This window comes from Gossypium arboreum, chromosome 4 (genome assembly GCF_025698485.1).
Source record: "Gossypium arboreum isolate Shixiya-1 chromosome 4, ASM2569848v2, whole genome shotgun sequence".
Classification (NCBI taxonomy): Eukaryota; Viridiplantae; Streptophyta; class Magnoliopsida; order Malvales; family Malvaceae; genus Gossypium; species Gossypium arboreum.
In genome coordinates, this window is record NC_069073.1 from 13,536,647 (window position 1) to 13,608,735 (window position 72,089).

General features: G+C 33.4%; 2 protein-coding genes, 1 non-coding gene and 1 pseudogene across 8 annotated transcripts; 1 reads left to right on the top strand and 3 right to left on the bottom strand.

Moving 5' to 3' along the window:
• Positions 1 to 10,512: 10,512 nt before the first annotated feature.
• Positions 10,513 to 10,619, bottom strand: LOC128292509 (small nucleolar RNA R71). The gene has a single exon (XR_008282494.1). It is a non-coding gene; the product is annotated as a small nucleolar RNA R71 (small nucleolar RNA).
• A 2,446-nt stretch (positions 10,620 to 13,065) lies between these two features.
• On the top strand, positions 13,066 to 17,395 carry LOC108458576 (uncharacterized; annotated as a pseudogene).
• Positions 17,396 to 24,054: 6,659 nt separating this feature from the next.
• Positions 24,055 to 26,496, bottom strand: LOC108460071 (ABC transporter G family member 16-like). Of its 6 annotated transcripts, none has more exons than XM_053027277.1 (2): positions 26,166 to 26,496; positions 24,055 to 26,093 (listed from the first exon to the last, which is right to left on the bottom strand). In XM_053027277.1, the coding sequence occupies exons 1-2, from the start codon at positions 26,455 to 26,457 to the stop codon at positions 24,211 to 24,213; spliced, it is 2,175 nt and encodes a 724-aa protein (XP_052883237.1). In that variant the 5' UTR covers positions 26,458 to 26,496; the 3' UTR covers positions 24,055 to 24,210. The 6 variants fall into 6 exon arrangements, with proteins under 6 accessions (XP_052883237.1, XP_052883235.1, XP_052883234.1 ...); XM_053027275.1 differs by having other exon boundaries at positions 26,151 to 26,496; XM_053027274.1 differs by having other exon boundaries at positions 26,148 to 26,496.
• Positions 26,497 to 55,280: 28,784 nt separating this feature from the next.
• Positions 55,281 to 57,882, bottom strand: LOC108458575 (ABC transporter G family member 6-like). The gene has a single exon (XM_053027171.1). The coding sequence runs from the start codon at positions 57,679 to 57,681 to the stop codon at positions 55,450 to 55,452; it is 2,232 nt and encodes a 743-aa protein (XP_052883131.1). The 5' UTR covers positions 57,682 to 57,882; the 3' UTR covers positions 55,281 to 55,449.
• Between the last annotated feature and the right edge of the window lie 14,207 nt (positions 57,883 to 72,089).

Genomic DNA, 72,089 nt, shown 5'->3' on the forward strand with positions numbered 1-72,089 from the left:
GTGTTCAACACAAAAGCAAGATAAGCTTCATACCCTTTTCTCAAATATTTCTGAGCAGACATAACAGAAATTATGGGAAATAAACTATCTGACTCTTCTGAATTAACCTGAAGAATTTCACTATTTTCACACTTCAACGTAATGAATTTCTTTCCACAATTCACTATCACATCATGTGTAGTCAACCAATCCATACCAAGAATCACATCAAACTCATCAAATGGAAATAGCATGAGATCGGCCGGAAAACAGTAGCCTCTAATCATTAAAGGACAATTTCTACATACTTTATCTACTAATACATGCTTGCCTAATGGATTCGATACTTTAATCACAAATTTTGTAGATTCTATAGGCATACTTGTACTAAACATCAATTTCTTGCAAACATATGAATGAGTTGAACCCGAATCAATCAAAGCAATGACATTAATATCATATAGAGAAAATATACCTGTAATCACATCGGGGAAGGATGCCTCTTCGCGTGCACGGATAGCATAAGTCCTTGCAGGGGCTCTAACATCTAGTCTCACATCCGAATCTCTTGAGGTACCTCTGTTACTTGCTCCTACTCCCGGTTGCCTCAGTGATCTGCCTCTAGTAGGAGCATTTCTGGATCTAGCACTCTGTGTTATCTCTCGATTATCCACCTCTGGACATTCTCGTACAAAATGATCTGGAGCACCGCATTTATAACAAACATTTTTGCCTGCCCGACAAGGACCATAATGAAGTCTACCACACCGTGGACACCCTGATCTACCCTGTCCAACATTTCCTACACTCGCAGTCGAGGTGTTATGAGCCTTCGAATCCTTAAATCTGCTGCCTCTATTCTGACTAGAATACCCGGCTGAGAAACTAGATCTGGTAGATAACTCCTTTGGCCTTTTGGATGTAGCCTGGAATGAGCTGCTCATCTGTCTCTTCTTTGTATCTTGTGTCTCTATCTCAACTTTGCCTTTTGTTTTTAGCAGCTCCTCTACCTTACAGGCTCTCTCAACTGAAATAACGAACTCTTTTATTTCTAGGACACCCACTGATAGTCGGATATAATCATTTAACCCATCCTCAAACCTTTTACACATAATAGCCTCTGTGGACACACATTCTCGAGCATATTTACTAAGCCTGACAAATTCGCGCTCATAATCGGTCACTGTCATATTACCTTATTTCAATTCTAGGAATTCCTTTCTCTTCTGATCAATAAACCTCTGACTGATGTACTTTTTACGAAATTCCTCCTGAAAGAAATCCCAAGTGACCCTCTCTTTTGGTACAACTGATACAAGTGTCTTCCACCAATATTAGGCTGAGTCTCTAAGAAGTGATACTATACATTTCATACATTCCTCGGGTGTACAAGATAATTTGTCAAAGACTCTGATAGTATTTTCTAACCAAAATTCTGCTCTTTCTGCATCATCATCTTTTGTTGCTCGGAACTCTTCTGCCCCTTGTTTCCTGATTCTATCAACTGGTGGCTTTTCTCTTATCATTGTACCTGTGACTGGGGGAGCTTGAGCTACATGGGTAGCCTGAGAATCATGAGAGGGTGGAGGTCTAACTGCCAGATTCGTACGAATGAACTCGGCAAACAAATCATTCAAAGCTTGGAAGAGAGCTTCTCGAGTCACTCCTCCCTGATTAATTGTTACTGGCCTATTCTCAGATGGCGCTGCCCCTTCCGCGGGAGCAAGCGCATTACTTTCTACATCATCATCACCAGCTTGCTCGGGATCCATTACTATAAAACAAAATATCTAAAAATCGTCAAGAGTCGTCACACTATCAAAATACAGGTATGGCATGTATAGCTAGACTTTTACTCACACTAACTGTTCTGAGAACCAACTAAACCTGCTCTGATACCAATAAATGTAACGCCCCCACGCCCGAAACCGTCACCAGAGTCAAGCTTGAGGTGTTACTAAACTTATCTTACCTTTTAAACAACTCTAAACCACTTATTTTAATTTTCGGAATAAACTATTTTTCTGCGTCATGGTTGCTTAAAAATTCATTTCTCAAGTTTTAAAACTTGAAATTAAGATCTGTAAATTTTTCCTGAAACTAGACTCATATATATATCTACTAATTTTTTTCTAGAATTTTTGATTTAGCCAATTAGTACAGTTTATTAGTTAAAGTTACCCCTTTTTCAGAATTTGACTACACTGGCCTTTACTTACTTCGAACCACTTCTCTCTGTAAAAAAATCATATGACTATACTGTTTTGTTCTATTAAAACTAGATTCAATAAGGATTATAACCATATAGAGTACACCACCTAATTATGTTTTTAAAATTTATGGTGAATTTCTAAAGTTGGAATAGGGGATCCAGAAATCACTCTGGCCCTATTTCACCAAAACTTAGATATCTTATAAAATACAAAACCTTTACCTATTTTGCTTATTCCATATGAAAAAAGAAACAATGAGGTTTAATTTCATTTATTATTCACCATCAACCCATGTCTCTACAATTTCTTGTGATTTTTCAAAATCACGTTATTTCTAATACTTGAATCTATTTTTAAGTTACTTTCACATTTTTCTTAGTTTTCATGTGATAGTTACTACTTAATCATACATACTATTAAACATGTATATCATCAGCCATCCTATTAGTTAATCACTAGCAAGTATTTACACATCATTCATTGATCATATCATATCAAAAGAAACCAAGTTCCTATACATGCCATACACAAAACGAAACGTGTAACTATACCAATGTGATTTCTTCGATAGTGTGATCGGTTTTTGACGTTTCCTTCGATCCCCGAGTGGCTTGATAAAAACTATAAGAAAAAGAAAATAAAGAGAGTAAGCACTAGGCTTAGTAAGCTTACAAGCAAATAAATTACAACATTCAACATAATGAATAAATATACATAATGTCACCTAGCCTCATAAACTTTCTTTACATTCTCGTTTTCTACCTTCTTCTTTAGTCACTTACCTTCTTTCTTACCTGACCTTTCACTATTCATAAATATAATCTACCTTCCCTTTTTGCTGATAATTCACTGTAATTTAACATGTACAATGGCCCGTTGAACCACTCGGAATACTAAGGATACTAGGGTCATTCCTGTCTATCAATATCCTGCCAATGCCATGTCTTCGACATTGACTTACATGAATTATTCCTGTCTCCAATGCCATATATATATATATATATATCTAATATGGGCTTACATGGCTCATTCCTATCTCCAAAGCCATATATCTGATATGGACTTACATGGCTCATTTCTTTCCTGTCCTGTCCTGTCAACCCTAATATCCTAATATTCCTAAGGTTCAAACGGGGCTTCCTAATGCTTTTTCTCTGTCACTTCGCCTTTAATTTGACTTTAAATATTCTCAAAAAAATAAGTATATAAATGCTGGAAATTGACAATAATAATGTAAAATAAAAGAATATTGCATTTATTTACTGTAAACTTACCTCGATACAAAATGTGACTAAACTTTACAACTTAGTCCTTTTCTTTTCCCCGATCTACTCCCGAATTTCGTTCTTCTTGATCTATAATAGCAAATTTAACTTATTTAATATTCACATTTATCAAAACTGTAACGCCCCAATTTTCGGGAATTCTGTGAATGTTGACAAAATTTCATGCTTTGATTTTGTCATTTGTGAGTGAAATTATGAAATAGGACCTATGTGAAAATGTTTGAAAATGCTATAGGCTAAATTGAAGTGGCCAAATAAATAGGAGTGCAAAATAGGAGGATTTGCATGATAAACCTCCCATTTTACATGAAGTGGCCAACCATCATGTTGTTGTAGACAAAATGTACACTTGATATCCATAATTTATGGTACAAATTGATACAAATTAATAATAGGTTAGGTAAATGTTTCATGATAATAGGTTAGGTAAATGTTCCATGATAATAGGTTAGGTAAATGTTCCATGATAATGGGTTAGGTAAATGTTTCATGATAATGGGTTAGGTAAATGTTTCATGATAAGAATTTCATGTCTTTTGTATTAAAGAATTAAATGGATGAAATATGAAGTTTTATTAAAAGAAAAAGGGGTGAAAAGAACAAAGTTTTGTCCATCTTTGTTCATCATAGCTGAAAGTTAGAGAAGAGAAAATAGAGGAGAAAGCTCTTGAGTATTTGGTCATTAGGAGGAGGAAAATTGAAGGTAAGTTCTTGGTACCTTGCTTCTATCTTGAGGTTCATGAGTTCTTCTTGATTCTACCTTAACTCTTGAAGTATATTTTGATTTTTAGTTGTGTTGTGAGCATTTGGTCATGAATTAAAATGAAGGAAATGGTTGTTGTTTCATGTTCTTTTGATGAAAATGGAAGATATGTGAAGTTGAGCCAAACAAATAAGCATGCATGTGCCTTAGATGCTAAAGGAAAATCGGCTAACATGTTGTGCTTTAAAATGATGAAATGGAGATTATGCTTAAGTAAAAATCATAGATATGTGATGATTGATTGGTGATATACATGTTTAAATAACATGCATGCAAGATAGGTGTATGAAAGAGTGATTTGGTAATAAATCTGCTTGGGACAGCAGCAGTAACGTGACTTTGGAAAATCACCATAAATTGTGGGAGATGAATTAGAAGCTTAATAAATTATGTAATTAAAGTTTAATGAGTCTAGTTTCAAATGGAATAAACGAGAACATATTTTGAATTCTGTACAATGAGAAATTTGATTCGTAATGAAGTGTGGTCAGATTAGTCAAACAGTGAAACATGGGAAACTTTGAGAAAAATCTGGTATTGATTGGCTAAACCAAAATTCTGAAAATTTTATGGATAGAAGATATATGAGTCTATTTTCAAGGAAAATTAACGGAACTTGATTTGGAGTTTCGTAGCTCCAGTTATAAATAATTTAGTGACTGTTGCTCAGGAAGACAGCTTGCAGTGAAATTATGATTATGTGGTAAACATTGACAAAAATTTGTTAATGAGTTGCTTATTGATTTCTTATAAGCTTACTATGATCTGTAGGTGTGGTTGGCGAATATTGTAAGGGGTTAATCGTAGTTTGTATTTGAATAGTTAGATTAACGTGTTAGTAATCCAATTGTAGGCGGTTCGTGTGTGGATCTCGTCAAGATATCGTCGCAAAGCAGTGTGTAACTAACACCTCTTTCTTAGTCTAGATCGGCAAAAGTCGAAAAGTCGAAATGCCAAAACCGGTATTTTGTAAATTTGCGAGTGTGCGAATGCTCGTGAGGTAAATCGATTAATGTTTTTGGTAAGCTGCAATGTTTGACCGCAAAGTGCATGATTTCGTGCCTCGATATTTTTGGGCTTAATAGGCCAAAATTGGAATGATGAGCCAACGGCCCAATTCGGTAAGAACCCTCGGTACGTGATTGTGTTAGTATGTGAAAAATAGGAATATGCATGAAAAACCCTAAAAGCAGTTAACTTACTATCATACCCCTATGTATGGAAAATTACTGTTATACCCCTAGGTGCAAATTACCAAATACCCCTAGGGTTAAATTGACCTAAATGCATGTTTGATGTTGTTATTTCTTGCATGCCATGTTGTTATTATCGATGCATGGGACTGAGATATTGATGGAGGAAGTACTGAAAGTGGCTTGTCCACGTCATCGGAGGCTTTGCCTCAATTTATCGTTAATGAAAGCAAGGTCGCAAATGTGGAGTGTTAAATTTGGGTGGGTTGAGCTATTCCCCACATGGAGTGTATGGCTGGTACGGGTGGAGTGTAGTGGTTGGTGGGTTGAGTAGTCTCCCAAATGGGCTTGCATATGTTTATTGATGTTGCATGTATTTTGAAATGGGCCTATGGGCCATATTGTTATCTGAATAAGGGCTAAGGCCCGGTTCATCATGAATCAAAAGGGCTCGCCCAGATACCACTATTACCGATAGGCTTAGGCCCAATAGGCTTGAGTGACTTGGGCTTTGAAGGGTTTTCCTTACACACCGAGTTTCCCAAACTCACCCTTTTATTTTCATCCACGCAGAAATCCCCAACCATAGTGGGCTTGAGTTGTGAGGGAATTTGAGTGGCCACCCGTTTTGAAAGTTTGATTTTCTTCCGTGAACTGGACATCCTTTTATTTACATTTGAAGTTTTGGGCTTTTAAATGTAATAAGGCCGCTTAATTATTTTTGATGGTTTTAATATGTATTACTAAGATAGGTAATACTTATATTTAATCGTTGAAACTGGATAGCTTTAGGCGCATTTTCAAAAACAACAGTTGATTTCAAAATAACACGACAACAAGCAAAGCTTCCGCAATGAAAGTATTTTTCCAAAATTAATCACTTTTCCTAAAAATGACTTAATCAAATCGGTTTTCCTAGAAATATCCATGACATTAAGGTGTGGCAATGGCGGTATGCATGTCTAGGATTGGATTCGAAGGGAGCTTGGTACTTAAGCAGTCCGATGGACTCACCACCTCTTTTCCGGTTTCCTACCTGGTGCATAGCTTCTATTCACTTTAACCCTTAATGAATTAATCTTTTGAACATCAAGTACGATTTTCTGGACTTAGAAAGGAAATTTTTTTTTTTACGTTTTTGATGTGGCATGCCGGATCCGGCCATAACTTTTGGGCCGGGTTTGGGGTGCTACAAAAACAGTCCTTTACTCAAACTTTGCAAAAATTACATTTTTGCCCCTAAACTTTTGCATATTTACACTTTTGCCCCTAGGCTCGGGAATTAAACTTTATCTCTTATTCTTATGTTTTATGACAAGCTGATAATTTTTCCCTTCTATGGCAGCATCAAATTCACACTCTAACATGCACTTATGACTATTAGGTATTTTTACTGATTAAACCCTTTTACTCGTTTTTACCTAAAACAGAGTAGCACAAGTTGTCTAACATAATCTAAAACCTCATATTCTATCATAAAACATCAAAATAAACACTTTTCACCTATGGGTATTTTTCCAAATATGAACCCTAACTTAAATTATTGCTAGCATAAGCTTTATCGAACTACCGGGACTCCGAAAATGTAAAGAACATTAAAAACGGGGCTTGGAATCACTTACTATGGGGCTTGGAAATTGAAGAAACCCTAGCTATGGAGAGAGCAAAAATTCGACAGCAACTAAAGAAGATGATAACAAATTTTGTGTTATTTTTCCCTTTTTAATTCATTTAATATCCAAATGACCAAATTGCCCCTCCTTACTAAACTTTAAAAAAATTCCTTCCATGTCCTAATTTTTGTCCATGAACTTAAAATTGGTCAAATTGTTATTTAAACCCTCCTAATTAATATTCCAAAGCAATTTCATACTAAAAACTTCTAGAATGCAAGTTTTACAAATTATCCAATTTAGCCCTAACCTCAACTTAAGCACTTTATGCATAGAATTTCATCACGAAATTTTCAAACAATCATGCCATCATATCATGAACTTCAAAATAATAATAAAATAAATTTTTCTACCTCGAATTTGTGGTTTCGCAACCACTGTTCCGTTTAGGCCCTATTTCGGGATGTTACAGGACATGACATTGACATCTATATGTGATCCCATGTAAGACCATATCCGGGATATGGCATTGGCATCCTACCATGTGTATGAGAATTTTTGAGTATCCTTTAGTATTCCAAGTGGTTCAACGGGTAATCCAACGATTATGTCAAAGAGATGACAAGGTATGATCATGTTGAAAGAATACAAGAATATACACAAAGCTCATAAACATTGAGATTATGAATCGATGAGACCTCAGAAGAAGTGAATGAATGAATTATGGTCATGAGTTTTATTGTACATTATGTAATGGCATGAGTTAAAATGTACCCATGATACTTGATGACATTGTTACAAATATTATTGTGTTATGTGTATAATATTGCATGGTTAATGTTGTGAATTATTTACATGCAACTTACTAAGTTTTATACTTACTGGAAACACAAAAATTTATATACTTTTTCATACCCAATTTTTCTTAAATTCATGCAAATTCGGTTAAGTTCTTGTCAAAAAATAATTAAATATTATAAAATACTTAAGTCATCTTAAAAATATGAACATGGTGAATTTATTTAATTTTATACTTAACTTTGACTAATTTTGACAGATTCGCGCAAAGGGTGAAAATTGGCTTGGCTGACACTGCTGAAAGCACAAAACCGAGAAGCAATTTGAAGTATCGAGGCACTTTAATTTCCAACGTAAGAACGGTCCAAAAATGTGTATTAATTCATAATTTAATTAATTTTAATTTATTCCCCATTTAATTTGGGTTAAATAAATTATTTTTAATTAATTATGGAGAAAGGGTCCAGTTGAACCGCACTGGTCGAGCCAGATTGAGTGGACCAAATCAGCCACTAAATGGGCAGCCAAGAACCGTCCATATATTGACCCAAGTCAGCATTTTAGCTGATTAAATATGCTTGCAAAAATGCCCTCAAAAGACTTCTAAATTGCATTCAAACCCCACCTTAAATTATGGCTTTGTAGATTTGCCCCAAGCTTAAAATAGCAAAGTTGAAACTCTCAACTTTGCCATGTGTGTGGCCGGCCAAGTGAGGGCTCTTTGGCTGAGGGAATTTGCTATTTTATCAGCCACAATCAGCTATAAAAGCCACCCTTTGCTGATCATTCAAAGCATCCCTCACTTCACATCATTCTCTCATTCCCTCTCTCACTTTTCTCTCATTTTTTCCATTCCATTCCCTCTTATTCAAGTGCCAATTTCTTCTCTTGGGAAAGAGGTTTCCATCAGCCATTTTGGAGTAGAAATTAGGTGTTCATAAGCCACCTTGATAGCCAAGGCCAACGAAGAATGAAGAACAGAGCAACTAGTCAAGCCACGGAGAAACACCAGATTTGCTTCTTGTTCCCTAACTCTTTAATTTTTGTTGTTGTTTTAACGAGCATGTTTATGAATATTTATGCTATTGAAATGGTTATTTTAATCAATTTAGCTTAAATTATGTTTGTGTTGGGTTGATTAAATTCTGCCTGCTTGAATTGTTAAAATTGTGTTTATGCTGTTATAAGCCTCGGTAAGATGCTTGGTTAAGTAAAATCATGCCTAAGTTATTCTTGCGTTACGACTGTGAGGTAACTAATGAATTAATTATTTAAATGGATTGCAATTGTAATTAGTTGACACAATACTTAATCAGTACATGTTTATTCTTTTAAGGTAGTTGAAGGTTAGATTAGCAATGTATCTGGCGATATCATTACCTTGCATAACTTGCAAGATTATTGTGATTAAATTGTTTCAAGGTAAGGATATCTTGTTACTTCACAAGGTCTTTTATATGCTTATTAGATTTAATTAATCGTTTGAATTGGCATAGGGATATGCAAGAGATTGGTTCAATTTAATTAGTATGTATGTGCAATAACATGTTTTGCTTGCTAGAATCTGTTTAGTCGGTTGAATTGACATAGAGATATGTCAAGAGATGAATGGATTTTTGTATGTAAATTTGTTCATAATTTAGCAAATTACTGGGTTGCTGTGAATTTATTCGTAACAGTATAAACATGAGTTTAGTAATTCTGAGTTTAAGAAATATAATTAATCCAACACAAGTATGTTACATTGATTAAATCTTATTCGAAATCGTGCACTAGAACTCTTTTGTTTTATTTAAATCATTTACTTAGTTTTTAAATAGTTTTTGCCCATCTTCTAAAACCAAATTATTTTTACTTCACCAAAGTGTTTTGCAATTAATTTCATAAACAATTCTTTTTACAGTCCCTGTGGGTACGATAACTCGACATTTACTTGTCACTTTATTACTTGTTGCGATTGTGTACACTTGCACATTTTTCCGTCGTTCCAAGTTTTTGGCGCCGTTGCCGGGGACTGTTTTCAGAAGTCATTATTTGTGAATTTGTTAGTTTTACATTTTGGTTTATTTTTTTGTTTAACTTTTAACTTAATTAATTTTTCTTTGATAATTTCAGGTGTTTATGAGTATTGACCAGATTATTGACTTACTCCCTATAGACCCTGAGATTGAACGAACTTTCCGATAGCGAAGAAGACAAGCGAACTAGAGAAGGACTGAAGGAATGAATTTTGAGAATATGAATCAAGGAAATGGAGCAAACCTTGCTCAAAATCCTATCCTTATTGCTGATGATAGGGATAGAGCCTTAAGGCAATATGCTGTGCCAGTATTTAACGATCTTAATCTGGGTATTAAGACACCCGAAATCGAGGCACAACAATTTGAGCTAAAGCCAGTCATGTTCCAGATGCTTCAGACTGTGGGCCAATTCAGTGGAATGCCTACCGAAGATCCTCATCTTCATTTAAGACTATTTTTGGAGGTGAACGACTCTTTCAAATTAGCTGGAGTTATCGAAGATACATTACGATTGAAGCTGTTCCCGTACTCACTAAGGGAAAATGCTCGAGCTTGGTTGAATTCATTGCCACCAAACTCAATTTCTACATGGCAAGAGTTAGCCGAAAGATTCCTCATGAAGTATTTCCCGCCAAGCAAGAATGCTAAATTGAGGAACGAGATCACTTCCTTCCAACAAATGGATGATGAATCCTTGTATGAGGTATGGGAATGATTCAAAGAACTACAAAAGAAATGCCCTCATCACAGAATCCCACACTGCATCCAACTTGAGACATTTTATAATGGTCTCAATGCTCACAAGAGGATGGTAGTGGATGCTTCTGCTAATGGTGCTCTCCTTTCTAAGTCTTATAATGAGGCTTACGAAATCATCGAGAGGATCGCCAGTAACAATTATCAATGGCCGACCAATCGAGTCGCATCAGGAAAATGAGTCGCTAGAATACATGAAGTGGACGCTCTCATTTCACTTGCATCTCTGGTATCTTCAACATCCTCAATGTTTAAGAATCTTATCGCTAATGGGTCTAATAGTTTTGCAGCCCAACCACCTCACCAATTTGAGAGTATAGCCTGTGTTTATTGTGGGGAAGGACATTTGCTCAAAGAATGTCCATCAAACCCCGAATATGTATATTACATGAGTAACTAGAACCAAAATCGAGGAAGGCAAGGACTACAATCCAACTTCTACAACCCATCGTGGCAAAACCATCTGAATTTTTCCTGGAGTAACCAAGGGGCTGGAACTAGTGACAACTACGCTCAATCTAGACCGACTCAGCTGCCTAGTTTTTCCCAACAAGTTCAGAAACCAGCTTAGGCTAAATCATCCAATAGCTTAGAGAATTTATTGAAGGCATACATGGCAAAAAACGACGCCACTCTAAGGAATTTGGAGAATCAAGTGGGCCAGCTTGCTACTGAACTTAGGAACCGACCACAAGGTGCTGTACCTAGTGATACGGAGAATCCAAGAAATTCAGGGAAGGAACATTGTAAAGCGTTGACATTGAGGAGCGGAAAGACAGTAGAGCCCAACACTATCGAAACTGAAAAAGAGCCAGCTGATGCTCAAGACTCAAAAGAAGTTCAACCGAGTATTGAAATTCCAGTTGCACAAGAACCAGAATCTGCAAAACCAGACAAGGTAATTCCAGAACCAGCTAATTCTGATCAACTAACAACTCCGTTAGATGTAGAATTGCCGCAGAAAACGAATCAACCAGTTCCAGTAAAAAAACCTCCACCACCCTACCCTCAAAGACTTCAGAAGTAGAAGCAGGAAATTTAATTCAAGAAAGTCCTAGACGTATTCAAGCAACTTCATATCAACATCTTGTTGTTGAAGCACTTGAATAAATGCCGAACTACGTCAAGTTTATGAAGGATATCCTGTCCAAAAAACAAAGACTTTGAGAATTTGAGACGGTAGCTCTGACGAAGGAATGCAGCGCATATCTTCAAGAAAAACTACCCCTAAAGCTGAAGGATCCTGGATGTTTTACCATACCTTGCAACATTGGAGCAACATATTGTGGTAAGGCATTATGTGACTTAGGTGCGAGTACTAACTTGATGCCTATGTCAATATTTAGAAAGTTGGGGATAGGTGAAGTTAGACCTACTATGATTACACTTCAACTAGCATATCGATCCTTAGCACATCCAAAAGGAAAAATCGAGGATGTACTGGTACGTGTAGATAAATCCAAAAGGAAAAATCGAGGATGTACTGGTACGTGTAGATAAATTTATCTTTCCTACTGATTTTGTTATCCTAGACTTTGAAGCAGATAAAGAAGTGCCAATTATCCTAGGAAGACCGTTCTTAGCAACTGGAAGGACCCTTATAGATGTGCAGAAGGGCGAGCTTACGATACGTGTTCAGGATGACCAGGTAACATTTAATGTTTTTAAGTCTACGCGATTTCCTGACACAATTGATGATTGTTCTGCAGTATCCGATTTAGAGGATTTAATAGTGGAAAAGGAGCTCAACTATGCTGAGGATCAGTTGAAACAAATTTTAACATCAGATCCTCCAAATTATGAAGAGGAGGATGAATACTTAGCTTTGTTAGAAGCTAATCAAACGGGATTTAATCCGCAATCCTGCTTTGAATCTTTGGAGTTAGAGAAAAGGGATTATGCCCAACCAAAAGCGTCAATCGAGGAGCCACCTAAATTAGAACTAAAGGTGCTTCCCTCACATTTGAAATATGTTTATTTAGGTAACGCTTCTACTTTGCCTGTGATCGTTTCAGCAGAATTAACTACTGAGCAAGAAGAGAAACTCATCTTGGTGTTGAAACAATTCAAGAAGGCTATCGGATAGACCATAGCCGATATCTGTAGTATTAGTCCATCTGTATGCATGAATAAGATTATCCTAGAAGATGGCGAAAAAGGGACGATTGATGGACAACGAAAACTGAACCCCATCATGAAAGACATGGTGAAAAAAGAGATTATCAAGTGGTTAGATGCGGGTATCATTTATCCCATCTCAGATAGTTCGTGGGTAAGTCCGATTCAGTGCGTGCCAAAGAAGGGAGGTATCACAGTCATAGAAAACAAGAATAACGAGTTGATACCAACTAGAACAGTTACGGGATGAAGGATTTGCATCGATTACCGGAAGCTGAACAAGGCGACTAGGAAAGATCACTTTCCTTTGCCGTTCTTGGACCAGATGCTGGATAGACTCGTTGGACGAGACTATGACTATTTTCTCAATGGACACTCGGGGTATAATCAGATCACAGTAGCACCAGAAGATCAGCACAAGACAATGTTCACCTGCCCGTATGGTACATTTGCATTTAGACGCATGCCATTTGGTTTATGTAATGCACCTGCTACATTTCAAATATGTATGATGTATATTTTTATTGACATGGTTGAAAAGTACTTGGAAGTTTTTATGGATGACTTTTCAGTGTTTGGAGATACTTACAATCATTTCTTAGCCAATCTAGCTAAGGTACTAAGACGATACGAAGAAACAAACCTAGTACTTAACTGGGAAAAGTGTCATTTCATGGTACGAGAAGGAATTGTTCTAGGGTATCAGATAACGAGACATAGAATCGAGGTAGATAAAGCAATGGTAGATGTTATCGAGAAACTCCCACCTCCAACATCTGTAAAGGGTGTTAGGAGCTTCTTGGGTCACGCCGGGTTTTATCGAAGATTTATCAAGGACTTATCCAAAATTGCTAAACCCTTATGCAAATTATTGGAGAAGGACACGACGTTTAAGTTCGATGATGAATGCTTAAAGGCTTTCAAGGATTTGAAGATTTGACTAGTTACGGCACCCATAATTGTCACACCAGACTGGGATCTACCATTTGAATTAATGTGTGACGCAAGCGATTTCGCGATAGGAGTTGTTATGGGCCAACGAAGGAACAAAGTTTTTCATCCCATCTATTATGCAAGCCGGACTCTTATAGGAGCTCAATTGAACTATGTGGTAACAGAAAAAGAATTACTTGCTATTGTATTTGCTTTTGAAAAGTTTCGATCTTACCTTGTAGGTACCAAAGTAACTATTTATACGGGCCACTCGGCAATCAAGTACTTACTTGCCAAGAAAGATGCTAAGCCGAGACTAATCCGGTGGGTGCTTCTACTTCAAGAGTTCGATCTAGAAATTCAAGATCGAAAGGGAGTAGAAAACCAAGTAGCAGATCACTTGTCCAGATTGGAGCCTCAAGAAGGGAATTCTCCTATTATACCAATTCAAGAAACGTTTCCAGATGAACACATACTGAAGGTAAGTCATGTCCATAGTACCCCTTGGTTTACTGATATTGCTAACTATTTAGCTTGTGGTTTGATGCCAATTGATAAGACTTATCAACAAAGGAGGAAGTTTCTTCACGATGTTAAGTACTATTTCTGGGAAGAGCCATATTTGTTTAAAAAGTGTGCAGATCAGATGATCAGGAGATGTGTGGCGGAAGATGAAGTATAAAAGATTTTATACCACTGTCACTTAGCTCCGAGTGGGGGACATTTCAGAGGTACTCGTACGACGGCCAAAGTATTGCAAGCCGAATTCTTTTGGCCAACACTATTCAAGGATGCATACGCGTACTTAAAGAGTTGTGACCGGTGTCAAAGGGTTGGAAATATCACCAACAGAAATGAGATGCCTCGAACAGACATCATTGAGGTAGAATTGTTTGATGTATGGGGTATTGACTTTCTTGGTCCTTTCCCTCCGTCTTTTGGTCACAAGTATATATTGGTAGCAGTAGACTATGTGTCCAAATGGGTCGAGGCTGAAGCTTATCCAACAAACGATGCTAGGGTTGTAATTAAGTTCTTGCAGAAACACATGTTCACAAGGTTTGGAACCCCAAGAGCTATCATTAGTGATGAAGGGTCCCACTTCGTGAACAAGTGGTTAAGATGGTTATTAGACAAGCACGGAGTGAAACACAAGGTTGCAACAGCTTACCATTCGCAGACGAATGGGCAAGTTGAACTGGCAAATAAGGAAATCAAAGGCATACTTGAGAAGGTAGTCTGCCCAAACCGACGTGATTGGTCCAAAAGGTTGGATGATGCTTTATGGGCTTATAGAATAGCATACAAGACACCTCTAGGGATGTCACCTTATAGGTTGGTCTTTGAAAAAGCATGTCATCTACCTTTAGAGTTAGAGCACAAGGCTTACTGGGCTCTTCGACAACTTAACTTGGATCCTAAGCTTGCTAAAGTGAAACAGATGCTCCAACTCAATGAGCTAGAAGAATTCCGGCTATTCTCCTACGAAAATGCCAAATTACTCAAGGAAAGACTTAAGAAATGGCATGACAAGCACATTCGAGTTCGAGAATCTAAAGCAGGTCAGCGAGTTTTGTTATTTAATTCCAGACTAAAATTCTTTCCAGGTAAGCTAAAATCACGTTGGTTTGGTCCATTTACGATCCATCATGTCTATCCATACGGAGTTGTTGAGCTCCAAGGTAAGGGAGGTAATTTTCGAGTTAACGCTCAGCGCCTGAAACACTATTGGGGAGATAAGATTGAACGAAATGAAATTTCGTTCATTTTATCGGATGTTTAAAATTTTCCTATGTTTTTTTTAAATAAATGATTTAAGGTATATTTTCGGGACTAGTATGTTTAAATAAATTCTATTTAGGAGATTGGAACTTAAGCGAGACCGCTTGTGATCCCTCCAATCTTTCCTGGGAATTGATTTTAACATAATTTTCCTAAAAATTATTCTCTAAGTAGAGATTTTAATCTTTTATTTTTCAAATAAAAAGGTCAATTTTGACCCGAGTTTTAAATTGCGACTCAATTTCAAATTTTCATTAAGTCTAGGGACTTAATTGAAGTATTTTTAAAATTTGGTTGCTCTTTTCGTAAATAATAAAAACTAGATGCCTCTTTTTTGTAAATATTTTCAAAAGGCTTCTAGAATAAATGTTTTTAATTTTAAAAATGATAATTATTAATATATAATTATACCCGTTATATTAGATATTAATTATTATCAATTTTAGGATTTTATTCTATAAGGTTTTAATAAAGATAATAAGATGATAATCTTTAATATATAATTATATCTATTATAATTTATATATTAATCTTTATCATTCTAGCATAGAATTAGGATTAATTTTATTTTATCTTTGTTTAAAATAATTAAATAGCAATTAATAATTTAATATGCATATATCTAATTATTAATTGTTGTTATCTTTATATAGGATTAGAACTTAGAATTTTATTAATTAAATTGTTTTAAGAATTCTATTCTAATTCCTATTTCTTCCTCTATAAATACCACCCATCTTCCCATTCATCCAACATTTAAAACCCAAAGCACCAAAACACCAAAGTGCCGAGGCCCCTAGCAACAGCAGCACCAAGCAGTCGGCCAGCACACGCCCAGCTCCATCGCACACAAGTCCCGTGCACACAACGCGCCTCAGCTCACGCCAGGCCTTCACCCCGCGTGCGATACCTGCCCTTCGCACCATTCTGCGCGCGCCCAGGTCCTACTTGCTGCCGAACGCTCGTGTGTTGATTGCTTCCAGCCCTACTGCGCATCACTGCTCCCAAACGCACCACGCCCGCGCGCCTTAGCTGCTTGTGCAGCACATACCCACACCATTATCCCTAGCTAAAACCGTCCCAACCTCCTTAATTTGCTATCTTTTTATCCATTATTAATTTATTAGGAGTTTTTTTAATTCTTATAAAAAGGTGGTTAAACATGCCTCGCAAAAGAACTCGTGCTACCACTCAAATTGATGAAACACAAAATAAGTTCCACTGTAAAGAAGCCAAAGTGAGATATGACAGTATCTTAAAAAATCAACAGATGCATTCAGAAAAAGGCTTTACATTGAAGGAGAGCAACTACTGAGACTTTATGGCACATATTCGTCAAGTTGCTGAAACCCTCAATTGGAAGCTATTTTTGTGAAAAGAGACCTAGTGTGGATGAGGAGCTAGTTCGTGAGTTTTATGCAAATTTAACTTCAAGCGAGATGACAGAAGTTCCAGTCCGTGGAATCAAGGTACCAATAAATTCAAATGCTATTAATGAGTTTTTTGAATTACCAGATTTCGAAAATGATGAATATTTCATATTGATGAGCAATATCAAGCCTGAAAATTTTCAAGAGATTCTCGAGGAACTGACAGTTCAGGGTTCTACATGGACTGTGTCAAAACAAGGAATCCACAATTGTCAAAGAGAATATTTGACTCCACTCGCGAAGGTATGGTTTTACTTCATCCGATTCAGCCTTATGCCTAGCTCACATAGGACTACAATCTCATTAGAGCGAATGGTCTTATTGTACTCGATCCTAACTGGTAAGACCATTGATGTGGGGAAGATCATCTTGAGGGAGATACAGAATTGTGCCATTAAACGCTCTAGCCTTGCTCATTTCCCTTTTATAATAACAATTCTATGCTTGAAAGCTAAAATTCTTGCAAATGTAAGGAAGACAGGGTATAGCCAAGGCACAATCACGGATTAGGACCTTTACCGAGTAGCTGGAGACTCAGTCCTACAAAAATGAATTGAAGTAAGTGAGGAACCGGAGGGCCCTGATGAAGAAGAAGATCCCACGATGCAATCATTCGAAGTCCCTGAAAAGGTAGAATCAGTAGAGCCAGAAGCTGAACCTGATGCTGAAATTTTAATGTTTAGAGCTCAACTACCTAGCCCAGACCTTCGAAATGAGTTATCAAAATTGATGGACTTAATGCAACATATGCAATGGCAGCAACAAGCCTACTGGAGATACTAAAAAATAAGGGATGACTCGATGAGAAGTGCTTTTAAGAAAATATACAATAACCCGTTTATTTTTGTGCCTGAGTTTCCAGATTTTATATTTGAACCATGGAGTCCATTACAAAAAAAGGAATGAAGCGATTCATGAAAATGCGATAATGATGGAGGAAAAGATGAGTCAAATTCGGAAGAGTCTTCAAATAAATAAAGGGGGGATCTTGACTTTATTTTATTTCTGTTCTTAGGTCATTTTAGGATTAAGTTTAATTAGAAATCTTTTTTTTTTTGCATAATAAAACAAGAGAGGGAAATCACTAATAAAATGTGAGCAAGTCACAAAGGTATAAAGTGTGGCAATAGATATATACATGTCTAGGATTGGATTTAGAAAGAGTTTAATACTTAACCAGTCAAATTGACTCACCTCCTCTTTTCTAAAATCCTACCTGGTGTATAATATCTTTTCACTTTAAACAATGAGGACATTGTTCATTTTAAGTTGGGGGGACCGAAAATTTGAATTATTTCCACTCAAAATAAAATTCTTCTTTTAAATTATGATTAGGATATTTTGTTCAAAAATTTGAATTTTGTTAAGTATGCTCAATTTGAGTATGAATAAAGTTCTATTATTTCAATAAATTATTATGTTAGCTTAATAATGACATGAATGTATTTTTAATAAAGCATGCAAATTCGTACCATAAAATTTTTAGTCTTTAGGGGAGTTATGTATGTATGAAAGTTTAAGTCTTTAGAATTGACTTAGTAGTTTCTTGAGGAGAAATCCTAGGGAGCATGGAACGTTGGAAATGATTTAGGCAACTATTGTTGGACTGTTTGAGCCTTTCAAGCCCACCGTGGTAAAATTTTATCCTTTGAAACCCAATTTTGAGACTATATGGCCTAATTTTATTTCAACCCTTACAATAATTAGCCATTACTTTTCGCTTAATGATCTTAAAATTGTCCCAAACACTAGACTCAGTAATATTCAAGATGTACTTCAAAAATAAGTTTGGGGGAGTTGAAAAGAAGTATCAATTGCTCGAGAATTGTAGTACACAAAGTAAGTGCTCATGTAAAAAAAAAAAAAAGAGAGAGAGCAAATGTATTTGAAAGAGATGTACAAAAGAGCATATAAAAGTCAAGTTGGTGTATCGAAGGTAAAAACTTCGAAGGTTCGATTGAGGCTGAGTCTAAGGTTTTTAAACCAAATTTATCCATCCTTCACCTACCCCTAGCCTAGCCACGCTACAACCTTGATAAAGACCTATTAATTAAAAGTCCTCATGCTACCTACATTAGGGGAGAGAAATTGCTACGATCAACATATGAAGACATAAGTTAAGCTCAATGATTGCAACTTAGTCTTGAATAAAGGAATAAAAATCAAATTGGTAAGGGTTAACATGTCTTGTTACAAAAGCATTTAGTCTAAATTTTGCTATTATAATAAGTTGTTGAATTTAATTTGAACAATATGTATACTTAAGTTAGCATAATTATCAGATTTCTTGTTTTCGAGCATAAGTATTGTCTATCCATAATTTTGAAAAAAAATTTGTTCTAAAGGAATTTTTCAAAGGTGTTTCCGAGAAATTCTTTTCAAAATTTGTGCATTAGTCGGGATGAGTAATGAATTAAGTTTGGGGGTGTGGAAACACAAAAATTTATATACTTTTTCATACCCAATTTTTCTTAAATTCATGCAAATTCGGTTAAATTCTTGTCGAAAAATAATTAATTATTATAAAATAATTAAGTCATCTTAAAAATATGAACATGGTGAATTTATTTAATTTTATACTTAAATTTGACTAATTTTGACTATTTTCGACAGATTTGCGCAAAGGGTGAAAATTGGCTCGGCTGACACTGCTGAAAACACAAAACCGAGAAGCAATTTGAAGTATCGAGGCACTTTAATTTCAAACCTAAGAATGGTCCAGAAATTTGTATTAATTCATAATTTAATTAATTTTAATTTATTCCCCATTTAATTTGGGTTAAATAAATTATTTTTAATTAATTATGGAGAAAGGGTCCAGTTGAACTGCACTGGTCGAGCTAGATTGAGTGAACCAAACCAGCCACTAAATGGGCAGCCTAGAACCGCCCATATGCTGACCCAAACCAGCATTTTAGCTGATTAAATATGCTTGCAAAAATGCCCTCAAAAGACTTCTAAATTGCATTCAAACCCCACCTTACATTATGACTTTGTAGATTTGCCCCAAGCTTAAAATAGTAAAGTTGAAACTCTCAACTTTGCCATGTGTGTGGCCGGCCAAGGGAGGGCTCTTTGGCTGATGGAATTTTCTATTTTTAGCAGCCACAATCAGCTATAAAAGCCACCCCTTACTGATCATTCAAAGCATCCCTCACTTCACATCATTCTCACATTCCATCTGTCACTTTTCTCTCTTTTTTTCATTCCATTCCCTCTTGTTCAAGTGTCGATTTCTTCTCTTGGGAAAGAGGTTTCCATCAGCCATTTTGAAGTAGCAATTAGGTGTTCATAAGCCACCTTGATAGCCAAGGCCAATGAAGAACGAAGAACGGAGCAACTAGTCAAGCCACGGAGAAACACCGGATTTGCCTCTTGTTCCCTAACTCTTTAATTTTTGTTGTTGTTTTGACGAACATGTTTATGAATATTTATGCTATTGAAATGGTTATTTTAATCAATTCATCTTAAATTATGTTTGTGTTGGGTTGATTATATTCTGCCTGCTTGAATTGTTAAAATTGTGTTTATGTTGTTATAAGCCTCGGTAAGATGCTTGGTTAAGTAAAATCATGCCTAAGTTATTTTTGCGTTACGACTGTGAGGTAACTAATGAATTAATTATTTAAATGAATTGCAATTGTAATTACTTGACACAATACTTAATCAGTACATGTTTATTCTTCTAAGGTAGCTAAAGGTTAGATTAGCAATGTATCTGGCGATATCATTGCCTTGCATAACTTGCAAGATTATTGTGATTAAATTTTTTCAAGGTAGGGATATCTTGTTACTTCACAAGGTCTTTTATATGCTTATTAGATTTAATTAATTGTTTTAATTGACATAGGGATATGCAAGAGATTGGTTCAATTTAATGAGTATGTATGTGCAATAACATGTTTTGCTTGCTAGAATCTATTTAGTCTGTTGAATTGACATAGAGATATGTCAAGAGATGAATGGATTTTTGTATGTCATAAGTTAGCAAATTACCGGGTTGCTGTGAATTTATTCGTAACAGTATAAACATGAGTTTAGTAATTCTGAGTTTAAGAAATATAATTAATCCAACACAAGTATGTTACATTGATTAAATCTTATTTGAAATCGTGCACTAGAACTCTTTTGTTTTATTTAAGTCATTTACTTAGTTTTTAAATAGTTTTTGCCCATCTTCTAAAACCAAATTATTTTTACTTTACCAAAGTGTTTTACAATTAATTTCATAAACAATTCTTTTTACAGTCCCTGTGGGTACGATAACTTGACATTTACTTGTCACTTTATTACTTGTTGCGATTGTGTACACTTGCACATTTTTCCGTCCTTCCACTTACTCTCCTCTCTTTTCCATTTTTCTATAGTATCGCCAAGCTAGCTCGAAGATCGAAGGATGTCGGAGCTCAATTCACACTATCAAACTAATCTTTTGGGTATAGTGAATTTAAGTATTTTGAGTATGGCATGTATAGAAACTTGGTCTTTTTGTTATATGTCATATTTGTGTAGCCAGATGTGTTGACTTATAAAGATTTAATGATTTATTTTGTATATGGCCATGAGATATGACCCATATTAATTATGGGATGTGATCCTATTCATACATGCAAATGTTGTGGTTAAATTCAATTGGCATGGATGAATTATGGAAATGATTATGGATGTTTGATGATGGAAATGTGAGTAAATGACATAAAAACAATTAAGGCATGAATGTATGAAATGGAAGTAAATTGATGTTTCATATTGCATGTTGTTTGGTAAGCTTGGTCTAACTAAAATATGAAGTCCTAAACAGGTATAAATTGATAAGAAGTTGATATGCATGAGCCATGCTTGTGAATGTGTAGGTTCTCATTTATGCTATGTAGAATGTCATTGAGATGTGTAAGTGTACATGTGTTATTGAGGGTGACAAAGGCTTGGAAAATAGCCTCAGAATTATCCACAAGGGTAGACACACGGGCATGTGTCTAGACCGTGTGTGACACACGGTCTGCCCCATGGGCGTGTGATTCGACCGTGTGTCCCCTGCACCCTAATTAGGTAAAACAAAATGCCCAGTAGTAAACACATAGGCATAGACAAAGTCGTCTGTTTCAGTCATGTGAAGGACAAGGCCTCAGGACATGAGCGTGTGCCCAGGCCGTGTGAAGTCTGCACTTAATTTTTGGAATTTACTTCGCCACACGGCCTAAGCACACGGGCGTGTGACTTAGACGTGTGATTTAAATTATGTTGACGTCATAAACAGAGAGTTACACGGGTTGAGGACACGGGCGTGTCCTAAGCTACACGGGCGTGTGTGACCACACGGCCTACCCACACAGGCGTGTGACTCTGTTTCATGAAAATTTTCTAAGTTTTCCCAAATTTTTCTAAAGTTCTCGGTTTAGTCCCGAACTATACCCTATATATGTTTTGGGCCTCGCAGGCCCATATAAGTGATAATTAGCATATGTAAGAATGAATTTAATTTGAACGGAATTTTATGGCCCGATTTTTTATAAATGTTTATGGTTGAGTTTGGTAATGCCTCGGACCTTGTCTTAGTGACGGATTACGGGGAAGGGGTGTTACAGGAGAGGTGTATAGAAACTAAATCAAAGTCATTGAAAAGCTACTGCTTCCATCCTCCATTCATGGGATTCATAACTTTTCAGGGCATGTTGGAATTTACCGACTACTATATTTTATTTTTGTTTCACAATATAACAATTCTTAAGGAGTTATAAGGTAATTATGAGATTATATCATTTTGATTTTTGTTAATTATTTATATAAATTGTTTGTTGTTTTTATTTAATAACAATCCATTACTCATATTATTTAATTATTATTTTTAAAATGTTGAATTTTATATAATTGTAATAACTAAATATAATGGATGATATTGTAATTTTTAAAATAATTTGCAAATAATAATTAATTAATGCTTTAAAAATTATGCAAATTAAATTATTTGCAAAAGAAAAAGTAATCCTAAAATATTTAGGAATATTGAAATCACCTTTGAGTATGAAATACCATATTAAAAGAATGATAAAATTTTAAATAATATTTATTCAATATTAGATAAATCAATAATTAATTTTATAATTTAGATTTCATATCAAATTGTGATTGAGAATCTAATTTTAATAAGTAAACTTGATATTCAACATTATATATCATACATATTATATATATACACATGCATGATTTCTTTTGTTTTTGGGAATATTGAGTTTTGGAGCAAGATAATATATACTACTTTTACAATATTAAAATATTGTATCTAAATAGTATATTTCTATAATATTTTATACAGTATTTAGATATCATTATTTTATATTATTTGTGAAAAACATCTTTTAAAAAAATTATAGCTAAATTTAATATACAGGATAAGAAACTAGTTAAATCTAATATTACTTGGTGAGATATATTTCACTCTTGACAATAATTTTGTATCATTAATTGTTTATTTTGTTACTATTTTTATTCAGAACTTTCCAATGGTTACCCTCCTTATCCACCTTTTCTTGTCGTTTTATTCTCTTCACTGGTTCAGTTAGTCAGCCTGACCCAGCCTTGTGTGAATGCCACCTCATTTCTATCCAAATTCAACTGCTCAATAGAAATGGAAACGGGATTATTTGAAGTTGACAGAATGTCAGATTTAGAATTTTCGTGAATATTGCCTTGGTTTTCAATTGTGATAATATTTCCTTTTCTTTTTTATTCATCCTTCACGGTCTCTTCTACGTTCATCCGTTAGTACCTCCGTAATCTGATTTCTTGACATGAACACAATGAATGCAAATATATGTCGAGCCGAATGAGTTTAATTACGTATCTTTGAACGACAACTACCCACCGGGGGATCAGCATCTTTTCTCACGCTTACTTTTTTGTATATCCAGTTTCCATTGAAAGACCGTCGATACTTGACTGCTCATGTCAGATAGAAAAAAGTATCTTCTTGCTTTAGGCCAAATAGAGAAACAAAAAACAATCAAAACTATATTTTAAGCTGGAATTTGGTTACCTACTTGTATCTAAAACAAAACCATACCATTAGTTTGCAAGAGTATAAAAATTAATTAAAAGCTCTAAGCTGTAACTACTTTTGTAACAATTAATCAAAAAAATAAATATTTAAGATATCCAACATGAATTATTTTCCAGATATGCAAAGGTTCTTCACTTCAATCTAATCAACTAAGCTTTACCCATAGTAAATGAGAAATCCATTTGATCAAATTAATTGAACTCAAAAGAATAATAAACATACACACAGATTACAAGAACATTTCTCTGTTTAAACTTATTGGGTTTTTTCAAGACCTCTTGTTTTTGCATCCCAATAGCAAAGAGAAGTAAAACAAAATCCGAAACAGGAAACCCCATGCCACTGTAATCAACAAGCAATTCCATTTGCTTAAATCTGTAATCCCTTCTTGTTTGAGAATGTCCAAACCTGTTGTCATACATGTTGACCTTGAAATTCTCACCCCCAAACTCTTGCTTACTGATTGCAATAATCTCACTTTCATGGCGGAAGGGATTTCTCCAAGCGGTGAATTGTCAAATATTTGAATCCCTCTCACAAGGCACTTTGAAGGGTTTTCAAATTCGTTTCGTAAAACTGCTTCATATGGGTATTTCACAAGGGACAAGTAATGGAACCATATCCAGTAACCTGGGATTCTGTCGCGGTTGATGAAGAAGCCGCTGAAGAGTAAGAAATACGCTAAAATAGCGACCACGATCGTGTAGCCTAACATCACATGCGGGACGACACCCGAAAGAAATGTTACGAACGAACTTCCAGACCAAAAAGAAGCAAACATTATTAAGAAATAGAATAAGAATCCTGATAATCCACCATCCAGTCCTACTGCCCAGAATGTTGCCATTGCGAAAGCAAAGGAAAGGAAAATCAAGCCCGGCAACGCCACCAATGCATTTGATAGAACATATGATAATCTCCTGTAAGCGTTGTAAGCCGTTTCTCTCATGAAAATATACCTTTCTTGGAGAAAAACCGGCAGAGCATCGGCACAAGTGTAATATGTTGTCGACATTGCGAATGCAAAAAACCCTAATCTTTCTTGCACCCCTTTTGGTGAATTATCAAGTTGCCAAAATACCGTTGCTAAAATGGATCCTGTCACTAAAACTGCTGCCAAACGAATTCCAAACAACTCCGGCATCCGTTTTGAATTTAGGATCGATCGCTTCGACAATACCACCATTTCTTTCCAAAATGGATTTGCAAACGTTGGAACCATGGAAGATGAATTGATATCATTTGTAGCACCTGGAACAAGTTTGCCTCGAGATATATTGGCACAAATTGCTTCTTTTAGTGACAAGCCGAGTTGATCCGGATCGGAGTCTCTAGTATGCTTCATGCTTTGCCATGACTTGTTGAATTCAACCAAACTTTTTGTTCCTCCAGGAGATCCTTCGAGTTCTCGGATTAAGTCCAGGGCAAACTCCGTTTTGTTCTCGTTCTCGGGTATCGGATGCCCAAACTCGGAGAAATACAGCGGGAGATTCGTCGGTGAACCACTGTAAACAGTTTGTCCACGGGATAAAAATATCAATCGATCGAGCAATCCAAGAATTCGATAACTCGGCTGATGAATTGACATTACAACAATGCTTCCACTCTGAGCTATCCTCTGTAAAACCTTCACCACCATGAAAGCACTGGTTGAATCCAACCCAGATGTGGGCTCATCTAAGAAAAGAATAATGGGGTCGTGAATTATATCGATTCCGATCGATACGCGACGACGCTCTCCACCGGAAACACCACGATGACCTTCATCGCCGATAATAGTTTTGGCTGCATTTCTTAAGCCTATTTGATCGATCAAAACTTGAACTCGCATTTTCTTCTTAGATTTCGACGAAGTCCGAGGAAGGCGAAACTCAGCTGCGAACATTAAAGTTTCTTCGACAGTGAGCATTGGGAAAAGCAAATCATCTTGCATAACATAAGCTGAAATCACTTTCAACATTCGAGACTCCAAGGCTTCGCCATTTAAAGTGACGTTTCCTTTCAAACTCCCTTTAGCTATTCTGTTGGCTAAAGCATCAATTAGCGTCGATTTACCCGAACCACTCGCTCCGAGCACAGCCAGTATCTCACCGTCTCGAGCTTCACCGGAGATATCGTTAAGCAACATCTTGGTCCTCGTAAAATAACTATCTCCGGCGGCAAGTGGATTGCCAATGACAGCAGCATCTGCAGCGGCGCTTCCGCCACTCCATCTGAAGAAACTAGGCAGCGCCATTTTGCGAGGAACCTTTACACTATACGTAAGGTTGTTAAAGGAAAGTACAAATTGTATGGGGCGCGGGTCAGAGATGTCGACGAGAAGTTCATGGACGGAAGTTTGGTCGCCAGTGGCTTCTTTCCGTGTATCACCGAGGTGTTGAAGTAGTTGGCCAAGCGTCGATGAAGGTGCTGTGGCTGTTGAGAATTCGCCGGCTATAAGCTCCAATGAGTGTTGAAAATACGGGGTAGGAGAATCATTATTGGAGGATACGTTTTGGGCTACAATAGGAGACATGGAGGGTTTAACGTTTAAGACAAGAAGAATAATGGAGAAATGGATGTTTGTTTTGGTTTTGAAGAATTCTCTATATATTGGAATTTTAATATTAATTGTTAGTTTATTAGTAAAATTTTCGATACCGTTTGATGGGACGGTAATAGAGCGGTCACCTAAATCTGAAATGAGGAGGTTCATGGAAGGAGAAGAATAGGACAGGAGGGCGGTTTTGATTGATGGTGATATGGGTTTCAGAATGATGATTGAATGACACGTGGTGTAATAGGGGGTTTTGAGTTAGATGGTGATGGAAATGGAATGCGGCGTAAAGGAGGAACTTTCCTAAAAATCTTTCAATTTTAAATAATAAAGGAATGAATCAATCAGTATGTCGCTTCAATGCTTTAGCTAACATACCGGAAAATATTTCGCAACTCAATAAGGAAGATTCTGGGATCCTTCAAAATTAAAAATAAAAGGACATTGGAAATTCTTTGGAAGATCAAACTTTGGAAAGTGGTTTTGGTGAATGATAAAGGCCAGCTGGTAATTTTAAATAGGATAAATTTTTCTATTTCTATTACTTTAATTAGAATAATTGTCCTTGAGGAATTGCACTCTGAAGAATCCACATTCACATTATGAGTTGACCAAAACTCGAAATCTCCTTTTTTTTTTTTTTTTCTTTCCTTGAATGTAATTGTGGGTTACTTCAAATTTTCTTTCTTCTCCTTATGTTTCCTCCGCTATACTTCACTTGCCCTCCTTTTTACTAAACAAAAACCTAATTTATATAGAAATCCCAAACCTTTCATTACCATAGATGTGGATGGGTTTGGATTCGCTTTTTTTAATGTGAATTTTCTCAAGTTTGAATTTTTTGGGCTTAGAATATCTTAGTTTAAATTTTTTCAAGCTCAAGTCCTTTCGAAATCGAAATTTTTGAGCTCAGATTTTTAAAATTAAGATTAGTTCAAGCCATGTAAACTCTAACCGATTCAAATAATTTTAGATTTTCTAAATTATAAATTTTGAATATAATAATTCATTTTATTTTTATATTTGATAACATAATTCAAATTCCCCTTACAAAAACCATAAGTTGTACGTTTAATAGAGATCATGATAGATGGTACTATATTGATCGGTATGTATTGATCTGTCCCTCATTCAATATCAAGTAATCTAAGTTCTATTATGGTCTAGATTTGGGTGTGTTTTCACCTCTTTGATGTGTTTTGATTCGTTTCGATCGGTCGATATCGACTTGTATCAATGTATGCTAGCTCAAACTGATTAGCAAAAACTTTTGATATGTTAAACCTACCTCTTTTTTTTTTTTTATCTTAAACAATTTAAAATTTTGCTGAACCCGGAACAAGTATAACTTTCGGTAAAATGCTTCAGATTAAAATTTGATTTCACATTTACTCATTAGGAACTCTATACTTTTTATTCCTAGTATAATTTTATGATAGATTTTTATTTTATTCAATTTGGTCCCTAATGTAACAATGTAACAAAGTTAACAATCAAGCTTTTTAAGCTTTATAGTTTAGTCCTTTTCATAATCTAAGCTTAATTTCTATTAATTCCAACTCTAATTCTTCAATTTCTCAACAAATGGTAGCTTATCAAAATTTCACCAATTGTACAAATTGATACATGGGCTAGCTAAATCAAGATCTCATGATCATAAATCTATAAAAAAAAATCAAAAAAAATGGTTAGGGAGTTACTTGAAATTGTTAGCTGAATATTCAAGGGTTTTTAAGCCTTTCTTCACAACTTAGATATGGTGGACGGTGGACAAGAAGAAGATGAACACATTTCTCATCCTTTTCCACTATCAATTTACTTTTATAGTAATATTATGGCTTAATTAATTTATTTTAGTTAGTTAAATCTTAGTTTATTATAATTTAATCATCAATTAATTAAGCCTAATGACATCCAAAATCATCATCCACTATCCACCATTTAAAAATGGTTTATTAACCTTTTTAGTCTTTTGGATAATTTCTATCTAAGTTCCCAAGCCTTTTTTTAATTAAAATTTTCTAGCAATTTATTTTTTTTACACTTTAGTCCTTAGGCCTTAATTAACCACATCTTTGGCTAAATTACTTAACCAAATTACAATACATCTATATAGTAACTCCATCAATATCTCTATTTAAATTTACTAACTTGATGGTTCCGAAATCACATTTTCTAACACCACTAGAAATTGAGTTGCTACATCATATCCTTCATTTCTTTTCATGTTGTCCAAAAGAAATAAAAACAACGAATAAAAAACTATGCCATTTCTACATTCGACCATTTAAAAACCAAGATTTCAAGATATTTTCTTTAATTTTTTATATATTTATGATTATGGGAGTAGGATTTTGCTAACCCATGTATCAGTTTGTTCAATTTTGAGTTTTTAAAAAGTTTTCATTAAAGAGAATTTGATGTGTTAGACTTGATTGCCTAAATCATGAATAGGACTATAATAAAAAACTAATTTAGCTTGCTAGTTAACTTTGTAACATTAGGGACCAAATTAAACAAATTGAAAACCTGTCATGAGATTGTGTTATAAATAGAAAATATGAGGTCCCTAATGAAATAATGTTAAATTGGATTTTGATCAGAAGCTAGACACCAAAAGATATGTTTATCCCGAGTTTAGGGTCTAAATTGAATAAAATGCAAAATATGCTTGACCCTATAATTGAATGTGATTTGGATGAATTTTGATATTGTTCCTTTATTAATTATTGATCATAGCTAAAGATGATGTCGAGCCATTGAAAGGGAAAGGAAAAGCGGAGTAATCAACGAGTGACGCGGGATTTCAGTTTGTACTTTTATTATTCGAGATCAATCTATTTATTTGCATTTTCATGTCATATTGCATGATTAAGTATCGAGGTGAGTTAATAATGGTCTTATGGATTGATTTTCTATGATTGATATTGAATATCGAGATAGTTGACTGAATTGAATAAAATGGAAACTAGTATAATTTGCTGGAAAATATGGACATCACATATATAATAAGGGTAATTACATGTTATTATTTACCATCATAATAGGTTAGCCAAAATTAAAAGTGATTTAATTTGGTTAAGGTTTATTGGGCTTTAATTATTAAATAAAGTATAGGTCAAATATGTGTAGATACTCTAGTAACTAGTTCTTAATTAATGATGAGCTGGTTAGAAATTAGGACTAATGTGCCAAAGTTATATATATTAGGGTTATAGTCTCCAAATTACACATAAGGTAACTAGTCTAATATACCATCTTTAGAAAAGAGAGAGTCACCTTCTCTAGATTACTTGTGTGCTAATTTGGAAGATCAAAACCCCAAGATCCGTAGATTTCAAGAAATCAATGAATTCAGGTATGCTTCCGCATCTAGTTTTGTTCTTGATTTATTTTTGATAATTTGATTTGACAGATCTTGGTATATAGTTCTAATTTTATATTAGATATTATTTATGGTTTTAACAACTGGAATCTGAGTCTCGTCATATTGAATGATTGAGAATGAAATGATATTTTACTATTTTAAATTAATTCGTACATGTGATTTTATAGATTTGATATTACTAAATCTTTTGGATTTATGAAGTTTTAGGGTTTTATTTTTTAATTTTGTCGATTTTCTACTATTATGCTAATTTAATTGAAGCATTTATATTTAACCGATTGATAAAAATTGATTTGTGTGATTTTTCCTTTTCTAGTGAAATTCAAGTTTACCCATGAGTTTCGGTGATTTGGATACTGCAATTTGTTTTTTGTTTATGATAAAAACTTTGGATATTGCATCATTAATTCATATACTTGTAGGGTTATTATTTTTATAAATTTAGGTTAAAGTCATTATTAGATTAAAGTTACAGACTTACAACTTTTTGCAATTGAAGACTTCCAATTGGGTTATATAATTGGTTTTGAAAGTTAATTACTTGATAATCGAATAAATGAATGCTGTTAAGATGTTTTTTCTTTTCTTTTCGCACTATTTGTTTTAAATTTTTTGTTTGTGGTTGAATGTATATGGAATTATCATATTTTGTCTTTATTTATGATAAATTATATACACGATTGAATTCAATTAATATATCCGAATGATTACTTTTTGTTTCTGTTATAATTATTTTATATAAGTTTTAGTCCGTATGGAACTCAATTAAAATTAAAATATTTGGGATTTTTTAACATGGTGGCTATGAATTTTCATAAGTAGTTGCACATATGAAGGCGTCTACACAATTTGGGATTCTTTTTATATTTGGTGGTTATGGATTTTTTTTAAGTACTTGTGTGTATAAAAAAGTTTTATGGTAATGTCTTTAGCCATGAATATAATTTGAGTTTACATGAAATAGTAAGGTAAGCCAATATTATTTGTAAGGGCCCAATTTTGTCCAGGCCCTAAACAGAAACCAAGAATAAAAAATAAAAATAAAAATAACAGTCCAATTACAAGATTACAAACCCAAAAAAAAAACCTAATGGCCAGGCCAGATAGCCTAAACTAAGTTTTTAGTAAAATCAAAAACCCCTAAGCCCTTCAAGCGCTCCTCCTTTCGCCATGAAATACTGGGTGGTTTCGTCCCAAGGCCCTGGATCTGTAATGACCGTTTTGAGTCAAATAGGAATAGTGGTTTCGGGACCACAAATCCAAGGTAAAAATATTTATTTTATTATTATTTTAATTTTTACAGAATGATAATATGATGGTGTGAAAATTTCGTTAAGAAATTTTATTGTTTGAATGCTCAATTCAGTAAAAAAGGACTAAATCGCGTAAAGTGCAAAAGTGTTGTTCTATTAGCTAAAGGTGTCAAATAGCTACAAAACCTTAAAGTAACAGTCCTTAAGTAGTAATTAGACGATTATGATAGTAAGTGGACAATATTGGTCATTAAATGGATGATTTAAATGGTTTTATTAAAAGGTTAATTTAGTAGTTTAGTTATTAAAGGTTAATTAATAAAAACAAAAACCATTTTATTCATTATCTTCTTCATCTAGCCGATTATACAAGAGAAATAAAGTCATTTTATTAGCTTCAATATTCGACCATGTTATTCTTGCTCAATTAGGTATGGTTTTTGTCCCGTTTTTAATGATTTCTATGTTTTTGAGATCGTTGTAACTATGTCTAGCGAGCCCAGGGATTAATTTGCAGAAATTTTAAAAATTTAGAAAGTTTCCATTGATTAATAAGCATGTATTTTGATGTTTGATGATAGGTTTTGTAGGTTTGATGATAGTTATACAAGTTTTATTAAGTGATTTTTTAGTGAAAATATAAATTAGGGATTAAATTGTAAAAATGTGAAAATGTGTGGTTAAATGTGTGAAAAGTTGATAATGTGGGCTTCTAAGGGCATTATAGTAATTTGGCTAGCATGGGTTTATTTTGAATTTCATTAATTTGTGATTTTATGAAATAAGGACTAAATTGTAAAAGTGGTGAAATGTTAGAGGAAAATGTGTAAATATGCGTAAATATGTGTTTTGGATTAAATTGAATAGAGTGATTATTAAATAAGTTAATTTTGAATATATTTAGATCAAAAAAGTGAAATTCGGATCTAGATCGGGGGAAAACTAAAGTTATCAACTAATCGACTTATTCCATCGTTTTCACATCCGAGGTAAGTTCGTATGTGATAAATTTCATTATAAATGTATTTTAAATGCTTTGTCATGGAATAAGTTGTAAATACGAGACTTCAGATAAGTTCGAGAATGACTTGATGGTAATTTAGCATTCGAAATCCCGGTTGAACCTTAGGAATAGTTTAGAATACTAGTGACAAGTCATTAGGGGATACATTGAGTTGGCTTCGGGCCATGATATTAGCATTTTGGGTGCGAGTTACACCGATTTGGCTTCGGGCCATGAATATCGGCTGATTTGGCTTCGGGCAATGATATTAGTAGTTTCAATATAAGTTACCTTGATTTGGCTTTGGGCCATGGTATAGGTACTTAGTGTGCGAGACTCCAGAGTATCTGACTTATATTCCAAATGGTTCAACGGGTTAAATAATGATGCGGTTGAGAATGAGATTGGTATGAGATGGTACAGGTATGCACATAAACCATATTAACTTTGAATCGAAGAAATGGTGAATAAAGTATATAGTTTTATGATTGAGTAGTCGAAAGGTTTGTTAGTTGATGTGAATTCATGTACTTATAATCAAATGTTGAACTATGTGTTTATGATATTATATCGAGTTTATTTCTTACGAGCTTACTAAGCTTTATAGCTTACTTTGTTTATTTTTCCTATGTTTTATAATGAATTCGAAGCTAGCTCAGATTCGGGGATTGTCGGAGATCGCTTCACACTATCCACTTATCACTTAGTATCTATGAACTTTGGTATTTTAAATATATGGCATGTATACGGCCTTTGTGTCATGTTGGTTAGGTTATGTTTTGGTAATGATTTTGGCCAATTGAATTGGCTTGTAAATGTATATGTTTTGGTTTGTATATATGGCCTTGAGTAATGGCTTATTTGGGGTTATTTTGGTATGGTTGAAACATGTATATATATGTATATGTTTATGTCTTGTGTAATGGATTGGTTGATGGTTGTGGATGATTTTTGGACATGGATTTGTTTGTGAAAATAGGCTAAAAGATGCGTTTTTGGAAATGTATTGTTAATTGAATTGTATATGTGAATTAGGTATAAAATTAAATGGCATATTGGGGTAGTTTGTGATTTGTATTGATAGGTAATGAAATGGTATGGAATATGCTTGTTATGAGATTCATTTTATGCCTATTATGCCTTGTGTTGGTGCCTTTGAATTGTGGTGTAGGTATATGTATTTAGGGTGGCAAATTGGCTTGGTAAATAGCCTATTTTGTCCACACAAGCAGAGGCACAGGCGTGTGTTTCAGCCATGTACAACACACGGTCATGTTACACGGCCGTGTGTCCCCTGGTGTTGAATTTGAAACCAAGTTAGTATGCTCCACACAACCTCACACACAGGCATGTGACTTGGTCGTGTAGCATAAGTCAATATACCCTACAGGTTTGGCACGGCCTGGCACACGGGCGTGTGTGCCCTTTTTTAGGGCACACGGGCTAACCACATGGGTGTGTATGTTGGCCGTGTGACCCAAGTTAGAGAGTTACACAGGGTCGGACATGGGCTAGGGCACGACCATGTGCTCCCATTTCGAATGCTCATACGGCCTGTGACACAGGCGTGTCTGTGGCCGTGTGAGAGACATAGCCGGGCCACACAGGTGTGTGTCCCCTGTTTTGTGAAAAATTTTCTAAGTTTCATAAAAATTTCTCGAGCTATCGGTTTAGTCTCGAATCACTCCTAAAGTACGTTTTGGGCCTCGTAGGCTCGTTATAGGGACATTTTGCTTGAGTTTAATTAATGTTTGCATGAAATGTGAAGTTATATATGAATTGAATGTTTAAATGTTTTGTAAGTCCGATAATGCTCCGTAACCCTATTTCGGCGTTGAATACGGGTGAGGGGTGTTACACTGACACACCCTCTCTACCGTTGTTTCACCAAAGTAGCAAAGGGATCTGCCCCTCCGTCATCGTTGACCTCTACGCCATCTGCAAAAAAAAGAAAGGAAAACACAGAGACAACGTGCAAAAACAGATGCAAAATAATAACGAAATAGGAAAATAAATAATAGGACAATAGTGTAAAATCGACTATAAAAGCCATCAACCACATGTAAATTTTTTTACGAAGATACATAGAAAGAAATTGAATACAGAAAAAGAAATAAAAATCATATATAAACTCAAAAAAGAAAGGCGATTCTTTTATATTTTCATTTTTATCTTTTATTTTTGAAAATATATATAAAAAATAAAAATAAAACCTTTTTATCTATACCGTCGTTGTTGTCTTCTCACTCAGTTTTGAAAGACCAACGGATCCTTGGGGACTTACAGAACGATCGCGACGGAAGAAGACAGAACAGAAAGATTCCTTTGACTTTTTTTTTAGAATTTTGGTAGGCTTTTTGGGCATTTTGGTCTCAGATTGAGGTTGAAGGAAGTAAAACGATAAAAAAAGGCCCTTTTTTATTTTTCTGACCACCATGGATGGCAGAGTCGTCGCTGGCGACCAGCGGCCGTCGTGGCGGAGCTCGGTGACTCCCTTGGTTGGAATTAAGGAAGTTGCGAGAAAAAAAAGGGGCTTTCAGAAATTTTTTTTTTAGGCGGAAATGATTTTTTTTTTTGGAAGATTGTTGGCTTAAATAGGTGGCATAAAACGACGCCGTCGATTTTCAGACATCAAAACGACGTTGTTTTGACTCAAATCCGAGACCCAACTTCAAAGTGGGTAAAATCTGCGTGTTTTCAAGACAAATGGGTTATTTGCAGTCCCAACCCTTTTGCCTTTTATTTATTTTTCATTTTGTTCCTATCTATATTTTATATTTTTAAAAATTTTACCATACAATTTTATTTTTGTTTTATTTTGGTCCTCCTAAGAAACGATGCGTATAAGGCAAGGGATATTTTCCTATTCGGTCCCTATTTTTTTAGCATGTTACATTTTAATCCTTATTAGCCTATTTTATTATTTACAATTTGTACCCTAATTTCATTTAAATTTCAATTAAATCCTCTATTTATTTAATTTCAACCTTTCTATAAATTTTTTATTTTATTTGTTTATTTATTACTTCTTTATTTTTTAGATTGTTTATAGTCTTTGATTTGTGCATTTTTTATTATCGTCATTTCTTTTTTTACTTATTATTTTATTATTTCTTTTATTATTTTTAAGATCTTCATGTTATGTTTATTTATTTTTTTAAATAATGCATTTTCTATTTTCATTTTTATTTTAAATTACCTTATTTATTTTATTATTACGAAATGATTATCGATATTGCTATCATTATTATAATTACATCATTATTATTATAGTATCCTATTATTTATTATTTATCATTTTAATATTCTACCGTATAGCTATTTTACATTATTTCATTATTATTGTACTATGCATTACGTTTAAAAATATTTGTTCATTTTCATACGATGCTGAATAATTTAAATAATACCATTTTAAGTGTTACATTAATTTTTACTCGATGCATAAAAGGAAAATTTTAAAATCAAGGCAACGTACCGCATTTGGAGATTCAAGAAGTCATGCCCTAACTTACGGGATTTGACTTTCTTTTTGAACCTAGATAGGCGAACACCCCTTTCAAAATTAAATCACATGAAATTTAAATAATAATTAAATAAAGAGCAAGCTTATTTTCGAGTATTCGAGATGACGTGTTCTAACTTACGGGATATGACCTTTTTGTTACCTCAAGTTAAGAGGACTTTTTAGACACGTTTTGATTTATTCAAGGGATTTTACTTAAAAGATACATTAATACAGAGAGGGATCGTATTTTAAACTTTTTTTGAATTTTCAACTTTCGACATTATGACACCAATTAATCAACTAGGTATCAATTTTGGGCGTTATGAGGGTGCTAATCCTTCCTTGTGTGTAACCGACTCCCGAACCGATTTCCAACTTAACCAAACTTGATTTATCAAATTTTAGAATTGACTCAATTCGATCAATTGAGTTGTTTTAATCGTAACTCTAACAAATGATATACTACTTAATATAATGATATAGTATATAACTATTATTAAAACTATTAATATATTATAAATTATAGTAAAATTATAGTATTACATAATATTATAATATTTAATGCATAAATAAACTTTTAACATATTATATATTATATGATACAACGTTTACATAATATAATAACGGGTAAAGTACTTAATTAGTTACTAAATTTTTAGTTTGTTTTTATTTTGGCCACTCAAATATGTAAAATTATGATTTAATCACAAGAGTATTTGAATTCAATTTTTCTAGCCATTGAGGTGTTAAGTGTGAAACGGGATGATGACATGGATTTAAAATTGCTGACGTTGAAGTAAAAAATCTTTTACTAATGCCACCAAATTTCCACCTAAAATTTTACTCCTTTTTTTTGTGTGTTAATATAAGAGATATAAATATAAAACTTTTTTCTCCTCTCCTTTGTTCAAACCCTAGCCACCTTGCCATCGTGGTCGCCTAACCTTCCTCTAACAACTCCAAAGAGCTCATTGGACCACCTTACCTAACCCTCTCTCTCACTCTTGAAGAACCACCATCAAGCACTATTGTCTACCTTCACCCTTACACCTATCACTAGCACAACACTCCCCTCTCGAGTGCCCCTTCTCTGAACAGAAGCATTATCATCACCACTCAAGACCTTCTATCAATCTTTCTCACACCACTCTTGGGAACCCAACACCATCACACTACCCCAAAAATCGAAACAAAAGTATACCCATTCAAAATCCAAACCAAAAAAAAAAATTCCATAAATAGTAAACAAAGTGAAAAAAAAAAGGATTCTTTTGAATAACCTGCAACAAAAAAGATATATAATAGTTAATATATTATGTATTACTAGTATAACACATGATATAGTATTACATAATATAATAATATATTTTATAACTATAAATACATACATATGATTATTATGTTGAAAAAAAGCTAGTTCGAAAACGGTTTTCATGTACAATGAAAAATTAAAAATTTTGAAAATTGACCTGGTTTGTGATATTTATAGTAATAAACCCTAAATAAAATTTGCACCTGTGTGTTCGGATAAATGGATCCTTGTCGTTCCCGACTTTCAACCAAATGAACTTATTCTCTATTCTCATACCACGAACTACTTCGAGTGTGGGCACGAATGATTCGACTCAAACACAAACTAGAAATAGTTTTCTTTCTTTGGGGTGAAAAAGAAAATTCTTTTCTCAAATAGAAATTGGTAGCTAGAATTGTTATACCAGAAAATTTATTTATTTTTAGAGATTAAAAGTCTCTCTATTTTCGAGAGAATAATTATATCTAAAAGTTATTTAAATAGCCCCACTGGTGCCATCTATTTATAGGGAGAGCAATCTCATTTAAATTCATTTTTGACTCAAAAACATTGAATATCATATAACATATTTCAATCTATTCTCATAATACACATCATGACCCCACTAAATTATGTTAGAATCGTAAATAATATATAATATAAAATTAGAACTATAAACTAGGGTCTATCATGTCAAATCATCAAAAATAAATCAAGAACAAAACTAGATGAGGAAGCGTACCTGAATTCATCAATTTCTTAAAATCTACGGATCTTGGAGTTTTAATCTTCCAAATTAGCACGCAAGTAATATAGAGAATGTGACTCTCTCTTTTCTAAAAATGGGATATTAGAAAAGTTATCTTGTGTGTAATTTGGGGACCATAATCCTAATATATATAACTTTGGCACATTATTCCTAATTTCTAATCAGCCCATCACCAATTAGAAATTAGTTACTAGAGTATATACACATATTTGACCCATACTTTATTTAATAATTAAAGCCCAATAAGCCTTAATCAAATTAGATCACTTTTAAATTGGGCTAACCTATTATGATAGTAAATAATAACATGTAATTACCTTTATTATATATGTGATGTCCATATTTTCCAATAATCTCCCACTTGGACCATATATATACACTAATTACTCTATAATTACATGTCATTATATAACCTTATGAGCTCAAAATCTTACTATCATATCCAAAAGGTACCCCGAACAATCTCGTCCATTAATTATGTTAACATAGAACCAATGCGACTTTCATTACATATATCGTAACTAAATCCATCCCTGATCACGTATATTAAAACAACCAAATGAAATAGATCAAGTATGGATGTGTAGTATGAAAATTACATGCAATATGATCTAAACATGTCTATTTCCAACTAGTCCTCCTTAAACCTTAGTGAGATCAAGTCTTACTAAAATTAGAGTCTGAATAAACCAAATAAACTTTATTTCTGCAGAAAATAAACTTAATATTTATAAATCAAAATAACTAAAAATGTGTCTATAACATAAAAGCATTTAAAAGTACAAACTCCTACTAAAACCAAATATCCTTAAATGACATTACACCTATATGAGCTATGTGCTCCTGAAAAACCTTGGGTGTAGTCCCTTAGTAAGCAAATCCAAAATTATGGAGTTTGTCCTAATATTCTTTATAGGTACCTAACCATTCTGAAATTTTACTTTAACAACCAAGAACTTAAAGCCTATGTGTTTTGACTTTGATGTGCTCCTGTCGTTATTGGAATAAATGACTACCAATTATTGTCACAATTTGCACCCCAGTGATAAAATTTTCCATCAATATTCCATCAAAATCGAAGTCTGTATACCTGATGATCTCTAACTAACCAGACCTCTGATATGTGAGCATGTAATCTTTTATTCTTTGAAAATATCTTATAACGCTCCTGGATGCTATCTAATGGTCCAAACCAGGGTTGCTTAAATATCTCCCTAACATCCTAATAGTATACACAATATTCCAATGTATACAAACCTGAACATACATTAGACTTCCTACTGCTAAAATGTAAAAAAAATCTTATGCATTTCTGTAATCTCAAAATCATTCTTAGGGCATTGATTGAGACTATACTTATTATTGACAAGCAGTATGTAATTAACATATAAAACCAAATATAGAACCTTCCTCCCACTGAACTTGTGGTATATACAATTATCGACCAAATTCATCTCTAAACTAAATGAGATAATCATTTGGTAAAATTTGTAATACTATTGACAAGAAGTCTACTTAATCCCATGGATCAAGTTCTTTAATTTGAAAATCATTAACTTCGCATCATTAGACACAAAGTTTTCTAGTTGCACCATATATATGTATGATCAATGTTACCATTGAGAAACTATTAACTTAATATTCATATGATGCAGCTTAAGGTCAAAATATTCCACTAAAGCCATTATAATCCTTTCTCTAGTGGACCTTTTAATGACATTCATTCTTAAGGTTGTTGAGTTCGTTTTACTGGAACAATTACCTCATCTTGAATAGAAGTTGTTCAACATTGTCTTGTTAAGGTTCTAGATTCACTTCTTGATCAATGATAGGTATGAGAACCTAAACATCGTCAAAAGTGATATTAGGAACTAAGTTAGAATCTAATTCCTCCTCAAAAGCAATGATTCTAATCTTATTTCTCCCTCCAAACTCAATATCCTCAAAAAATGTTGCAGTTCTTGTCTCAAAAATATTCCTAATTGTGGGATCATAAAACTTATTTCCCTTAGATCGCTCAGAATGTACTTGACCCTTATACTTTATAAACATTAAAGAAGTCAAAAGTGATGTCATCTCAACCTTATCATTTTTAGCAAAATATTTCTCAATTTCGTCAAGGAAACCCTTGATCTAAGTAATCTCTTCAGATTCTATGCCCATAGAGGTTTCTGGAATGTTGTGTTTCATGATCATTAGACTCATGTGATTTGAACAATTCCATCTCTCAAAATACCTCTTAACATCAGGGGTACTTTTCATAGTGAAAGGTGCAGGTTATTCTTCCTTTAGTGAAAGGTCTATATCCATACAGCCAAGCATTATAAATGTCTTTTCGATTCTTTAAAATTAGTTTCATTAAACATGGGTATAGAATTTATATTAGCTGATATTGTGGCAGCAAAAGATAAACTAGTTGAATCTAGAACAAAATAGATAAAAAAAAAAAAAAACTCACGTCAATATTCATAAGGAAACAATCAATTTGAAATAATGGCTAATCACATCTCAAGATACCAAACACAACATTAGTATCAAGTCTTTAGATAGTAATATTAACAGTAAGCGGTACTCTTGTTGTAGCAATCAAACATTAACAATAAATTATGTCAAACAATGAATTAATTTTTGAACTAACATGTTGCTCACATAAAGTATTTTATAATTGTCACACATTTATCACCACTGTTGTCATTGAAATTCTGTTGAATATTAACTTACCTTTGGGTCAATTAATAAATGCATGAATCATAAAAACATGTAATCATCTTAATATTTTAAACAAACTAATCTACGCAAAGGAGGTCACTTTAGCGACATTTTGTTTCAACTAATCTATTTGAAATATTAGACATCCTTAATTAAAAATCAAAGCCAAAATATGAATTTATTTGTTTCAAAATATTTTTCTTAATTTCATCTTTTAATCAAATTAAAAGATAATAGTATATATATGTATATATATTTAACCCAAAAGAACATAAAACATAATAATAGCTGAATATATCACAATAACCTCATATAAGACTTTAAATTTAAACCAAAATAATTTGAATAAAGGAAAACCTCATATCAATATATCGAACACTCCATTACTATTTCATCTTTGGACAAACTATTAACTTGCAAGTGATAACTTGGTGTAGCAATCAAACACTGACAATAAGAACATGTCAAACAATTAATCTTCCTTTGGGTCGATTTATTACTCACATGTAAAACTGAATAATCGTCACATGTTTATTACCACAGTTGCACATGTAATATTATTAATCTTTCTTTGGTTCGATCAATATTAACGTAGCTTAAGTTACATGCATGCAACCTTTTATATTTTTAAAACAAAATAATTTCAATAACAGAGATCACTTTGGCCACTTACTATTTCAATTAAGTTATTTTAAAATATATATATAAACATACCAATATTCAAACTTAAAATTTACCCAATATTCAAAGGTCAAAACTATTTTTTTATTGATTTATAGATTCAAATAATAAAAAATAAGGTTGTCTTAATAATGCAATAAAAAACTGAAAACTTAATCTTTGACTTTTTTTTTTTGGTTCCAAAACCATATATATCAAAACCAAATAGAAATAATGTAGTGGTTCAAAGCCAAATAATTAACAAGCACATGTATTCATAATTTTGGCATAGACAAAAACACCATAGTAATTCACGCATATATATGTATTCATAATCAAATATAAAAACTTGCCCTGAATATACCATGTAAATTCAAAGTTGTATTTATGATTAAATAGAGATTTGCATGAATACTTGAAAGATAGTTTCAAACAAATAAATCTCAAAAGCAAAATCATAATAGTTGGCATATCAAATATTTGAAACCATAAGATGCCAAAACCTAATATTATAGAACCAAACTTAAAACCAAATTATTTAAACATGTATATAGTTGACATAAATTTGCACCAAAACACCCATAAAATTGAATATATAACCATAACAAAAAAATTTAACAACTTCAACGATATCCATCAAAACTTAATTTCACCAATTAAACTATAAAAGATATCTTATTGAATAATGGTTATAAACACCTATATACACAAACTATAATCATGCATTAATCCTCAAAATCATTGATATGCATATAATATATATACACAATTATAATAATAGAAAATAATGTTGAAACCCTCATTTTTAAAAAGATTTTTATTTGAAATAAAAAAATGAAAATGATAGTCGCCGCCAATATTTTTTATAAGGTGTGATCGGATCACCTCGTAATTTGATTGTTTTAATAAAAGTTTGATTTAATAAAATAATGATTTTTGTCTAAATTTTGGGTTGATAAAACTATTTATACAAGAATCCAAATCCAAATTATTTTCAAGTCTAAATATGCTCTCTAAAGCCCAAAATAAAAATAACACATTATTTAAAACCTAAACCAAAAATACAATTTTACCCAACCTAAATCTATAAATATTAAATAAATAAATTTATAAAATTAACCTATATTCAAAGGAAGAAAGGAGGGCTACTAGTTTCGTACATACACAATGTGAGGATGTTCTACTTTAAAAATAGTTTTCTATACATTTTTTTATAAAATCCATAAATATGGATGTTACTCTTACTTGCAACTTTGGGAATTAAGGATGGCTTAGTTCACTACAAGAAAACAGACTTTTAGCGACGTTTTTTTTAGCCTTTAGCAGTGTTTTCCCAAGCGCCGCAAAAAACGCTGCTAAAGGTAACGCCGCAAAATTTAGCGGCGTTTATCTGAAAAAAATGCCACAAAAGATCAAGACTTTTAGCGGCGTTTGTAAAAAAAACGCCGCTAGTTTTGGGAGATTTGAAATGTACATTTTTCACCAATATCTAACCCTTCCTGCATTAAATCCAACCAAAAACAACAAATATAGCATGAAATCCAATAAAAAACAGCAAATGTAGCATAAAAAATACAATAAAAAAACATTAAATCTAAATGATACTTCAAATTCAACGAAAGATCTATGATGTAAATTAATAAATTAAGTATAACTCAAAACATTCTTACAATAATGTTAAATGTGACAATGTTAAAAACGTTCTTACAAGGAGAAAACTAATGTCTAAGATGGTGGCTTTTGCGACTATTGAAACATCTGCATCATTTGTTGAAGCTGTAGCTGGAGCTCATCGTACTTTTTGCTCTGCTCTACTGCCATTGCTACTGTTTTTGCCTCTCTTGTTGCTGCCGTTGCCTCCCTCGCTACTGCCGCTGCCTCCCTCACTGCTGCATCCGCTCTAAGTTCTTGCTGGAGTTCTTCATATTTTCTTTGAACCTCGGCAATTTGCTCAACTTGCTCGCTTGCATTTGAGCTATCTGGTCTCTTAACCTCTGAACTTCAGCTTGAGCTTGACTTCCGAAAGGCATGTATTGATGGGAGCCGGATCCAAAATATTGGGTCGGGGTAACACCAGATCCTTGAAATCGAACCTGACCGTACCTTTCAGGACCCAAAACTTCAGTGATAATTCTGTTATCAATGTTCTCAAGATTAATAGAACTATCAGTCAAAGCAATCACTTCGTACTCCGCCTTCTTCTCCTTTAGTTTCTCCTAATAAATCAATTAAAGAGTTAGAAACAAAATATATAATAAAAATGAATACAACATAACTTAACATTATTTAAAACTACTAACGACGAATTAAACCATTATAATTAACTATTATAAATATTTATAATAAATCAAATTTTATTAAGTAAATATACCATAATTTCTCCAGCTTCAGATGTCATAGAAGATTTATCTTTCTTCTTATGCGTAATCTCAAAAAGCTGAAGGCGACCAACTTTTTGACCTGACGAGACTTCCTACAATATAGTAGTAAAAATATTATTTAATAGTAGAAAGTCATTAATATTTGACAGAATTAATAAATTCATAATACCTCGGCCTCAGCTACAGAAGCAAAATTTCTCGACCCTACCGTGTACGTGAATTTTTGTTTTTGCCTGCTACTTGTTCCAACTCGCTCACAGTCCTACATAATGAAATTATTATTACGTATATAGTAAACACTATATATAAGAGTTTGGAAATACGTAATACCTCTCCTTTCTTTGAATTCCAGAATCTAACCGCATCTTCCTATTGGTACCTCAGCATTCCCAGCGGGACATTTCTCAATTTTTCCTCAAGGCTTATGTCTTTCTTAAAATATAGTTTTTTCAAAGTGCTTTTATGGTCTCTCTATTTTTTACCCAATGCCTTCTTGATATAGTCATCGGAGACCTCTAAAGCAAATCTCTCCTAAAAAAACACAAGTTTAGAATGTAAATATAAATGAAAGTTAAACCGAAGTATTATAAATTACTTTAACGTTTTGTTACCTTAATATTATCGAGAGCCTGATTTTTGTTGCTATCAGGCATATGATGCCATGATTCGTAGTTGATGGGCAACATATTAGCATTTCGTGCTATAATGCTCAAATAGCCTGCTAAAAGTTGAGCTTTAGATCCAACAGGCTGACCATGACTGTTTCTACTTACTTTGACACGCTCGACAGGATTTAATTCGTATAAATCTTTAAGTAGCATACGTCCTCGACCTCTGCGCGTCCCACCACTTTCAGCTAAAAAACGATATATTATTATAGTAAAATTGAAAAAAAATCAATAATAAAAGTCAACACACATGTAAAATAAACTTAACATTGAATTTCTGCAGGCTCGTCAAGTGTTTCCGGCACATTCGAAGATCCAACAACTGTCTGCTGTTTACTATTTGCTTCTTCCGAATTTGGAGTATTCTGGATAATACTTAAATCTTGTAATCTTCTTCTACGCATTTTTTTTGCAATAAACATAAAATGATTGAAATTTTAGTAAAAAATTACAACAATAATAGTACATGTAAAATAATTAAATTATATAGCATGACCAAGATTAAAATTATAATATTACATATAATTAAAAATCTTAAAATCTTACTACATCATTATTCGTAAATATCTTCATCCACATCATGTCGAACCCATTGATGTTGTGTACTAGTACTAGGGATATTTTCATCTAAGTTTTGTTCTGGAAAAGGTAATGTTTCTGATCTTTCTACGATGTCATCTCTACTTCCATTACCCATGTCAAACAAGTCTCTAGGGGTGTTTCAGAGTACAACATATCAACCCTCATCAGTTGGATCTTTCGAATAAAAAACTTGTTTCACTTGAGAGGAAAATACATATGGCTCGTCCGCCAATTGTTGTCCTGTGTGAATCAAGCGAGAGAAATTAACCATTGTAAAACCAAATTGATCTTTTTTAATTCTGCGAGCAGTATTAACATCAGCCCAATCACACTAAAATAAGACAACTTTCCATCTGGCATAGTAATCCAACTCAATAATGTCGATAAGAAGTCTGTAATACTCCACATTACCCTCAACCAGATTACTGTCCCTAGCACTAGCATAACTTGTAATTCAAGAATTAACAACAATTCCACAATTTTGAGTTCTCCTCATTCTCTTACGATATTTTGTATGAAATCTGTATCCATTGATGAGGAAAGCACTAAATCTTTTTATTACTCTGTTCGGACCTTGGGAAAGCCATTTAACTTCGTCATTGACGTCCTTCCCACTCCAAACCTATTGAATCGAAAGTAAATTGAGTAATTATAAATGTATTATGTAAAAATATTCTTATTTGATTAACTAAATTTCGCAATTATATGTAACTTATCAACTTCAGTTACATACCGTTTGACTTAACCATTCATGAAAAGATTCTATGAATAACTTATTAATCTCTCGATGTTGTAATCTTCGAGAACGTGTACGAGATCTCAAAATTTGTTTGTACTCACTATGTTAAAAACAAGTTTAATTGGTTAGAAGATAAACAAATCAAAACGACGAATATGTGAGGAAATTTTAGAACTTACTTGCGTAATGGTTCAATTGAATCATGATGAAAAAGTACATATCGATGTGCTTGTATCCACGATATATCATCTAATTCTACAATTTTAAATTTGCCGATTGGTTCTCCATAACTTTGGAATAAATAAGTTTCGGCCAAGTTATGATCATTGATCCTAGCATTTCTACTTGGTCTATTCAATCGTGTTTCAACATCTTCTAAATATCTAGAACAGAAGGTCATGCATTCATCTGCCAAGTAGCCTTCAGCAATTGATCCTTCTGGATAACGCTTATTACGACAATAAGACTTCAATTTGCTTAGGAACCTAAACACGATATACAATATTTATCAAAAGCTGTAACTAAATGAAAAGAGGTGAATGAATGAATACTTGACAAATAAATTAGCACCTTTTTATAAGATACATCCATCGATAAAAAATCGGTCTACCAAGTATTGCTTCGTGAGGGAGATGGATTACCAAGTGCACTATAATAGTGAAGAAGGAAGGTGGAAAGATCTTCTCCAAATTGCATAAAGTCAAAGTAGTTCGATCCTGTACTTTCTCAAGTTCTTTAACATCCAAGACTTTGCCACAAATAGTTTTCATTATATTGGATAGTTCAATTATACAGGGCGTCACATTTTTTGACATACAGCACCGTAAAGCAACTGGGAGTAAATCTTGCATCAAGATGTGGTAATCATGTGATTTTAAAAAATATAATCTTCGATCTTTAAGATTCACACATCGAGATATATTTAACGCATACGTATCTGGGACCTTTATATCCTTTAACACCATGCAGAACACTTCTTTCTCTTCCATTGACATTGAAAAAATAGAAGGTGGCAACCGATATTTCCCATTTGAAAGTACTTAAGGATGAAGATCACGCAGAATTCTCATGTCAACTAAATCAAGTCGACTCTGAAGATTGTCTTTTGATTTTCCATCGACATTCAAAATTTTCCCAATTATGTTCTCGCAGACATTCTTCTCAATATGCATGACATCAAGATTGTGGCGTAAAATGTTGTGTTTCCAATAAGGCAACTCAAAAAAAATACTCATTTTTTTTGACAAGTCCGCCTCATTAGGATCATCCTCTTCGTCAGATTCATTATCAGATTCATCTCTCGATCTTCTCTTTGTTTGCGTGTTAGGTGGTTGATTCATCTTTCCATAACTAAAGTTGATATCTTTTAACATAAACAAGATTTCAGATCCAACGGTCTGCTCAGGAGCTCCTCTATACTCTTTAGTACCGTCAAATAGAGTCCTGTGAAATCTAAATTTATGATTTCCATCTAACCACCGACGATGGCCCACGTAAGAGAACTTCTTCCCATTATACAACCACTTCGAACAAGTTTGCGCAGCACAACAAGGACAGGCATAATGTCCTTTAGTACTCCAACCTGATAAATTAGCATAAGCCGGGAAATCATTAATTGTCCACAACACAGCTGCACGTAAATTAAAGTTTTCCTTTCTCAATACATCATATGTCTCAACACCCGACCATAACTGTTTTAACTCTTCAATAAGTGGCTGCAAATAGATGTCAATATCATTTCTAGGACCTTTCTCTCCAGGGATAATCATTGATAAAATAAATGAAGATTACTTCATGCAAATCCATGAAGGCAAATTGTAAGGAACAAGCACTACAAGCCAAGTACTGTACGAAGTACTCATGATTTTAAAAGGATTAAAGCTGTCAGCTGCTAGCCCAAACCTCACATTCCGAGGATCGCTTGCAAAGCTCGAAAATTTACTGTCAAACAATTTCCAAGCTAAAGAATTAGCAGGATGCCTTAATAATCCATCATCGGTTCATTGATCATTATGCCACCTCATAGAATCGGCCATCTTTGACGACATGAAAAGCCTTTGAAGTCTTGGTATTAAGGGAAAATATTGCAAAACCTTGACTGGCTTCTTTCTTAACTGTGCCCCACCTTTATCCGCATTCACATATTCTATATTCTCATTCATCTAATGAGACTTACCGCAAACATGACAAGACTGTTGGTTCTTCTGATCACCCCAGAACAACATGCAATCATTTGGGCAACTATGAATTTTATTGTACCCAAGGCTCAAATATTTTATTAGTCTCTTCATATCTTGACAAGACTGGAGGATTTTTGTAAACGGATACATCTCTCTCAGAAACTCTAGCAGCATTGTAAAAGAGTTTCCGGTCCACCCTCCCAAACATTTTAAGTGAAATAGACGAATGTAGAAGGACAATTTCGAATATTTTGATCCCTCGTAAAGTTCTTTGTTCATTTCATTAAGTAAATTGTAGAACTTCGCTGCTTCTTCATTTGGCTCCTCATCAGGTGCACTTGTTCCCGTTTCGCAAAAAACATTTCCACCAATATCACAATCATTAGATGTAATAAAGTCAGGTGGAAACGATTGCTCACCATGACTATGCATATTAAATGCATCCCGCAACATACCTTCCATGTCGTCTTGTCTAACATACTGGTGATAATCAGTATCAGGATAAGTCGGATTAATCGTTGAAGAAGTTCCACTAGATGTATACTCTCTATGGAAATTCCATTTTTTATACCCCTGAATAAAGCCATCCACAATTAGATGTTCGTAGACAACTTCACGAAAATGCCAATTGATGTTGCCACACTTCTTACACGGGCAAAGAATCATATTCTCTTGGCTTGCATTTTGAAATGCAAAATTTAGAAAATTTTGTACTCCATTTCGATAGGCGTTGCTTACTCTTGACAATTTCATCCAACTCCTATCCATTTCGTAGTTCTTGAAGTCTAAACTTGACAATAAATTACACGAGTAAGTTGTTTATTTATAAGTATAATTAAGTTATGTAAGTTATGATATGATATCTACTTATGTATTATGTAAGTTATGTAAGTTATGTGAGTTATGTGAGTTATGTGAGTTATGTGAGTTATGTAAGTTATATAAGTTATGTAAGTTATGTGAGTTATGTAAGTTATATAAGTTATGTAAGTTATGTAAGTTATGTAAGTTATGTAAGTTATATAAGTTATGTAAGTTATGTGAGTTATGTAAGTTCCAAATATATATTTTACGTACTAGTGATGTATTCAAGTATATATATTTTAAAATCTTATAAATTTTACACATAAATAATTTATACAGTATAAATTCTTATATATTTAAATAAATTAATCCAAATTATATTAATTAAAATAACATGTCTTTTCCTTTAATATAGACATGTCTTTTTGCTTTTATTAATCCAAATTTATGTTTTACAAGTCATCTTTTCTTAAGTAAATGTTAAAGCATAGTGTGAACATCCGTATTTAGCTTGAAAGCTATGATTTATTTTGAATAAAAATTTTAACTTAAATGATAAAACGGACGATAATATTTGTGATAAAACGTATGAGAATATTTAATTTATTAAAAATCGTGATAGAAATATAGAAATATTAAATCACGAATTACAAAAATAGGGTAGAAAAAATTCACGTGGCAAGCATACATGTAGAGAGGTATAATATTATTAAAAGGTTTCAAATTGAGCAGAAATGATCCCTTTTATAGTATTAATGCAAGTAAGAGCATATGCATTGGAACTAGTAGCAAAGATCCCCAAGCGAAGCGAGGCAAATGAAGTGGAAGTTGGTTTACATGTGCAAACATGTGTGTGATATCTAGAAACTGTCAATTTTAATCTCAATGCCGAGAAAGGTATATACCTAATGGAATACATTGCAGATTTCAATATTGGAGAGACATCAAATAAAGATTTAGCCTATACTAAACATACATACCTCTTACAAATTGTAAATTGGATGGTAGGGTCGATTCCAGCAAATTAAATTACACCTACAAACAATGAACAGCCATGAAATTAAAAAATAATCTAAGGATAAAGAAGAATTAAATAAGTTAAAAACATGATCCATTAATGTATTTTCTTCTTTCTTCCTCTCATCAGGACATCACTAGTACACATTATTAATTATAGTTCTAAAATACTAAGTCCATGCCATAACATAGGGGTGATACCAAAATACAACTAAAACAATTATCGAGTCCAATTAAATTTAATGCACTCAAGGTCAAATTTAGAACTGTTACCAGTGGTGATACATCGCTAATAACATTAAGAGAAATGCATAAACAAACATCCACAACAGGTGCACAATAAGCACTAAAGCATTAAAGGTAAAAAAGTTGTAAAAAAATAAATTTTGAACGTATTTGAAAAGAAAAAAAGTTAAAGAAAAGAAAATGAGAAAGAGATGTAAACTAACTTAAAATTATGCAAATTTTTAAATATTATGTTTTTTAATTTTTCAACTTTATCAAAAAAAGATAGAAATAAAAATTTATATTTTTATTTATTTTATATTTCTATCCTTTTCAATTATTCATTTTCTGATTTTTTTCCAAGTGAAATTTACTACATGTATGCTTTGATTTAGTACGAGTCATATTAAAATATATAGATAAAATTTTAAATATATATTATAAAATATAGAAATTATTTGTACCAATTATAAAACACTACATACCAATTGAAATCGGTTTGTCCAACACGATAACAACTACCATTAAATTAGATTAACATTGAATCGCTCGTAAGCATTAAAAAAATTGGAAATAAGTAGTTAAATCAATTAAAAATCACCTAAAAGGGTTTTATATAATGTTTTGGGTTATTATATTATTTTTTATTTGTTTGGCCCAATTTTATTTTTATTTGTAGCCCAAATACACTGATTTTTGCCAAATACAATGAACTTTCTTGAGCTTCTGTCAACTCAAGCTGTTGAGCAAAGATCTAACAACCCTGGCACAACAGGTACACAATAAGCACTAAAGCATTAAACTCCTATGGCACTAGGAGAACATCAAGATTAGGCAAGCACAAAAACAGCAAACATCATACTTAGAAATAAAAATAGAAAGATTAAATTCCAAGGAATTGCAGCATATTTTAACCTACTAACAAATATAGGTTCCCTTCCTTGCACACAAATTTTCATCATACTTTTACATTATCCAAGACTTTGAAAAACTTAGAAGGTCAGAATAAGTTCATATCACAGATTATACCATCAGAAGGTAAAAATTGGAAAGTGTGAACTCATTTATATCAAGACAAATACTAAACTCATTTGGTTACAATTTGAGATTAAGGCTTTTGAACATGCTTGCCATAATTACAAATGATACTGCTTCAAAATCAAACAGAAAATTGCATAGAAATTTTCATGCTTTATGCTAATGTAAGCTTCAAAGACCATAAAAGTAAAAATATATCAATATATCACAGAGATTCATTTCAGAATAAAGTTGATGGGAATGTACAAGGCAGAAACCAAATTGCCAAGATTAGTAAAAATCTTTATTCAATTTCTCTGTATTCTACTATGTCCATCTCGATACAACAACAAATCATATATATATTAAGTCATTTAAGTAGCAAAACAAAAACGAGAACATATATGAAAGATGAACAAAAAAGCAAGTCTTTATGGTGCACAAGAAGAAATAATCCAAAAAAGCGTACCCTTTATCTTTCCCTTCTTCCCCTTTCTTTTCTGTTCAGTATCCGAAAGTAAATATGATGATGAAGTAGCAGGTGAAGCTGCTGCAGAAGATTGTGAATTCCTCCACCAGTAATTTCTCTAACTCAGGTTTCAATTCCCTGTTACAAAAATCGAAAAGCATCAACCAATAAAATGAGAACTGAGAAGAAGATGGGTGAAATAGCTGAGTGAGGGTTTTGGCTTATCGATTAGTCGCAGCAGAGGAGTGCGACGATGATGCAGCAGATGGTCGAGTCGACGGTGATGCAATAGATAGTTGGGTCCGGCGATGGAGAGATGGGTTGGGTTTGGATTTGCTGAAAATTTAGGGTTAGGGGGAAAATTTTAGGGGAAAACACTTAAACTTTTTAGGTATGTCTTTTGGGATAAAAGGGTGGAAAAAAAAACGATGTCGTTTATGTGAATTTAGGGGAAAACTGATTTGGTGTTTTGGGGGAAAAGCCTAATGCTGTCGGGCATGAAAGAAATGAAATTTAACAAATTAAAACGACGCCATTTCGGCAAAAAAATTTTGATCGTTTGCGGTGCTTTAGAAACACACTGCTAAAAGTTATCTATTGCGGCGTTTCTAAGAAAGCGCCGCTAATATCCAACAAAAATGATGTCGTTTTCTTTAAGCACTAATGTTTTTTGAAAAAACGCCGCTAATCCCCTATATATTCAACTAAAACGACGTCGTTTCCATAAACTTCAATTCTTTTTGCGGCGTTTTTTATAAACGCCACTATTCCCTATCCAACTAAAACGACGCCGTTCTATTAAACTATAAACTTTTTTGCAGCGGCATTTTAATTTTTAAAAATGCCGCTAATCCCCTAAATATCCAACTAAAACGACGCAGTTTTCTTTAAACTATACTGTTTTTTGCAGCGTTTTTTGGAAAAACGCCACTAATCTCTTAATTTTTATATTTTATTTTTATTTGTTATAATTTGGTAGCCAAAATAATTAACTTATGATAGTCAATATTTAATAATATATCTATATTGCATGATAACTTTGAAATTTTAAGTTTAAATTTCACTTATATAAATTACGTGTAGAGGAATTAATTTGAATTGAATTCTTCATTCAATTAATTCTTTAGATTAATGATTTTAATTATTAATACTAATGATGATAAATGTTAATATGATGACAATTAGTTATAATTTAATCCTAATATTATGAATTAAAGTTTAAAAGATTTATCTCTTGTTGATATATGGTACATACTAATTTTTTTTTACATTTTACGGAAGTAGATAATCTTCAGTTTTAATCTTTTAAATATGCTTAATATTTAATCCTTATATTTTAATTTCTAATATAATTTGGGTTCTATGTGTTTATAATATTATTAAGTAGATATAGTTATCGATCCATATCAAATTTTGTTACTTTAATTAATTAATTTATTTATCAATGTTTTTTTAAATTCTAATAATTATCAAAATTTCAAATGGTCTAGATTAAATATTTTAAATATATAAAAGTATTAATTGATTGTATAAAATTTCATCATTTAACAAATTTCACGTAAACCTTAAATCCAAAACCATTTAATATATATAAAGTTTATCTATTATCTACGAAATAATTTAAACTATAATCATATATAATTTTAATATATTAAGATTAATATTATCTCTTTTACAATTATATAAGAAATCGTTTAATATATAAATTAAAAATGATAATTAATCAAAACCCTAAACCTCTAACCCCTAACTGGTCTTTAAACCTTAAACCTTAAACTCGAAACCCTAAATCACAATACATATACCTTAGACCCTAACCCCTAAACCATAAACTCTTAACCCTTAACCCTTAACCCCTAACCCTTAATCATTATCCCCTAACCCTTAATTCTTAACCCATAACCGCTAAATCTTAAACTCCAACTATTAAACCCTAAAGTACCCTAAACTACATAATTCATAACCCTTAAAATAGTAACTCCTAAACCTTAAACCTTTGAACCATATACCCCAAATCATAAACACTAAACTATAATGATAATTAATTCAATATTTTAAAATTAATACTATCTCTTTTAAAATTATATAAGAAAATATTTAATATATAAATAAAAAACAATTAGTCATATATCAATAAACTTTAAAATTATTTTAAATAATAGTATTTTAATAAATATTTTCCTATGTTTTTACTTTTAAAATTATTCTATGTGTCATTATTTTTTTTAAGAATTTAAATATTCAATTAAAAATAGATTATACTTCTAGCGGCGCTTCTTAAAAACGCCGCTAATGCTGACTTATAGTGGTGTTTTTCAAAAAAGAGCCGCAAAAGATCGATCATAGTGGCATTTTGCAAGAAGGCACCACTAAAGCAACTAAAGCTAAAATAACGATGCCCTTGTGTTTAGTTTCTATAAGTCAGCATTAGCGGCGTTTTCTTTAAAACGCTTTATTGTTTTGCGGCGTTTTAACCTATAGCGGCGTTTTTCTAAAAGCGCCACTAATTGTCAATCTATAGCGGCATTTTTTCAAAATCGCCGCTAATGATCGTTTTTTAGTGACGTTTTTGTAGAAGCGCTGCTAATGCTGGTTTTTAGTGTCGTTTTTTTATTAAAACGCCACAAAAAACACCGCTAGTGGTTTTTATATAATTGTATAAAAATTGAATTGATATATATGAATTTAAGAATATTTTTATTAATATATTTTATTTGTATTCTTTTTTTACTTTTATTGTTAAACAATTTTTAAAATTTTAATTTATATTATTTTAGATAATTTTATTAAAAATATGATTTAAAATATGTTAAAAGTTGAGTGAATAATGATGATGCAACTGCTGTATTTCAAAGAAATTTATTGTTTGACGAACAGTTGAGAGAGTAATCCCAAAGTATGAGTGAAGATTTAAAAACAAAAAAAGTGTGAAAACTCTAAGAAACAGCTAGCTTGTTTGCTTTTATGAATATTACTTTGTGTGTATAAACAAATGATAAAGTTAGGCGACCAAACTTAAATTAATGAATCATTCAAATATCTAAATTTAGAACCGCATGAAATGGTTCTTTTATCTAAGCCTCAAAATTTAAGTTTGAGAAAATGAACTTTAATAATATTGAATAACAATAGTCAAATTTGGTTACATAAATGAACTTACAATTTAAAAAAACAAATACAATTTCTTCTTGGTTAAGGTATAAATTACATTTTAAGTTACTTTTATATTTTAATCATTCAATTTTAAAAGTTGCAAAATAATTATTTAACTATTCAAAAAAATTATTTAAATTATTGGCTGTTAAAATCATTGTTATATTGTCTTCTCTTTTGCACCGTTTGCACCAATTGAAAGCTCTACTTTTTCTTCTCTTCTACAATTCAATTCTTTTTTCATAAAATAACTTTGAATATTATAAATCTACAAACTAAAATCCAACTAACTTTCTTCTCCGATCTTCAATACTGACCACCAGATCGACTTGGATCTAAGGTATATTCTTTTACTCGTTGATAGAAACTAATCCACCATATTGATTGTTTAATCATCACTTGGAGCTTGCCAATTAAACTTTTAAAAAAAAAAAACTTAACAACTTAAATAAAATTTTTAAATAATTTAATAACTTAAATGAATGTTTGAATAATTTAATGATCAATTTATAATTTTTAAAATTAAGGAATCAAAATATAAATTTAATAAATTAATTGTAAGTTTGTTAATGTTGATTTACATCATAGGATTGTTATCATGTCCGTTTGTAGTTTTTCAAAAGCTATTCAACTGTTGAGTTAGAGCCTCTAGATCGACTCAATTCTTGTGCAAAATCGAATTTAAATTCATTATTCACCATATTAAAAAGGAAAAAGAAAAATCAAATATTACTTTTCATCAAATAGTTCTTTTTGAAAAAAAAAAAAGCAAAACGTTCAACAATCAAAGCGAAAATATATTTTAAGCTGGAACTTGGTTACCTACTTATATCTAAAGCAAAAGCCACGCAAAAACCAACATATTATATATATATATATATAAATAAAAAGAATAACAGTTAAAACAAAATCGTACTATTAGGTTGCAAGAGAATACAAATGAATTAAAAGTTGTAAGTTGTAACAATTAATCAAAAAAATAATGATTTAAGAAATGGAAAATGAATTATTTTCCAGATATGAAAAGGTTTTGCACTTCAATCTAAGCTTTACCGACAGTAAAAATCAAATAAAATAAAGATGCACACAAATTACAGCAACATTTTTCTGCTAAATCCCAACCTTAAGCTTGTTAAAAACAATCATCCGGGTTTTTCATGATCTTTTGTTTTTGCTTCCCAATAACAAAGAGAAGTAAAACAAAATCCGAAACAAGAAACCCCAAGCCACTGTAATCAACAAGCAATTCCACTTGCTTAAATCTGTAATCCCTTCTTGCTTCAGAATATCCAATCCCGTTGTCATACAGGTTGAGCTTGTAATTCTCATTCCCAAAGTATTGCTTAATGACTGCAGTAATCTCACTTTCATGGCGGGAGGGACTGCTCCAAGTGGTGAATTGTCAAATATTTGAATCCCTCTCACGAAGCACTTTGCTGGGTTTTCAAATTCATTTTGTAAGACTGCTTCATATGGGTATTTCACAAGGGATAAGTAATGGAACCATATCCAGTAACCCGGGATTCTGTCACGATTGATGAAGAAGCCGCTAAAGAGTAAGAAATATGCTAGAATAGCGACGACTATGGTATAGCCTAACATCACATGCGGGACGACACCCGAAAGGAATGTCACGAATGAACTTCCGGACCAAAACGAAGCAAACATAATTAGGAAATAGAATAAGAATCCTGATAATCCGCCGTCTAGCCCTACTGCCCAAAATGTTGTCATGGAGAAAGCAAACGAGAGCAAAATCAAGCCCGGTAGCGTCACTAAAGCATTTGATATGACGTATGATAATCTCCTGTAAGCGTTGTAAGCAGTTTCTCTCATGAAAATGTACCTTTCTTGGAGAAAAACTGGAAGAGCATCGGCACAAGTGTAATATGTTGTCGACATTGCGAATGCAAAAAACCCTAGTCTTTCTTGCACCCCTTTTGGTGAATTATCAAGTTGCCAAAATACTGTCGCTAAAATGAACCCTGTCACTAGAACTGCTGCCAAACGAATTCCGAACAACTCCGGCATTCGTCTTGAATTTAGGATGGATCGATTTGACAATACCACCATTTCTTTCCAAAATGGATTTGCAAATGTTGGAACCATGGAAGTTGAATTGACATCATTTGTAGCACCTGGGACGAGTTTACCTCGAGATATACTGGCGCTAATTGCTTCTTTTAGCGATAAACCGAGCCGATCTGGCTCGGAGTCTCTAGTATGCTTCATGCTTTGCCATGACTTGTTGAATTCGACCAAACTTTTTGTTCCTCCAGGAGATCCTTCGAGTTCTCGGATTAAGTCCAGGGCAAACTCCGTTTTGTTCTCGTTCTCGGGTATTGGATACCCGAACTCCGAGAAATACAGCGGGAGAGTCGTCGGTGAACCACTGTAAACTGTTTGTCCACGAGACAAAAATATCAATCGGTCAAGCAATCCGAGAATACGATAACTTGGCTGATGAACTGACATTACAACAATGCTTCCACTCTGAGCTATCCTCTGTAAAACCTTCACCACCATGAAAGCACTGGTTGAATCCAGCCCTGATGTAGGCTCATCCAAGAAAAGAATAATGGGGTCGTGAATTATATCGATTCCGATGGATACACGACGACGCTCTCCACCGGAAACACCACGATGACCTTCATCACCGATTACAGTTTTGGCTGCATTTCTTAAGCCTAATTGATCGATCAAGGCTTGAACTCTCATTTTCTTCTTAGATTTCGACAAAGTCCGAGGAAGGCGAAACTCAGCTGCGAACATTAAGGTTTCTTCGACAGTAAGCATTGGGAAAAGTAAATCATCTTGCATAACGTAAGCTGAAATGACTTTCAACATTCGAGACTCCAAAGCTTCGCCATTTAAAGTAATGTTTCCTTTCAAACTCCCTTTAGCTATTCTGTTGGCTAAAGCATCGATCAGCGTCGACTTACCTGAACCACTCGCTCCAAGCACAGCGAGTATCTCACCGTCTCGAGCCTCACCGGAGATATCATTAAGCAACGTCTTGGTCCTCGTAAAATAACTATCTCCGGCAAGTGGGTTGCCGACGATAGCGGCATCTGCAGCGGCGCTTCCACCCCTCCGTCTGAATAAACCAGGCAACGCCATTTTGCGAGGAACCTTTACACTATAAGTAAGGTTGTTAAAGGAAAGCACAAAGGGTATGGGGCGCGGTTCGGTGACGTCGACGAGGACTTCATGGACAGGAGTTTCGTCGCCGGTGGCTTCTTTCCTTGCATCACCAACGTGTTTAAGTAGTTGGCCGAGCGTTGGGGAAGCTCCTGTGGCTGTTGAGAGTTCGCCGGCAATAAGCTCCAATGAGTGTTGAAAATACTGAGAAGGACTATTACGATGATGATTATTATCCGACGACATGTTTTGGGGACAATAGGAGAGATGGGGCGGGTTATGTTAACCCCCTTTCGTCGGGAAATGTCAGAAAATGGGGTGTTTTCAAAGTGAAGGGGAAAAGGGTGTTGTGATTTTGAACATTTCAAGGTTTAGAGAAATCTATATATAGGATAGGAGTGAAAGTAATGGTTTAATTTTATGTAATTTAATATGTTTGATTTTTTGACAGTTATTATTGAGAGGTAAGGTTACCTAAATCATCTAATATGAAATCTATACGCCTCTGTGTTTCTTAGAAGGAAGAAAGGTGGGTACGTGTGCGGCCGTGATTTATTACGATAGATAGCTGATAAACACGTGACGTAGTGGTGGTTTTGTTTCAGTGGCAGGGGAATTAGGTTGGGTGTTGATCTACTGTGGCGTAAGCTCTGAATAGTCCATATGGATGGCTAAATATTAATGGGTTAAGGGTTGAAACTTGAATCCAATATTGCTTGCCACTGGGATTTGTTATCATGTGCTTCACACGTAAATCCTTATGTCTTTGGTCATTTGTGTTTTTATTCTCATCATTCCAAAATATTTGTTAATTTATTCACGCTGTAAAGCCTCCTAACATGGAAATTTCTTATTTTTGGTCCTTTAAAATTTACCAAAAATTGATAGAATTGCTCTTTTAACTCTTCGAAAATGATAAAATTTTAGTTTAGTCCTTAAAAGTTAAAAAGATATGAGGTATTAAAATGGTAAAAAAAATATTTTTAACTCATAAAATATACAATTTAGTTTTGCTAAAAAAAAATATCTAACTTCACCTGACTCTTCAAAAATTATAAATTTAATCATTGTTAAGTCTTTAATGAAATGTTTACATGACTTTTTATTAGTTCAATAACTACTTTAGCTTTCAATGTTTACATATTATGTCAATTTGGTTTTGATCCTAAAAAATTCAACAAATTAAGCACTTAATATTTACAAATTCTACCAATTTGGTCTTGATTCTAAAATTAACTCTTATTTTTTACTCATACGGCCAATTCTCTTTATAATAGTCCTACATGTCTCTGAAAATTTGGATATTATAAAAAGTAGATGTTATATATCTATAATGACATTTGAGATTCAAATCATACTTACATATCATTTAATTGTCAAATTAAAAATATAATATTATTTAATAATAACATTAATTGGTAAGATTGAGATCAAATCTTTAATGAAATTTACAATTTTCTTTCTATTTATTCAAGATTAGTTTATGATCGGTATATTTTTATGTAAAATCTAAATATTTATTAAAATAATATCTTAGCTAAAAGTTATGATTCTTATTTCATTTAGGAATAAAATTAATTTTTATTAAAATTTAAGATAAGAGTTTGTAATAGAGAATTAATTTTGTTATAAAAATAAAAATAAAACATAAAAACCTATTCTACAACAAACTTGAAATGCTATTATAAAGGCTTACAATTACAGAGACAACTTACTATATGTTCTTTCTTTGTCGTTTCTTTTTCTAGTTTTATTTTTATTTTATTTGTTTCTCTTTATTTTCGAAAATAGTGATGGCATCATTGTCGTCACCTGTTGCTATTACTAAAGGCTTTCTCCGGTCAAAATCTATAGTGATTTTGAATTATAGGCAAAACTTGATTGATTTTATTAATTCGCTCAATCACCTATTTATACAAAGAGATGTGAAAGCAAATAACAAAGGTAATTCTATGATAAAGGAAATTTCAATAACAAGATTTCAAAATTTAAATATATGGATAAAATAAACTTAAAATAAAGGATATAATAAATTTAAATTTTAACTAAACTAAGACTTGATCTTCAGTATATCTTCAGTACACCCTCCTCAAGTTAAGAGATAAGCAACAACATTTTAGAAACAAGATAGTGAAAAGACTTGTGTGGAAGGGCATTGGTAAAAGCATCAACAAGTTGATATACAGTTCGAAAGTGGACAACTTCAAGAGTTTGACACTCAGTATGATGACGAACAAAATGAAAATCAACTTCCAAATGTTTCATCTTGCTATGGAGAATTGGATGTTAGCACTGAAAAGTAGCATCTCAAGATTATCTCAGAAAATTTTTGGGAAGCTGAGCAAGAAGAACTTGCACCTACAAAGTCTCAGTTGCATCATTGATAATAACATGATATTTTGCTTTAGTTGTTGATCGAGCTATTGTTGATTGTTTATTAGAGGATCAAATTATAGGATTGAGACTAAAATAAAATATATAGCTAGTGGTAGACACCTATCACTATGATATGTTGTCCAATCTGCATCGGAATATACATAGAGGTTGGGATCAATATAACGCAAAATATGGAGGCCATGATTAGTAGTATACTTTAAGTAACAAAGCATTTATTTCACAACTTTCTAGTGAGTAATTGAAGGGCTATGCACGAATTGAAATAGTTTGTTAACAACAAAACTTATGTTTGGGAGAGTAAAAGAAAATTATTGAAGTTTACTAACACTCAGTGAAATTGAATGGCATCAGCAAGATGACTGCCATAATTAAGAACAAGAGAAGCTATCGAACTTAGCAAAGTGGGCACACCTTAATTGTCATGCATTTTAGTTTCATGAAGAAGATCATGCATTTTAGTTTCATGAAGAAGTTCATGAATATACTTGGCTTGAGTGAGAAAAGCCCATATGTTGTTGGTATTATCTCAATACCTAGCAAAAACTTAAGAGTATCTAAAAGCAAACTTGAGAGAGTGTCTAATGATTATATTTTTTATGACTACACTTTAACTTCCAATAAGTATAAAGTCATCAACATAGAAAAGAAGATGAATTAGGACACAGATTCACTGTGAACAAATAAGCTGTAACACCCCCAACTCTTTTGGATCGTCGGGATTGAGCCACAGAATGCTACAGTACAAAACAAAACACTTATAGACTTTTAACGAATAATTCGAATTGAAAATAATTAACCATATAATATGAATCACACATAACAAATTTAAACCTTTATCGAGCTTAATACGAGCTTACGTGAGCTCTAAAGCTAACCTAAAATCGAACAAGGACCAATCTAAAAAGGTTTTAAAAGTTCAGAACGACATCGTGATGTTAGGGGTTCCTCGTCGTGATGTCACCAAAATAGTTTGTCACGTCACGATATCAATCCGCTTAACATTGCGACATCAGTTACTGTTTGGCCTTGTTGAAACAATGAGGTTCCTTGTCTCAACGTGACATTATAGACTTTTTCTCTCCGGGACGACTACCATACGACGTCGCGACGTGAATCCTTTTTTTTAGGTGTATTAAGGCTATTTGGTACTTGCTTGAATCCAATCATCCAAATAGGTCAAAATAGTTCTTATAGCATCATTCAAACCTGTTTAAAACATTTCTAAAACCATGCCAAAACATATCATTTATCATTTTCCTAACATCTAACTAATATGCCACTTTTGGCACCAAATCACAACAAGGGTGCATAAATCATTCCAAACCATTCCATCTATTTAAACCATTTCAAAACAATAAGTTGACTCAAACATACCAAACTCAATATACCTCACTTAGATGCCTAAACATAACATTACAACTTATACATTCATTGACCATTTACATTTAAGCATTCAAACTAAATCAATTCAAATTCAAATTTCACCATTCATATATTTCAACCTTTGCTTAACATAATGGCATTATGCACAATTACGTTCACCACATATGACCATCAATCGACAAGCATTATCCAATGATCAAAGTCACAACCATTCAAATAAACACATGTACTTAAAAAAGCCTATATACATGTCATATAACTGACCAAATCGAAGACTTGATAGTGTGAGCTCTGAAGTGATACGATTACCTTGTTCCGCAAAAGACAACTACAAGTAGAGAAAACACAACATAGTAAGCATTACGTATGCTTAGCAAGTTCATATGAGTTAAAATAGTAAACTTACCTTAAATCATAATTAACATAATGAATTAGCTAACTATACAACTTTCCTGTAATCACGTTCTACATCAGTAAGGTGAGTTCATCAGTTACAATCTTATAACATTACAATATGTACAATACATTTCCATTCAGTATCATTCTATTAGAATCATCGAATATATATACGCCATTTCATCATTCCAATCACTTATAGTCATTTCCAAATACAATACATATCATCAATAAAATATTTTCAGTGTTACACTAACCATTTAGTCCATTAAACTATAATAAACAGATACTGATATGCGGGTAACCACCAAAACACACCAGATTGCTCGTTTAAGAGATAACTCCAAAACACACCTAAGCACATAAGTGATAATCCCACAAGCATAGTATGTATTAAGACATTACATCCCTCCAAAACACACCAGGTTCTCCATAGAGACAATCAATAACAGCGGTCTTTGTAGAGACAAATCTCGGCAATTCACAACAAATGCTAGATTTCGGTTTAAACAGTGAATTCTCCGTACATCAGCATCATCTCATACCATATCCCTTACAACGTATAGATAACCATATTTTCATGCCGATTGTATCCTAGCTTTATTACATTCATCCGAGTACATTTAATACATTAGATCATTTCTTAACAATTCAGTCAATTTCTTATCTTGTTGTACTAATTTGCATACAATTTAAATCAAATTCATGGTATATAAATTAATAATTTAAACACATACATTACATTTACACGTACAACTACACCATATGAACTTACTAGACAAAAATAGCAACAAGTGAAATGTTGAGGACTAATATGTAGTTTTATTTTTTTCTCTATTATTTACCAGTTGGTCCAAATCTTAATCTATATAGTAATTCATTTCAATTTTTTAGTTTCAATTACCTTATAACATATTATTCTATGCATTAAATTTTAATTTCACTTTTAAAAAATTCCCTAAAATTTCACATTTTATTCAATTTAGTCTTTAAAACTGAAACAATCATATCTTTCACATTTAAACCCCGTTTTTCAATCTGATTTCAATCACATCCTTCTCTACAGCCCTTTAATATCTATATTTATAGAAATTTAACATAAATTTTGATTTTTTTACATTTTAGTCTCTATGTACAAAACTAACAACTTTCACTTTACAAATTAGTCCTTTTACATAACTAAGCTTAAAAGCTAACCATTTAACATCAAAAGCTTCAAGATTCAACAATGGTGACATTTAAAATCTTTAATAATTTTACAAATCAATCCCTGGGTTAGCTAAATTGAGCTAGAACGATATCAAAAACTTAAAATTTACAAAAAGTGGACTTCAAAATCACTTACAAGAAAGGGCCGAATGCTAGGGGATTCTTGAAGCCTTCTTTTCTTCCTTCAATGGTGGATTTTCGGTGGAGAAGATGAGAATGAAGCTCATTCTCTTGCTTTCCACTTTGTTTCTTTTAATTTCTTAATTTATTTTAAAATTATAACATTTAAATCACCAAAATTTGAGCACTAACCATCCACTATAATAAAAAGATGGCTAATTGGCATTTTAAACCTTGAACAAATTTCTATTTAAGCCTTTTAACTAATAAAAATTAATAGTGATTAACTTTTACAATTTAGTCTTTATACGTTATTTACTAATCGTTCAATAAAATTATTGAACCGTCAATTATTATTGTAACGCCCCCACACCCGAGACCGTCACGGAGTCGAGTATGAGGTGTTACTAAGCTTAGTTTAACATTTTAGAACTTTGAATTATTTGTTTCTACATTCACAGCTTTTAAGCTACTTGCGTCACAGTCACAATAAAATCATATCTCGAGTTACAAAACTCGAAATTAAGATCCGTAAATTTTCCTGAATCTAGACTCATAAAACTATCTACTAATTTTTTCTAGAATTTTGGTTGGGCCAATTAGTACAGTTTATTAGTTAAAGTTACCCCTGTTTCAAGACTCGACTGGTCTGACCTCTGTTTACTACGAACCACATTTCTCTCTGTACAAAATTCATATGACTATGAGGTTTGTTTATACTAAAACTAAACTCAATAAGGATTCTGAGGATATAAAATACACCACCTAATTATATCTTTACAATTTATGGTGAATTTCTAAAGTAGGAACAGGGATTCAGAAACTGCTATGACTCTGTTTCACTAAAATTAAAATATCTTCTAACATATACTTCCTTTACTTGTTTCATTTGTTTCATGTGAAACTAGACATAATAAGCTTCAATTTGATATGTATTTCACCACCAAATTCAATTTCTATGATTTTTAGTAAATTTTCAAACTCGCGTTAGTATTGCTGCGGTATTCTGTTTATGGTAAATTTCATCCTTTCTATGAGTTTTATGCACTAAGTATCTTAATAGTTTTCCTTAACATCAAACATAATCTAAACTAACCATTTTCACAATTTATCATTATCAAGCATTTCCTCAACCATTTCACAACCATACCATAAGATCATTTACACAAAATGGGTATATTGCTATACATGCCATACTTAAATTTACAAGCCATTTACCAAAAATCTTACGGATAGTGTGGTGAGCCTTCGACCTATCCCGACTCGAAGTGGCTTGTCCAAAACTACAATGAGTAAGAAGGAGGAGTAAGCATAAATGCTTAGTAAGTTCATATGCAAATAATAAGTAACATAAAAAGCAGTTATACCAGTCAACATTAGCATACATCACTAAAACACATATCACATTTTAATCATTCTTCATCATCTTATTACCTTATCGTGGTTGTATCAATACTCAACCCGAGGGTTAAATACATACCTGTCCAAAATATCCATTTCATATCACTTACCAATACGTCTCTTTACATCTCGAAATTTTCCTCCATTTGAGTAGAACTTTACCGTTGAACACATCGGAATATAATTCGGATACATGGATAACTTGCAAATAAGTGCCACATATTCAATCAAGCAATCATGTAACCGCCCATAGCGAACTCGGACTCAACTCAACGAGCTCGGGCGTTCGCATCCATAAGTGAACTCGGACTCAACTCAACGAGTTCGGATGCCTAGTTACATCTCACGAACTCGGACTCAACTCAACGAGTTCGGACATTCGCATCCATAAGTGAACTCGGACTCAACTCAACGAGTTCGGATGCTCAACCATCCTAGTGACATGTCACTTGTATCCTAATCTATTCCTAAGGTTCAAACGGGCTTTTCCTCGAACACTTATCCTTGCCGTCTTCCGTAGAATGCGAAATCAATACTCGGTAACAATTATATTTAACAAGTAGTTCACATAATTTACATATTATTTGAAATTAACCACAAAGCATACATTTCATAATAAAATTCAGCATAACACATAATTAATATCAATAACTTAAAATAACAATTATGCTACATTATTTACACATGAACTTACCTTGGTACCAAAATACAAAGATTTTGCAATTTAGTCCACAATCTTTTCTTTTCCTCGATTGAGGTCGATTCCACGTCTTTCTTGATCTAAAATAACACATTTAGCTTATTTAATACTCACATTATCAAATTAATCCTTAACTCAAATTTTGGCAAAATTACAATTTTACCCTAAACTTTTGCATATTTACATTTTTGCCCCTAGGCTCGGGATTAAACTTTATTCCTTATTCTTATGTTTTACAACATGCTGATCACTTTTCTCTTCTATGGCAACATCAAATTCTCACTCTAACATGTACTTGTGACTATTAGGTATTTTTACCGATTAAGCCCTTTTACTCGTTTTTGCTTAAAATCGAGTAGTACAAGTTGTCTAACATAATTTAAAACTTCATATTCTATCATAAAACATCAAAATACACAAATTTCACCTATGGGTATTTTTCCAAATATAAACCCTAGGTTAAATTATTGCTAACATAAGCTTTATCGAGTTCAGGGATCTCAAAACGTAAAAATCATTAAAAGCGGGCTTGGAATCACTTACTATGGAGCTTGGAAGCTTGAAACAAACCCTAGCTATGGAGAACCCTTGAAATTTCGGCCTAATGAAGAAGATGGACAAAATTGGCTTTTAATTTTGTTTTAATTCATTTTAATAACTAAATGACCAAAATACCCTTACTACTAAACTTTCCAAAAATTCCTTCCATGTCCTAATTTTGTCCATGAACTTAAAATTGGTAAAATTGCTATTTAAGACCTCCTCATTAATATTCCAAAACAATTTCATACTAAAAACTTCTAGAATGCAAGTTTTGCAACTTATTCGATTTAGTCCCTACTTTCAATTTAAGCACTTTAGGCATAGAATTTCATCACGAAATTTTCACACAATCATGCAATCATATCATAAACATCAAAATCATTGTAAAATAATTATTTCTATCTCGGATTTGTGGTCACAAAACCACTATTCCGATTAAGCCCTAATTTAGGATATTACAACTCTCCCCCCCTTTTAAAGATTTTCGTCCTCGAAAATCTTACAAAAACAGTGTGGGTATTGGTTTCTCATAGTTTCTTCAGTTTCCCATGTAGTCTCTTCTACCCCATGCTTTTGCCACAACACTTTCACAAGTGCAACACTTTTATTTCTTAGTTGTTTGACTTCTCGAGCTAAAATCTTAATCGGTTTTTCTTCAAAAGTCATATCGGTCGCAGATTCAATTTCATCGGTGAAATTATATGTGAAGGATCTGAACGATACCAACGTAACATAGATCGTGAAACACATCATGAATCTTTTCTAATTCGGTGGTAAAGCTAGCCGATATGCTCTGGTCCAACTTTTTCAATTATTTCATACGGTCCAATAAAACGCGGACTTAACTTGCCCTTTCGTCCAAATCTAAGGACTTTCTTCCATGGAGACACTTTCAAAAATACCTTATCACCAACTTGAAACTCAATGTCCTTTCGCTTTAGGTCGCATAAGATTTACATCTATCCAAGCGACTTTCAAACAATCTCGAATTATCTTCACTTTTCTTGATTTCTTTTATTAAATCAACTCCATAAATCTGATTTTCCTTGAGTTCAGTCCAATACAAAGGCGTTCGACACTTGCGACCATACAATGCTTCATAAGGTGCCATTTTCAAGCTCGTCGATAGCTATTGTTGTAAGCAAATTCTACCAACGGCAAATATCTTTCCCAACTTCCTTGAAATTCCAATACACAACATCGAGCATGTCTTCAAGAATCAATTACTCTCTCGATTGTCCATCGGTTTGTGGATGAAAAGCGATCTTGAAATTTAACCCATTACCTAACGCGTCTTGCAACTTTTGCCAAAACCGCGAGGTAAACCTTGGATCTCTATCTGAAATAATCGATAATGGTATTCCGTGTAATCTAACAATTTCTTTAATATACTGATTCAGCCAACTTGTTAAGAGAATAATTAAATACGTCTTAGGGATAAAATGAGCCGACTTAGTTAATCATCAACTATTACCCGGATGGCATCTTTCTTTCCCGAGTCAATGGCAATCTGAAACAAAATCCATAGTAATCGATCCCATTTCCATTCGGGAACCATAATAGGTGGAGTAATCACGAAGGTACTTGGTGTTCACTTTCACTGTTGACAAATTAAGCATTTGGACACAAACTCGATATATCTCTTTTCATTCCATTCCACCAATACATTTTCTTCAAGTCATTATACATTTTCGTACTACGGATGAATCGAGAAATAACCACTATGTGCTTCTGTAGGATCTTTTGAATCAATTCCTCATTCTTGGTACACAAATCGATCTTTAAACATTAAGCACCCATCGAACCAATTAAAATCGATCCGTATCGACTTCACTTTATTTTCTTTTGGCTAGCAAATCTTGATCATTTTTACGAGTTTGAAATCTCTTGTAAAAACATTGGTTTTGCTCTTAACTCTGCTAGAATCGAACCATCATTTGACACTTTCAACCGAGTGTTCATAACTCTCAAAGCAAACAACAACTTTACGCTCAAAGCATCAAGAACCACATTCGCTTTTCCGGATGATAATCAATAACAAGCTCGTAATCTTTCAACAACTCCAACCATCTTCGTTGTCTCAAATTCAAGTCTTTTGTGACATCAAGTACTTAAGAATTTTGTGGTCGGTATATACCCGACATTTTCACCATACAAATAATGTCGCCAAATTTTCAAAGCAAACACCACCGACCAATTCCAAATTGTGAGTAGGATAATTCCTCTCATGAGGTTTTAAGCGCCTCGAAGCATATGCCACCACTTTTCCTTCTTGCATGAGCACACACCCCAAACCATTTAGAGAAGCATCACTATACACCACAAATTCTTTACGATTCGGGCTGTACTAACACTTTGGTGCCTCTGTTAATAACTTTTCAATTCTTCAAAACTCTGTTGACATTCTTCCGTCCATTCAAATTTAACATCCTTTCGGAGTAATCTAGTTATAGGAGCAGCAATTATAGAAAATCCATTTACAAACCGCCGATAATACCCAGCTAGCCCTAAGAAACTTCTAACTTCGTTACATTTTTGGTGGTTTCCAATCAACAATGGCTGAAATTTTACTAGGATCAACTTTGTATACCATCACACGAAACAATATGACCCAAAATCCAACTTCCGGAGCCAAAATTCACTTTTACTAAACTTAGCATACATTTGCTTATCTCTCAAAGTTTGCAAAACTATCCTCAAATGCTCAGCATGTTCATCTCATCTTTTGAATAAATTAAAATGTCATCTATAAACACCACAACAAATTTGTCCAAGTATGGCGAAATATGCGATTCATTAAATCCATAAACACAGAGAGAGCATTTGTCAATCCGAATGGCATAACTAAAATTCATAATGACCATACCTTGTTCTAAAAGCAGTTTTAGGTACATCCGACTCCTTTACCCGCAGTTGGTAATACCCAGATTTCAAGTCAATCTTTGAAAACCATGTCGCTCCTTTTAGCTGATCAAACAAATCATCAATTCTCGGCAACGGATACTTGTTTTTGATTGTCACCTTGTTTAACTGCCGATAATCAACACATAATCTCATAGAACCATCATTCTTTTTCACAAATAACACGGGAGCACCCCAAGGTGAAAAACTCGGTCTCACAAAGCCTTTATCAGTCAACTCTTGCAACTGCGACTTTAATTCTTTCAACTCTGTTGGTGCCATTCTATATGGAGCAATCGAGATCGGAGTGTTCGATATCAAATCAATACCAAATTCTACTTCCCTGACTGGAGGCAAACCCGGCAGTTCTTCTGGAAATACGTTCGCAAATTCACACACAATCGGCACTGATTCAACTTTCTTTTCAACTTCTTTTGTATTAATTACATACGCCAAATAAGCTTCATAACCCTTTCTCAGATATCTTTGAGCCGACATTGAAGAAATCACACTAGGCAATGCCTCTGATTTATCTGATTCAACCCGCAGAGTTTCACCATTTCCACACTTTAATTCTATAACCTTTTCTTTGCAATTTACTATAGCATCATGCAATGTCAACCAATCCATACCCAAAATAACATCAAATTCATCAAGCGGCAACAACATCAAGTCGGTAGGAAAGTAATGATCCCGAATCATTAAAGGACATTTCTTACATACTTTATCAACAATCACACATTTGCCTAACGGATTCGACACTCTAATCATAAATTCTGTATTCTCAACAGGTATATTCATACTAGACACCAATTTCATGCACACATATGAATGAGTAGAACCGGGATCAATCAAAGCAATAACATTAACATTATAGAGAAAATGTACGGTAATCACATCGGTGAGGAAGCATCTTCACGCGCTTTAATAGCATAAGTTCTAGCCGGAGCCCTTCCTTGAGTCTAACAGGTGCATCCACAGCTACATTCTTCTTGCTTGTTTCACTTCCAACTTTTCTCGGATACCTTCCCTCGAGTCCGCACCACTAGCTTTTACATTCGAAATTTTTCTTTCTCGGCTCTCTCTGCAGGTCTCTAATAAAATGATCTGGAGAACCACATCGAAAACATTCATTTGCTCTGCACGGACCAAAATGATTTCTACCACACCGGCACTCGGGTTTAACAAATCTCGTATTTCCCACACTAGCCCATGATAGTCCGAGATTTAGGACCCACATTTCGCTTCTTAAAATTTCCATATGATTGCCCATTTGAAACTTGGGAGCGAGGATTCATATTTCTTGACTTTCCGGTTTCTTTGTGAGGTGCATTACTCATTGGTCTTTTCTTCCAATTTCGTGTTTGATTCTACCTTTTCTTTTCCTTGAGAATTCTTCACCTTGCAAGCTCGATCGACAAGTACCACCATTTCTTTTAGTTCAAGGATCCCAAAAATACCTTAATGTCTTCGTTAAGCCCGTCTTCAAATCGTCGGCACATCTTGGCTTCAGAGGAACATATTCACAGCATACTTACTTAATCGAACAAACTCTCTTTCATATTCGAGACCGTCATATTACCTTGCTTGACTTAAGAAACTCTTTACATTTCGATCAATAAATCTTTCACTAATATATTTCTTCCGAAACTCTTCTTGAAAGAATTCCCAGGTTACCCTCTCTTTCGGTACCACCGAAATCAAAGTCTTCCACCAATTATAGGCTGAATCTCTCAACAAAGATGTAGCAGATTTCAAACATTCTTGGTGTACAAGATAATTCATCAAATACCGGATAGAATTTTCAAGCGAACTCGCTTTCTGCATCATCATCAATATTTGCTCTAAATTCTCAGCCCTTGTTTACGAATTCTATCAACGGGGTTCGTGAAATTTTATCATATCCACTCCTTGAGGCATTGGAGGCATAGGTTGAGGAATTGGGGAGGTGGGGAGGTCGTACATTTGGGTTCGTCTGAGCGAACTCGGTGTACCATGCACTCATCATTTGGAGAAAGGCTTCCGATCCCTTTCCCTTCTCCCGACCAACAGTGAGGGGTGGGTTTTCGATCGTGCTGCTCCATCAGCGGAGATGGCGCATTACTCTGTACTTCATCTCGCCACATTTGGATCGGGATCCATTTACTATATAAAAAATTTCATTTAAAAGGTCAAGTCGTCACACTATCACAATTCATACATATGGCATGTATAGCAAAATCCGTACATACAACACGTAGTCCGAGAACCGACTAAACCTGCTCTGATACCACTAAATGTAACGCCCCACACCGAGACCGTCATGGGAGTCGAGTATGAGGTGTTATTAAGCTTAGTTTAACATTTTTAGAACTTTGAATTATTTGTTTCTACATTCACAGCTTTTAAGCTACTTGCATCACAGTCACAATAAAAATCATATCTCGAGTTACAAAACTCGAAATTAATATCTGTAAATTTTCCCTGAATCTAGACTCATAAAACTATCTACTAATTTTTTCTAGAATTTTGGTTGGGCCAATTAGTACAGTTTATTAGTTAAAGTTACCCCTGTTTCAAGACTCGACTGGTCTGACCTCTGTTTACTACGAACCACATTTCTCTCTGTACAAAATTCATATGACTATGAGGTTTGTTTATACTAAAACTAAACTCAATAAGGATTCTGAGGATATAAAATACACCACCTAATTATATCTTTACAATTTATGGTGAATTTCTAAAGTAGGAACAGGGATTCAGAAACTGCTATGACTCTGTTTCACTAAAATTAAAATATCTTCTAACATATACTTCCTTTACTTGTTTCATTTGTTTCATGTGAAACTAGACATAATAAGCTTCAATTTGATATGTATTTCACCACCAAATTCAATTTCTATGATTTTAGTAAATTTTCAAACTCGCGTTAGTATTGCTGCGGTATTCTGTTTATGGTAAATTTCATCCTTTTATGAGTTTTTATGCACTAAGTATCTTAATAGTTTTCCTTAACATCAAACATAATCTAAACTAACCATTTTCATAATTTATCATTATCAAGCATTTCCTCAACCATTTCACAACCATACCATAAGATCATTTACACAAAATGGGTATATTGCTATACATGCCATACTTAAATTTACAAGCCATTTACCAAAAATCTTACGGATAGTGTGGTGAGCCTTCGACCTATCCCGACTCTGAGTGGCTTGTCCAAAACTACAACGAGTAAGAAGGAGGAGTAAGCATAAATGCTTAGTAAGTTCATATGCAAATAATAAGTAACATAACAAGCAGTTATACCGGTCAACATTAGCATACATCACTAAAACACATATCACATTTTAATCATTCTTCATCATCTTATTACCTTATCATGGTTGTATCAATACTCAACCCGAGGGTTAAATACATACCTGTCCAAAATATCCATTTCATATCACTTACCAATACGTCTCTTTACATCTCGAAATTTTCCTCCATTTGAGTAGAACTTTACCCGTTGAACACATCGGAATATAATTGGATACATGGATAACTTGCACATAAGTGCCACATATTCAATCAAGCAATCATGTAACCCGCCCATAAGCGAACTCGGACTCAACTCAACGAGCTC

Bases quoted from the DNA above. Each gene is read 5' to 3' on its own strand.
- LOC108460071 (XM_017759450.2), bottom strand. From the start codon at position 26,457: ATGTCTCCTATTGTAGCCCAAAACGTATCCTCCAATAATGATTCTCCT.
- LOC108458575 (XM_053027171.1), bottom strand. From the start codon at position 57,681: ATGTCGTCGGATAATAATCATCATCGTAATAGTCCTTCTCAGTATTTT.